The sequence below is a fragment of the Salmo trutta genome, chromosome 22 (genome assembly GCF_901001165.1).
Source record: "Salmo trutta chromosome 22, fSalTru1.1, whole genome shotgun sequence".
Taxonomy (NCBI): Eukaryota; Metazoa; Chordata; class Actinopteri; order Salmoniformes; family Salmonidae; genus Salmo; species Salmo trutta.
In genome coordinates, this window is record NC_042978.1 from 28,707,570 (window position 1) to 28,779,658 (window position 72,089).

General features: G+C 42.9%; 1 protein-coding gene across 3 annotated transcripts; it reads left to right on the top strand.

Moving 5' to 3' along the window:
- Positions 1–9,960: 9,960 nt before the first annotated feature.
- On the top strand, positions 9,961–48,274 carry LOC115158530 (mast/stem cell growth factor receptor Kit). 3 transcript variants are annotated; one of them, XM_029707602.1, is made up of 21 exons: positions 9,961–10,043; positions 16,720–16,974; positions 17,965–18,249; positions 18,383–18,522; positions 18,875–19,070; positions 19,283–19,469; positions 25,058–25,173; positions 25,455–25,569; positions 27,937–28,121; positions 31,601–31,707; positions 31,986–32,112; positions 32,670–32,774; positions 35,635–35,745; positions 37,267–37,423; positions 37,809–37,906; positions 38,088–38,218; positions 38,807–38,929; positions 39,688–39,799; positions 39,926–40,025; positions 40,346–40,451; positions 45,725–48,274. In XM_029707602.1, exons 1-21 carry the CDS (start codon positions 9,989–9,991, stop codon positions 45,926–45,928), a joined length of 3,015 nt encoding a protein of 1,004 aa, XP_029563462.1. In that variant the 5' UTR covers positions 9,961–9,988; the 3' UTR covers positions 45,929–48,274. The 3 variants fall into 3 exon arrangements, with proteins under 3 accessions (XP_029563462.1, XP_029563461.1, XP_029563463.1); XM_029707601.1 differs by lacking the exon at positions 9,961–10,043 and adding an exon at positions 13,217–13,433; XM_029707603.1 differs by lacking the exon at positions 9,961–10,043 and adding an exon at positions 13,217–13,433 and having other exon boundaries at positions 18,902–19,070.
- The last annotated feature ends 23,815 nt before the right edge of the window (positions 48,275–72,089 follow it).

Consider the following 72,089-nt stretch of genomic DNA (forward strand, 5'->3'; position numbering starts at 1 on the left):
CCATGCAGGAGTTGATTCAAAGGGTAACTTACTTTTGAGTAGTCTTTCACAAATCTTCTACAATACCCACAGACTCCGAGAAAAGAATGTAGAGTAGACACAGTGTCTGGTCTTGGCCATGTGGTTACTGCTTCGATCTTCGATGGGTCTGTAGCTACTCCATCCTGGGATACTATGTGTCCCACATAGGCAACTGACGTTCGGCAGAATTGACACATGTCCAAAGACAACTTCAGTCCTTTTTATTTCAAGCGATCCAACATCTTGAGAAGCCTCTCTTTTCGTGTTCTTCCATTGTCTTTCCGAACACTATCAGGTAATCTAACTACACTAGAATTTCATGTAGGTTCATGTCTCCAACAGTCTGTTCTTTAACACGTTGAAAGTTGCTGGGGCTCCTGACACACCCTGTGGCATCCTCTCAAACTGATAGAATCCAGCAGGATATATGAAAGCAGTCTTTGTCAAAATCCCCTTTTGAGATCCAACACGCTGAAACATTTGTTTCCATTCAAACTGGGCAGGGCATCTTCAATTCGTGGAACGGTGTAGTGGTCATAAACTGTACATCTGTTGAGTGTTCTGTAATCCACACACATCCGTATGTTTCCATTCTTCTTCCTCACCACTACAATTGACAACGCATAGGGGCTTCTCAACGGAGAGATGATTTCAGCATCTTTCAGGTTCTTCAGATGCTTACTTATATCTTCCACATCAACTGGGGACAGCCGTCGAGACCTCTCCCTAAACACTGTGTCATCAGTGACTCTAATTGTATGGTGAGTACTCTTGGAACAACCAATGTCAAACTCATGAGTTGAGAACTTATTTTCGTTCCATCATCTAGTCAGTTAACCTCCTCTTCCATTCTTCAGATAAAGGTGAGTCACCGAAGTTGAATGAAGGAGTCAGCTTCTCAGGTAAGTTGCACTTAATCCCCTTTGGGGCAGCAGGAACAGGAGTTACATCTACAGGAAACAGGTAAGCAATGGCCATGCCACGTTTTAAGGTTATCTCCCTTGGCGATACATTCCTGACTATAACTGTTATTCTTCTAGATGACACAACCGTAGACATATGAATTTCAGGTCTCACAAGAAGTTCTTCTGAAAACTGGGAATTTTCTGGACACTGGGATTCTTCAGGCCTATCTACCAAAAGGGTCACAAGGTGATCCAGGAAACTTCTTAATTCCGGTGAATCTTGCCAGTCCACCAGGGGACAATGTTACAGGTTTTGTCTGAAAACCATACTGTTCCTTTTTTCTGGTCATCAATATCAGTTGGGATCTCTTTCAGCCTATTTGATAATATAATGAACTCATAGTGTGCTCAAGAAACCACTTTCTTTCACTTTGCAGGCCTTCATCAGCCTTCTCACCACAGAAGTGTTTGTACCAAACAGTATAGAGACTTTACCTTTCACGGCCGGGCCTGGACAAACCAACACAAGTGCTTCTATGGTCTCTGTTACTCCACTACTGATCCTGAAAACTCCAACTTCAACAACAAATAGCCATCATAGGGGTAATGCTCTGAGCTAAAGCTTCACGGGGACAGCAGGCTGCTCCTTTACTGGGTCCGGCTGTAGTTTCCCATTGACTGTTTCTGGCTAATGAGACACTTGTTGACTTTCCTCCGATTTTCTTTGCCCTCGCAGTCTCGTTTCAAGTGTCCATCCTCTCCACATGTATAGCTTAAATAAGATACCAGGTCGGCTTTCATCCTTAGTGGGACCTTGAGATGGATCAGCGTTCTTCCTTCTGACTTTGAATATAGAATCTGTCTTCTGAGAGAGAGTGTCAGGCTTACCTGTGGTGACAGCAGCAGAACTAAGTCAAGTCATATCAGTTTTCAAACCATTCAGTTCTTTCATCAGCAGCTCCATGACTTCAGTCGGTGCAGCAACAACTGGAGTGACAGCTGATGACATCACAACACATGTGGGAACAGCCCTGTCTTGAATCATATCTTCCTTCTCCCTCACCTCGTGAAGCAGCTCAGAGAAGGTTGGTGGATAACGCAGCTTTTAGGTCATCCATATGTAAAGCTCAACCATGTCATGTGACAGTGCACCTCTCACAACCTGTTCAATGCATTTGCTATTCATCTCAGACCGTTCAATTCCAACTTTGCAAAACACACTGTGCAGCAGTTTGTTCAGTCTAAGCAAATATGCAGAAAGTTTATTTACCTCATTCTGGAACGTATTTCTGAACCTTGCCATAAGATCAGATGCACTTTCAGTGGTTCCAAATGCAATTTCAAGAGCGTTCATGTAATCAGCAGAAGTAGCTGTTGGATTTCCAATCTTCAAAAACACCACAATGTCAGCATCAAATCAAATTTTATTGGTCACACAGTACACGTGTTTAGCAGATGTTATTGCGGGTGTAGCAAAATGCTTGTGATTCTAGCTCCGACAGTTCAGTAATATCTAATAAGTAATATCTAACAATTACACAACATATACACAATACACACAAATTGTGGGGGGGGGGGGGGGGGGGGGGGGGGGGGGGGGTCAATGCAAATAATCCTGGTAGCCATTTGATTAGCTGTTCAAGACTCTTATGGCTTGGGTGTAGTAGCTGTTTTGAAGCCTTTTGGACCTAGACTTGGCGCTCCAGTGCCACTTGCCATGCGTAGTAGCAGGAAGAACAGTCTATGACTAGAGTGGCAAGAGTCTTGGCAATATTTAGGGCCTTCCTCTGACACCGCCTGATATTTGAAGTCCTGGATGGCAGGAAGCTTGGCCCCAGTGATGTACTGGGCCGTACGCACTACCCTCTGTAATGCCTTGAGGTTAGAGGCAGAGCAGTTGCCACACCAGGTGTTGATGCAAACAGTCAGGATGCTCTCAATGGTGCAGCTGTAGAACCTTTTGAGGATCTGAGGACCCATGCCAAATCTTTTCAGTCTCCTTAGGGGGAAAATGCTTTGTCGTGCCCTCCTCACGACGGTCTTGATGTGTTTGGACCATGATAGTTTGTTGGTGATGTGGACACAAAGGAACTTGAAGCTCTCAACCTGCTCCACTACAGCCCCGTCGATGAGAATGGGGTCGTGCTCGGCCATGCAGTCATGGGTGAACAGGGACTACAGGAGGAGAATGAGCAAGCACCCCTGAGGGGCCCCCGTGTTGAGGATCAGCATGGCAGATGTGTTGTTACCTACCCTTAACACCTGGGGGCGGCTGTAAGTCCAGGATACAGTTGCAAAGGGAGGTGTTTAGTCCCAGGGTAGTTTAGTGATGAGCTTTGAGGGCACTATGGTGTTAAACGCTGAGCTGTAGTAAATGAATAGCATTATTACATCAAGTTGAAGTCGGAAGTTTACATACACCTTAGCCAAATACATTTAAACTCAGTTTTTCACAATTCCTGTCATTTAATCCTAGTACAAATTCCCAGTCTTAGGTCAGTTAGGATTACCACTTTATTTTAAGAATGTGAAATGTCAGAATAATAGTAGAGAGAATGATTTATTTCAGCTTTTATTTCTTTCATCACATTCCCAGTGGGTCAGAAGTTTACATACACTCAATTAGTATTTGGTAGCAATGCCTTTAAATTGTTTAACTTGGGTTAAATGTTTTGAGTAGCCTTGCACAAGCTTCCCACAATAAGTTACATTTTGGCCCATTCCTCCTGACAGAGCTGGTGTAACTGAGTCAGGTTTGTAGGCCTCCTTGCTCGCACACACTTTTTCAGTTCTGCCCACAATTTTTTTATAAGATGGAGGGCAGGGCTTTGTGATGGCCACTCCAATACCATGACTTTAATGTCCTTAAGCCATTTTACCACAACTTTGGAAGTATGCTTGGGGTCATTGTCCATTTGGAAGACCCATTTGCGACCAACCTTTAACTTCCTGACTGATGTCTTGTGATGTTGCTTCAATATATCCATAATAATTTTCCATCCTCATGATGTCATCTATTTTGTGAAGTGCAAGAGTCCCTCCTGCAGCAAAGCACCCCCACAACATGATGCTGCCACCCCCGTGATTCACGGTTGGGATGGTGTTCTTCGGCTTGCAAGGCTCCCCCTCTTTCCTCCAAACATAACGATGGTCATTATGGCCAAACATTTCTATTTTTGTTTCATCAGACCAGAGGACATTTCTCCCAAAAATATGATCTTTGTCCCCATGTTCAGTTACAAACCGTAGTCTGGCTTTTTTATGGTGGTTTTGGAGCAGTGGCTTCTTCCTTGCTGAGTGGCCTTTCAGGTTATGTCGATATAGGACTCATTTTACTGTGGATTTAGATACTTTTGTACCTGTTTCCTCCAGCATCTTCACAAGCTCCTTTGCTGTTGTTCTGGGATTGATTTGCACTTTTCACACCAAAGTACTCTAGGAGACAGAACAAGTCTCCTTCCTGAGCGGTATGATGGCTGCGTTGTCCCATGTTGTTTATACTTGCGTACTATTGTTTGTACAGATGAACGTGGTACCTTCAGGCATTTGGAAATTTGTGGAGACTTGTGGAGGTCTACAATTTATTTTCAGAGTTCTTGGCTGATTTCTTTTCATTTTCCCATGATGTCAAGCAAAGAGGCACTGAGTTTGAAGGTAGGCCTTGAAATACATCCACAGGTACACCTCCAATTCACTTCATCAGCTTCATCAGAAGCTTCTAAAGCTATGACATCATTTTCTGGAATTTTCCAAGCTGTTTAAAGGCCCAGTCAACTGGCATTGTGATAGAGTGAATGATAAGTGAAATAACCTGTCTGTAAATAATTTTGGGAAAAATTACTTGTGTCATGCACAAAGTAGATGTCCTAACCGACTTGCCAAAGCTATAGTTTGTTAACAAGAACTTTGTGGAGTTGTTGAAAAACGAGTTTTATTGACTCCAACCTAAGTGTATGTAAACTTCTGACTTAAACTGTTGGTGTTCCTTTTGTCCAGGTGGGAAAGGGCAGTGTGGAGAGCAATAGAGGTTGCTTCATCTGTGAATCTGTTGGGGCTTTATGTAAATTGTAATTTGTCAAGGGTTTCTTGTGTCATGGTGTTGATATGAGCCTGACCAGTCTTTCAAAACACTTCATGGCTACAGATGTGAGTGCTACGGGTCGGTAGTCATTTACGAAGGTTACCTTGGTGTTCTTGGGCACAGTGACTATGGTGGTCTGCTTGAAACATGTTGGTATTACATACTCGGTCAGGGACAGGTTGAAAATGTCGGTGAAGGCACTTGCCAGTTGGTCAGCTCATGCTCGGAGTACACATCCTGGTAATCCATCTGTCCCTGGGGCCTTGTGAATATTGATCTTACTCACATCGGCTATTGAGAGCGTGATCACACAGTTGTCCGGAACAACTGTTGCTCTCATGCATGCTTCAGTGTTGCTGGCCTTGAAGCAAGCTTAGAAGTAATTTAGCTCGTCGGGTAGGCTCGTGTCACTGGGCAGTTCGCGCCTGTGCTTCCCTTTGTAGCCCGTAAAAGTTTGCAAGCCCTGCCACATCTGACGAGCGTTGGAGCCGGTGTAGTACGATTTAATCTTAGTTCTGTATTGATGCTTTGCCTGTTTGATGGTTCGTCGGAGGGCATAGCGGGATTTCCTATAAGCATCCGGGTTAGAGTTCCTCTCCTTGAAAGCGGCAACTCTCCCCTTTAGCTCAGTGCGGATGTTTCCTGTAATCCATGGCTTCTGGATGGGGTATGTACGTATGGTCACTAAGGGGACGACGTCATCGATGCACTTATTGACGAAGCCAGTGACGGATGTGGTGTACTTTTCAATGCCATCGGAAGAATCCCGGAACATATTCCAGTCTGTCCTAGCAAAACAGTCCTGTAGCTTAGCATCTGCGTCATCTGACTACTTCCGTATTGATCGAGTCACTGGTACTTCCTGCTTTAGTTTTTGCTTGTAAGCCTCAATCAGGAGGATAGTGTTATGGTCCGATTTTCCAAATGGAGGGCAAGGGAGAGCTTTGCACACGTTTCTGTGTGTGGAGTAAAGGCGGAGTTTCTTTTCAAGTTTTTTCGTCTGGATGCACATGTAACATCATGGTAGAAATGAGGTAAAACGGATTTAAGTTTTCCTGCATTAAAGTCACCAGCCACTAGGAACACAGCCTCTGGATGAGCATTTTCTTGTTTGCTTATGGCTTTATACAGCTCATTGAATGTGCCAGCATCGGTTTGGGGTTGTAAATACAAAAAATATAGATGAAAGCTTTATTGGTAAATAGTGTGGTCTACAGCTTCTAATGAGATACTCTACCTCAGGCGAGCAAAACCCTGACTTCCTTAATATTCGATTTTGTGCACCAGCTGTTATTTACAAATATACAAAGACCGTCACCACCCATTGTCTTACCAGAGGCAGCTGTTCTATCTTGCCAATTTATTGAACACCCAGCCAGCTGTATGTTATCCATGTCGTCGTTCAGCCACGACTCGGTGAAATATAAAATTTTACAGTTTTAAATGTCCCGTTGGTAGGATAGTCTTGATCGGATCTCATCCAATTTATTATTGTCACGTCCTGACCAGCAGATGGAGCTGTTGTAGTAGTTTGGGGGTCAGGACGTGGCAGTCTTGTGTGTGTCTTGTGACTCCTGATCAGGAACAGCTGGGAATCGTTGTTCCTGATTGGGAGTCATATATGTAGGAGTTGTTTGTCACTGGGGTTTGTGGGTGGTTGTTTTTACACTGCGTTTTGTATGCCTGTAAGACTGTCACTGTGGTGTTTATTGTTTTTTCAGTGGATGCTCTACTCCTTTTTTGAAAATTAAAATATGAGTATCCACACTTCCGCTGCGCCTTGGTCCTCCTTACAACAGCATGAAGGATTTTGTGACAGAACCACCCACCTACACAGGACCAAGCAGCGGAAGAAGGCTGGCGAGGACTGGGAGACACGACGGGTAAGGGAGACCGAGAGGCACCCCCAATAATTTTTTAGGGGGGGGCACAAGGGCTGTGTGACGAGGCAGGAGCTGCCCGCCAGTCAACAGTCGCCAGAGCTGCCCGCCAGTCAACAGTCGTCAGAGCTGCCCGCCGGTCAACGGTCGTCAGAGCTGCCCGCTAGTCAACAGTCGTCAGAGCTGCCCGCCAGTCAACCATCCCCAGAGATGCCCGCTAGTCAACAGTCATCAGAGCTGCCCGCCAGTCAACAGTCACCAGAGCTGCCCGCCAGTCAAAAGTCACCAGAGCTGCCCGCCAGTCAACAGTCGTCAGAGCTGCCCGCCAGTCAACAGTCGTCGGAGCTGCCCGCCAGTCAACAGTCGTCGGAGCTGCCCGCCAGTCAACAGTCGTCGGAGCTGCCCGCCAGTCAACAGTCACCAGAGCTGCCCGCCAGTCAACAGTCGCCGGAGTGGCCAGACTGCGCTGAACTGCCGGAGTGGCCAGACTGCACTGAACTGCCGAAGTGGCCAGACTGCCCTGAACTGCCGGAGTGGCCAGACTGCCCTGAACTGCCGGAGTGGCCAGACTGCCCTGAACTGCCGGAGTGGCCAGACTGCCCTGAACTGCCGGAGTGGCCAGACTGCCCTGAACTGCCGGAGTGGCCAGACTGCCCAGACTGTCCCGAGCCGAGCTGCCAGACTGCCCAGACTGTCCCGAGCTGCCAGACTGCCCAGACTGTCCCGAGCTGCCAGACTGCCCAGACTGTCCCGAGCTGCCAGACTGCCCAGACTGTCCCGAGCTGCCAGACTGCCCAGACTGTCCCGAGCTGCCAGACTGCCCAGACTGTCCCGAGCTGCCAGACTGTCCCGAGCTGCCAGACTGCCCAGACTGCCCCGAGCTGCCAGACTACCCAGACTGCCCCGAGCTGCCAGACCGCCCCGAGCTGCCAGACTGCCCCGACAGCCAGGAACGGCCTGCACCTGAGCCACCTCCAGGATAGGTGGGTTGGGGAGGGAGGGTGTAGCACAGTGCCGTCGGTGACGGCAGCCACCCTCCCTTCCCTCCCTTATTGTTTAGGGTTAGTGTTTATGGGTTTTGTTGGGGATTTTGTTTGTTGGTGGGGTTTTTTTGTGGTTAGGTGCATTCCGGGGTCTGCACCTTGAGGGGGGGGGGGGGTACTGTCACGTCCTTACCAGCAGATGGAGCTGTTGTAGTAGTTTGGGGGTCAGGACGTGGCAGTCTTGTGTGTGTCTTGTGACTCCTGATCAGGAACAGCTGGGAATCGTTGTTCCTGATTGGGAGTCATATATGTAGCAGTTGTTTGTCACTGGGGTTTGTGGGTGGTTGTTTTTACACTGCGTTTTGTATGCCTGTAAGACTGTCACTGTGGTGTTTATTGTTTTTTCAGTGGATGCTCTACTCCTTTTTTGAAAATTAAAATATGAGTATCCACACTTCTGCTGCGCCTTGGTCCTCCTTACAACAGCACGAAGGATTTTGTGACAATTATCCAATGATTGCACATTTGCACATGCAAACTAATGGCTATCACTGTTCTGCTTCATGATTTGGCTGCTCTAGCAACGAAGAAGTTACCTGGGCAATCTCAACTGCAGTTAGTTACCAGAGCTTAATAAAACAATAGTAGCACCAGTCATATGAATAGCACAGATAAGCATTAAAAAAATAAGGAAATTAAACATTGAGGATAGATTATGAAAAATAATAAGAATAAAGATAATTTAATGTTTTAGCTTTGTTTTAGGTGTTAAATCCTAAACTGAAAAAAAGCAGGTGCAAACTTTGCACCTGGTGCAAAGGTTTAGTAAATCTGGGCCATATGTGTCACTGAACCTACAACAAAAATAATCAAGAAAGTACATGATTAATATGACTGCCTTGAGTATACCATGACTGTCACGTCCTGGCCAGTATAAGGGTTAATTGTAATTTTAGTTTGGTCAGGACGTGGCCGAGGGTATTTGTTTTATGTGGTTCGGGGTGGTGTTTTGGTAAAAGGGAGTTTGATTTAGTATTTCCGGGTTTTTTGTTTATGGTCTATGTTTATGTATTTCTATGTGTAGTCTAGTGAGTGTGTTTCTATGATTGGTTAATTGGGGTTGGGACTCTCAATTGAAGGCAGGTGTTTTCCCTTTGCCTTTGATTGAGAGTCCCATATATTAGGGTGTGTTTGTCATTTGTGGGAGATTGTGTCTTGTCTAGCATGTATGAGCCTGAGAAGACTGTCGGTATATCGTGAGTTCGTTTTTGTGTTCATTTTGATTTAATAAATGTTCAAAATGAACAAACACAGTCCTGCTGCATTTTGGTCCTCCTTCACCAGCGATAACCGTGACAATGACCTAAATTAAATAGCATTTGGGATGTCCTCCATGGTTGCATAAGGTGTTTCTAGATGTAAAAAGTAGAGAACATGCCTAGTAGGCTATACCAAACTCTCATACTGTACGATTTATGCAACAAAACAAAAACATTTTTTTTTTGTGGACTTTAACCTTAGGGCTTCCAACCATAGCCACAGGAAGCACTTTGGGGCTGCTCTTATACAGAACTAGTAAAGGCACAGTGCACTACTTTTGTGAGAGAAAAAATGTAAACTAAATGTATTAAAGTGTTTACCAACATTTGTAACTTGAGTCTAGACCACTTCAGTTTTTACATAGAAATAAGTTGCATTTGCAAAGTATTTCAAGAAACTGGAAAACATATATCAAGCAAGTATTTTTATATTCTACAAGTATTATCAGATTTCTGTTTTGTACAGATAATTAGAATGACAATCACAGGGAAAGGGACAGTGCAAAAACATCTCTTACAAATTCAAACTATTGAATCGTGCGAGATACTGTTCTTAATTATACAACTACCTTTCTTGCCAACGCAGAGATGCTGATAAAATGTGTCTACATTGGTCTACTAATACTAGTACTGTAATTGAAATGCTTGTTATTGTTGATCTCACCCAACCCGCACCCTCCCCTGCCCACGAACAACTTCTATAGACGCAGTTCAACACAACATCACCACCTGTTGATCTTAGTACTTCCACACAATACCCCGCTGCATTGGGCGTTCAAATACAGATGGAATTGTAATAATGGAATACCACTGGGTACTGTTTTCTGTCTTGTTGCAGTTATCCTTCCAAACAGGTAAGACATAATATTGGTCAACATTGTCTCTCTGCCAACGGTTGTGGGGGTAGTTGTTGTTTTACAGAAGTTTATTTTAACCACTTGGTGATTGATCACACTTCACCCAACATGATCACCTTGGTCACTGTACTAAATAGATTTGTTGCCATTGTTTTGTTCATTATTATTTTCGTTTCTTTGTGGGCTATAAATATGCAATTTCTATTCAGTTAAGGATTGTATTGTATTTCTGTACAGTGGCTTGCAAAAGTATTCACCCCCTTGGCATTTTTCCTATTTTGTTGCCTTACAACCTGAAATGAAAATAGATTTTTGGGGGGTTTGTGTCATTTGATTTACACAACTTGCCCACCCCTTTGAAGATGCAAAATATTTTTTATTTTGAAACAAACAAGAAATATCACAAAAAAACCTGAAAACTTGAGAGTGCATAACTATTCACCCCCCCCCTTCCCCCCAAAGTCAACACTTTGTAGAGCCACCTTTTGCAGCAACTATAGCTGCACGTCTCTTGGGGTAGGTCTCTATAAGCTTGGCACATCTAGCCAATGGGATTTTTGCCCATTCTTCAAGGCAAAATTTCTCCAGCTCCTTCAAGTTGGATGGGTTCCGCTGGTATACAGCAATCTTTAAGTCATACCACAGATTCTCAATTGGATTGAGTTTTGGGATTTGACTAGGCCATTCCAAGACATTTAAATGTTTCCCCTTAAAACACTCAAGTGTTGCTTTAACTTTATAATTAGGGTTATGGTCCTGCTGGAAGGTGAATCTCCATCCCAGTCTCAAATCTCTGGAAGACTGAAACAGGTTTCCCTCAAGAATTTCCCTGTATTTAGCGCCATCCTTCATTCCTTCAATTCTGACCAGTTTCCCAGTCCCTGCCGATGAAAAACATCCCCACAGCATGATGATGCCACCACCATGCTTCATTGTGGTGCCACCACCATGCTTCACAATGGTGTTCTCAGGGTGATGGGGTTCTCGGGGTGATGGGAGGTGTTAGGTTTGCGACAGACATAGCATTTTCCTTGATGGCCAAAAAGCAACATTTTAGTCTCATCTGACCAGAGTATCTTCTTCCATATGTTTGGAGAGTCTCCCACATGTCTTTTGGCGAACACCAAACGTGTTTGCTTATTTTTTTCATTTAAGCATTTGCTTTTTTTCTGGACACTCTTCTGTAAAGCCCAGCTCTGTAGAGTGTGCGGCTTAACGTGGTCCTATGGACAGATACTTCAATATACGCTGTGGAGCTTTGTAGCTCCTTTAGGTTTATCTTTGGTCTCTTTTTTGCCTCTCTGATTAATGCCCTCCTTGCCTGGTCCATGAGTTTTGGTGGGCCTCTCTTGGCAGGTTTGTTGTGGTGCCATATTCTTTCCATTTTTTAATAATGGATTTAATGGTGCTCCGTGGAATGTTCAACGTTTCTGATATTTTTTTATAACCCAACCCTGATCAGTACTGCTCCACAACTTTGTCTCTGACCTGTTTGGAGAGCTTCTTGGTTTTCATGGTGCCACTTGGTTGGTGGTTGCAGACTCTGGGGGTCTTTCGGAACAGGTGTATATATACTGAGATCATGTGACACTTAGATTGCACACAGGTGGACTTTATTTAACTAATTATGTGACTTCTGAAGGTAATTGGTTGTACCAGATCTTATTTAGGGGCTTCATAGCAAAGGGCTGAACACAAATGCACGCACCACTTTTCAGTTTTTTTTACTTTTTAGAATTTTTTGAAACAAGTTATTTTTTTAATTTCACTTCACCAATTTGGACTATTTTCTTTATGTCCATTACATGAAATCCAAATAAAAATCAATTTAAATTACAGGTTGTAATGCAGCAAAATAGGAAAAACGCCAAGGGGGATGAATACTTTAGCAAGGCACTGTATTGCACTTTGTGACATCGGAGGATGTAAAAAGGCTTTATAAATACATTTGATTGATTGATTGATTGATTGATTGATATTGTAGCCTAGCCTACACCTTTTTTCAGCAGATTAGAACTTTGTATAGTTTATACATTGTTCAGGGCGTAGAGATAGCCTGTTGGTTACCCTGTACCTTGACATTTTGAGTTAGTCACTGAAACCTAATGAGGAAATTGGATATTTGTGTGCTCAGCATCAGGTTGCGTTCATCTCAATAATTAATCTATTGGACCGGGCACAGCATGGAGACATTGGAAAAAGTAAATAAACAACGATTTTGTTCATGCACAGATTGATAACTGACCTCGTTGTAGCCTAAACAAATTGTTAGACATTACAATTAGGAATACTTTTTCAATTAAAGAATGACACTTGTGATAAACTATATGATTTGGGAACGTTAGTTCAATAGCCTAGTAGGACTGTTTGTATAGGCTCTCTAACTGGTTTGTTCTTTTCCCGAGAGCCTCGAGTCATTGGCGCAGATAAGGGCTTTGCTAGTCATATCTTGTCATTTCAGCAACTGTCATTATGGAAATGTCGAGGAATTCCTTAGAAGTATGCAAATAAGCAGTGTCATTTTCTAAGAGTTGGTTTTGCATAGACCTACTGTGGGCCTGTAGTGTTGTATAGATTTTTGTGACCATTAGCCTAGCGTCTCAACATTTGCATTCAAACTCAGTTTGTTAAACCTTGGAATGGTGTTTTTTGGTGTTAGGGCTTCATGTACCACGTTGTTTAATCAATACAAATATTTCATTTGATGTGAATGTTTTGGGTCTTTGCCCATAACTTTGCACATTTTGATGTAAATGTTTGTGGACAGGGTTTTGCTCTTTCTGGATTCCATTAGAATGACAATCGCAGAGAAAGTGACAGGGCAACAACTCTTACAATGCCAACTATTGAATCCTGCAAGATACTGTTCTTAATTATACAATACCTTTTTTTGCCAAAGCAGAGATGCTGATTTTTTTTGTCTATATTGGTCTGCTAATACTAGTAAAGGCACTACTTTTGTGAAAAAATATTTATAAAAAATTATATATTATTATTATTTCTTTTTTCAGTGCTTCCCGCGGCTATGCTTCCAATGGAAAGTATTGCTGTGAAGTTCTGGCATGCATGGAATGTAATTGAAAAGCATGTTATTGTTGATGCCACTCAACCCGCACCCTGCCCACGAACGACCTCTATAGACGCAGTTCAACACATCACCACCCATTGATCCTAGTACTTCAACACAATACCCCTCTGCAATGTGCGTTTAAGACGTTCATCTGCATGTTTCAAGCCTTCACTCAACTGCGGAGCAATCCGCGGCATTTACAAGCGCGAGCTCTTCAGAGCAGACATTGGCACCGCACTGCAATACAGATGGAATTGTAATAATGGAATACCACTGGGTACTGTTTTCTGTCTTGTTGCAGTTATCCTTCCAAACAGGTAAGACATAATATTGGTCAACATTGTCTCTCTGCCAACGGTTGTGGGGGTAGTTGTTGTTTTACAGAAGTTTATTTTAACCACTTGGTGATTAATCACACTTCACCCAACATGATCACCTTGGTCACTGTACTAAATAGATTTGTTGCCACTGTTTTGTTCATTATTATTATTTTCGTTTTTTTTGTGGGCTATAAATATGCAATTTCTATTCAGTTAAGAATTGTATTGTAGCCTAGAATACACATTTTCTCAGCAGATTAGAACTTTGTATCGTTCAGGATGTAGAGATAGCCTGTTGGTTACCCTGTACCTTGACATTTTGAGTTAGTCACTGAAACCTAATGAGGAAATTGGATATTTGTGCGCTCAGCATCAGGTTGCGTTCATCTCAATAATGAATATAGTGGACCAGGCACAGCACGGAGATATTGGCATAAAGTAAATTAACAGCGATTTATTTATGCACAGATTGATAAGTGACCTCGTTGTAGGCTAAAATACTTGATAGACATTACAATTAGGAATATTTTTTCAATTAAAGAATGACACTTGTTTTGATCAACTATATTATTTGGGAACGTTAGTTCAATAGCCTAGTAGGACTGTTTGTATAGGCTCGCTAAATGGCTGATATTTTCTAAGAGCCTCGAGTCATTGGCTCAGATAAGCGCTGTGCTAGTCATATCGTGTCATCTCAGCAATAACTGTCATTATGGAAATGTAGAGACATTTCTTAGAAGTAGGTAAATAAGCAGGGGCATTTTCTAAGAGTTAGTTTTGCATAGTCCTACTGTGGGCCTGTAGCGTTTTATATAATTTCTGTGACCATTAGCCAAGCCTAAACAGAGAAACCTTTGTCATACATTTTTAAATCAACAATTTTTATATCAACATTTGCATTAAATCTCCGTTTTTTAAGCCTTGTAATTGTGTTTTGGTGTTAGGGATTCATGTACCATATAACACCTTTTTTTTTTTACATAACTTACAACATGCCTCGCCAGTGAATTTAATGTCTCACCTATAATTGCATGCCTCACCTATAGATTTCATTTAAGGCTTTATTGAGCAGTATTGAGTTGTCAATGGTAGGCCTAACTCTGCTTGTAATTGCTTACATGGTTGAATAATCAATCCAAACAACATCTACTTGAAATCAGGCAAAGGCAGATAAATAATGTCAGTTATCCTGTGAAGTGATGCATACTGAAATAGAGGAATGCTTTCTTCTATAGAGTGGAGTGCAAGGAATTTCCCTGCACAACTTGGTCAGAGCATTTCGTATTATTCTGTACGTAAATCCGACTCTCCATTTATGATGATATGTTACTTTACGTATGGTTGCATTAATCAAATCAAATCAAATTGTATTTGTCACATGCACCGAATACAACAGGTGTAGACCTTACAGTGAAATGCTTACTTACAAGCACTTAACCAGCAACGCTTTAAGAAGTTCTAAGAAAAATAAGTCTTAAGTAAAAAACAGAAAATATAAGTAACAAATAATTAAACAGCAGCAGTCAAATAACAATAGCGAGGCTATATACAGGGGGTACAGGTACAGAGTCGATGTGCGGGGCCACCGGTTAGTCGAGGTAATTGAGGTAATATGTACATGTAGTTAGAGTTGGGCACCACCAACCAAGCGGCACCATGAAGATCAAGGAGCTCTCCAAACAGGTCAGGGATAAAGTTGTGGAGAAGTACTGATCAGGGTTGGGTTATAAAAAAATATCAGAAACATTGATCATCCCACAGAGCACCATTAAATCCATTATTAAAAAATGGAAAGAATATGGCACCACAACAAACCTGCCAAGAGAGGCCCACCAAAACTCATGGACCAGGCAAGGAGGGCATTAATCAGAGAGGCAACAAAGAGACCATAGATAACCCTGAAGGAGCTACAAAGTTCCACAGCGTACATTGAAGTATCTGTCCATAGGACCACGTTAAGCCGCACAGATGTGCTTAGATAAGTTTTTTTTTTTTTGTCTTATTTCTTGTTTGTTTCACAATAAAAAATATTTTGCATCTTCAAAGTGGTAGGCATGTTGTGTAAATCAAATGACACAACACCCCCCAAAATCTATTTTAATTCCAGGTTGTAAGGCAACAAAATAGGAAAAATGCCAAGGGGGGTAAATACTTTCGCAAGCCACTTTGTCATATTAAATGGATGATGGACATCCAAAAATTATTACATACCATACGAAATGTAACAAATAATGCCATGTGGGGTGTCTCAGATTTACGTACAGAATAATACGAAGTGCTCTGAGTCCAGGTTGTTCTGCATGGGGGGCTTTGGCTGGTTGGTGGTCTGTTAAAGAGAGCCGCGCACAGTACGTTGTACCTGGCTTTGTCCTGGACGCAATGCCCAGGTAGGCCAGTTCTGCCCACCTCTCGCCTGTGCAGGGGTTGTCTGCTCTGCAGTATATTTTGTGTTGCCTGTGGGTGATTTTTCTTTTCCACTGTTCTAACCCATCCTCTGCCAAATTCTATTTAGGCTATATCCAAAGTGTTCTAGTTGACTATTTCATACCATAACATTTCTGTCGGGTTGAGAGCCGAAGGGCACATAGGGAATGGGACAGGAGATAACTTGTTTGGATTTCAAGACTAAATCAATATGACACTTCTCCCGTGCTGATATTGCTGCAGGTAGATTTTAAGTTGTGCCAAGAATTGTACATGGTGCATTGTTTTACATCTTTGACAAAGTGATAACTCACCTGTCATTTTTCAGTCATAAAGTGTTGTCAATATATTGCTAGGAGGGCTATGATAATGATTTGTATTAATATCAAAGTGCATGCAAAACAAGCTCTGAGGGTCTTGTCTACCCGTCCTCAGTGTTGACATACATTTCTAGCTGAGGAGGCTGGTAGAGGAGCTATAGGAGGATGGGCTCATTGTAATGGCTGGAATGGAATAAATGAAATGAATGTTGTTTCCATATGTTTGATGTGTTTGATACCGTTCTATTTATTCCCTTCCAGCCATTACAATGAGCCTATACTCCTATGTCTCCTCCCACCAGCCTCCTCTGATTTGTAGTCTACTATTACTGTTGAAGTACCTGCAGTGCACTCGTTGCTGTTAATGATAGGCACTTGTACTTACTTATTTACTCCATTCTGTTAAACGTGTGTTATGTGTTATATGGCTCTGAGTGAGGACTGTGGCGTTTATGATTACGTTTTCAGTGACTATGTGCATGATATCCAGAGCCTGTTTGATCAATACTGTAATGACCATCCCAACCATGTGACTATAGGTAGCGCCAGACCCACCATCACCCCCAGAGGCCCCCACCTGGTCATTCCACTCAACACCCCCTTTAGCCTGCTTTGCCAGGGTGACCAGGTGGTGCAGTGGCAGCGGGAGGATCGCCCCAAACTGAGGGGCGAGGAGCGGACTAATGGGGCGTCCGTCCTGAAAATCCCCAGAGCTCAGCCTGGCCACATGGGCCGATACATCTGTCTGGAGGAGAGAACCGGAGAGCAGAGCTCTATCTACGTCTACGTCAAAGGTGTGTTTCTTTCTGAGTCAACAATCATAGCCCTGTTTGCCTGTGTGGGCATGTATGTGAGAGTTTTTATGTGTATAAGGCAGTGGTTCTCAATCCTGTTCCTGGGGACACAAAGGGGTGCACATTTAGTTTTTGCCCCCTAACACTACACACCTGACTCAAATCATCAAAGCCTGATGAGGAGTTGATGGTTTGAATCAGGTGTGTAGTGTTAGGGCAAAACAAAAACGTGCACCCTTTTGTGTCCCCAGGACCAGGATTGAGATCCACTGGTATAAGGTTGTGAGTGAGTGAATGAGTGAATGAGTGAGTGAGTGAGTGAGTGAGAAAGAGTGGGTGGGAGAAAGTGTGCATATGAGAAAGGTAAGCCTCAGAGAGGCTTGTGAACATTTATTTGAGGCAGAACAAGTGATCAAATCTTTTTTTAGAGGGGCACTGTGTGTGGGTGTGTTTGTGCATGAAGGTGTTTACTGGATTGATAGGTATTTGGATCAGTCTTTGGATCGTGCCATGTCCATATGGCAGTACATCTGGGCTCCTGAGTGGCGCAGCGGTCTATGGCACTGCGTCTCAGTGCAAGAGGCATCACGACAGTCCCTGGTTTGTATCCAGGCTGTATCACATCCAGCCATGATTGGGAGTCCCATAGGGCGGCGCACAATTGGCCCAATATTGTCCGGGTTTGGCCGGGGTCGGCCGTCATTGTAATAAGAATTTGTTCTTGACTGACTTGCCTAGTTAAATAAATAAAAATGACTGCTTATTTCTTGGAGTGTGTGTGTGTGTGTGTGTGTGTGTCACTAATTGATTGATTATTGGCTAAAGATCAAACTGGATCTGTCTCCATTTTTGAATAATATAATTAGCACTATCTCCTAATCTCTTCTCTCAGTACTATACATACAGCACATGTACTCTGGACATCATTCCAAATACCTGAGGCTGTTTTCATACCACACTGTTGATTTTAAAGTCTTTTTTTTTTGGCAGATCCTGATAATGTCTTTAGAAAGACCATTGTGTTCAGTATCCTGACTCGTGCGGGAGACACTGCCTGCATCCCCTGCCTAGCAACCGACCCGAGAGTGGTCAACCTGCGCCTGGAGCCATGCCATGGCGGTGCCCTCCCTAATGGTCTCCACTATGCTGCCAGCCTGGAGCGGGGCATGGTTATCGATGACACTAAGAAGGCCTTTGAGGGCTGTTACATCTGCACTGGCAGACTGGGCGGTGCCCTCGTTAAATCACAGAACTATGATCTGACTGTGCGACCAGGTAAAATAACATTAACTGTGTGTGCATCTGTGCATGTAGGCGCTAATGCAATCACTCCTGTGTTTGTGTTCTGGGATGTGAAGTACTGTATCCGTGACATAGTTTATTTGATATTCTCACATGTTTTACTCAGTCCCAGATGTGCCCCCTGTGATTGAGTTGCGTGGGCCCAAGAGGGTGGTCCTGACACGGGGCCAAAATCTCACCCTGACCTGCAGCACCACCAACGTCAACGGAGACATCAAGCTGAAGTGGGCCGCTCCGCCGGGCACAGTGAGAACCCTTTGCCCTCTCTCTGATGGGTTGGCCAGGGAGGCTGGAGGGATACCTATAGGACAACTCTCCAATAGACTGATTGGAAAATAGATTTTTATTGAAATAGAGCAAAGTTAAATGTCTTTTTTATATTTGCTAGAGAGTCCAAAATGCTCCAAGTCTGAAACATCCGTATCTTGAGAAACTAGTGTGATGTTCAGTTGGCTGTGTGTGTATGTTTACTGAGTCTCAGGGCCCTGAGGTGTGTGTGTGTGTGTATGGTAAGCCCTCCTGTCCCCCTGGCCGGGGAGGGAAGGAATCCAGACCAGACAGGGTTAATCTCTATAGATCTCTGGGTGTTGATTGACAGGATGCCGTGTGGGCTTCGTATCCACAGCAACCGGCAGTGGAGAATGGCTCACGTATCCTGACTGAGCCCATCACACACGTCCGCAGCGCTACACTCCAAGTCAACTCTGTCGGGACACAGGATTCTGGGAGATATCGATGTGAGGGTCAGAATGAGAAGGGGGTCAGCTCTGAGTCAATCTGGCTGGATGTCTATGGTGAGTATATGGCATTGCAGTGCACTTCTGATCTATATTGAAATTCTCCATTTGAATGGGTTGTATTATGTATTTCCATAATGTGAAACTATCGCAACACTCATTTGAAAACCTAAGTGGAAATGGACTGGTTTTGTTAAGAAGAGTCAAAGGTATTTTGATGTAGGTGACTGTCAATGTGTCTGACCTGTGGGTTGTTGTATGTCTTCCAGATAGAGGTTTCATCAACCTGGCTCCGTCAGATAACAGTTCTGTGCGTGTGCGTGCTGGGGAGAGTCTGTCCCTGCATGTGGACATGGAGGCCTATCCCAAACCACACACCTTCTCCTGGAGCTTCTCAGGCCAGCAGCTGAGGAACACCTCTGATCATGTCATCACCAAACAGAACCACCAACACAGGTACACACACACGCAAGCAAACAGACACACTCATCCACCAGGGTTTCCGTTAGGATAATTTGGTGCCGGACAAGTGACTGGTAAGATTTAATTTATCAGACATTAAAGAAATTGACCTGTCATCCATATGCATTGGGCGCATAACCCATTAAGCCATCCCCTCACGCATCCAGTGCCATCAATAAATGACAGATATTGGCCTCCCGAGACAACTGGGACCATCACCTGACATGAATCTCCAGGGGACAATGACACAATCCCCCAAGAATGTTCAAGGGACCTTGACACAACGTCCCAAGAACATCCCGGGGATGTCCGAGGGACCAACCGGTAACAAACAGGCTGACCTCGGTCGTCAGTTGAACAATGTTTCCTCTGAAACATTGGTGCGGCTGGCTTCCGGGTTAAGTGGCGGGTGTTAAGAAGCGTAGTTTGGCGGGTCATGTTTCGGGGGACGCATGACTCGACCTTCGCCTCCCGAGCCCGTTGGGGAGTTGCAGTGATGAGACAAGATTGAAATTGGGGAGAAAAAGAAGGTAAAATACCCCCAAAAATGTATATATAATAAAAATACACTGAGACAACTGGGACCATCACCTGACAAGAACCTCCAGGGGACCATGACACAATGACACAATCCCCCAAGAATGTTCAGGGGACCTTCACACAACGTCCAAAGAATGTCATGGGGATGTCCGCGGGGCCAACCGGTAAATAGACAAAACCTCCAGGGGACTATGACTCAACATCCCAATTATGTCCTAAAATGTCCACGGGAATGTCCCTGGGACCAACCAGGAACTAGAAAAAACCTTCAGGGGACCATGACTCAACGTCCTAAAAACCTCCCCAGAACAAACCTGAGAACGTTCCATTGGGACCATCATGTAAAATCCTAAGGACTAGTAAAATGAAAGTGCTGAAAATGTCCTAAAAAGTTCCTGACATGGTCCTCGGTAACATCCTGGGAACTTCAAGGAAACTAAACAAAGGTCCCCAAAGAACGTTCCATTGGGACTATTACACGATTTCCTGAAGACTAGTAAGATGAAAGTCCTGAGAAGGTCCTAAAAAGGTCCTGACATGGTCCTCAATGACATCCTGTGAACTTACAGGGAACTAGACGAAGGTCCCCCAGAGAACATTCCCTTGGTACCATTAATTGACGTTCTTAGAACCTTCCCAGAATGTTAGTGGGATAACGTTGCGCTGAAACCCTTAAGGGACATAGTGGGAATGTTGCCGGATCAGGATGTCCCCTGTTTGCTGGGTAGGTCTACTGGCTTAGGTGTCCACTGTATTTAATGTTTTTTATAATATAAAAGAAGAGAAGTTTAGGCCTAGCCCCAGAGAGATAGAGATGTGCCTGCGGCATGTTACGACACTGACATTAATTTATTTATTTATACTTGTCTGATAGGTTACTGTGTCTGTTATACATATATAACCGTACAGAAAAAGGCCAATTCGTAAATTGTCAATTTTTATATTTTTTTGAAAGATGAGCATCATATTCTCATATTATAGGAGTCATTGTGGTAGGCCTAAAACATTCTTCCTCACCTCATTCAGCTGTCGGAGTCATTTGGAGCACCTGTGCGCACTGCCTTCATATCATAGAGCTGCAGTATATGGTGTCTCTGAGGGGTCTTTGGCCTGGTTTGCTAACTACCTCTCTCAAAGAGTGTAGTGTATAAAGTCAGAAAATCTGCTGTCTCAGACACTGCCTGTCACCAAGGGAGTACCCCAAGGCTCGATCCTAGGCCCCACGCTCTTCTCAATTTACATCAACAACATAGCTCAGGCAGTAGGAAGCTCTCTCATCCATTTATATGTAGATGATACAGTCTTATATTCAGTTGGCCCCTCCCTGGATTTTGTGCTAAATGCTCTACAACAAAGCTTTCTTAGCGTCCAACAAGCTTTCTCTGCCCTAAACCTTGTTCTGAACACCTCCAAAACAAAGGTCATGTGATTTGGTAAGAAGAATGCCCCTCTCCCACTGGTGTGATTACTACCTCTGAGGGTTTAGAGCTTGAGGTAGTCACCTCATACAAGTACTTGGGAGTATGGCTAGACGGTACACTGTCCTCTCAGCACATATCAAAGCTGCAGGCTAAGGTTAAATCTAGACATGGTTTCCTCTATCGTAATCTCTACTCTTTCACCACAGCTGCCAAACTAACCCTGATTCAGATGACCATCTTACCCATGCTAGATTACGGAGACGTAATTTATAGATCGGCAGGTAAGGGTGCTCTCGAGCGGCTAGATGTTCTTTACCATTCGGCCATCAGATTTGCCACTGATGCTCCTTATAGGACACATCACTGCACTCTATACTCCTCTGTAAACTGGTAATCTCTGTATACCCGTCGCAAGACCCACTGGTTAATGCTTATTTATAAAATCCCCCCTATCTGAGATATCTACTGCAACCCTTATCCTCCACATACAACACCCGTTCTGCCAGTCACACTCTGTTTAATTCTCCAAAGCACACACATCCATGGGCCGCTCCTCTTTTCAGTTCGCTGCAGCTAGTGACTGGAACGAGCCGCAACAAACACTCAAACTGGACAGTTTTATCTCAATCTCTTCATTCAAAGACTCAATCATGGACACTCTCACTGACAGTTGTGACTGCTTTGTGTGATGTATTGTTGTCTCTACCTTCTTGCGCTTTGTGCTGTTGTCTGTGCCCAGTAATGTTTGTACCATGTTTTGTGCTGCTACCATGTTGTTGCTACCATGTTGTTGTTATGTTGTGTTGCTACGATGCTGTGTCGTCATGTGTTGCTACCTTGCTATGTTGTTGTCTTAGGTCTCTCTTTATGTAGTGTTGTTTCTCTTGTCGTGATGTGTGTTTTGTCCTATATTTATATTTGATTTATTTTTAATCCCAGCCCCCATCCACGCAGGAGGCCTGTTTGCCTTTTGGTAGGACGTCATTGTAAATAAGAATTTGTTATTAACTGACTTGCCTAGTTAAATAAAGGTTAAATAAAATTTAAAAAATATATAAAAATCATAGGCTATTAGCCACACCACACCAAATCTTCACAAACGTTTCTACATTTTATTTGGGTAATGTCAAAAGTAAATTAAACCATTGTTTTTTTGGAAAATACAAACAGGATAAATGATATTGCGGTAAACACAACATTACAGTTGGAACTTAATTTGGCCAAAGAAATTGGCTCAACAGAATGAAACTACGCACTTACATTTACATTTAAGTCATTTAGCAGACGCTCTTATCCAGAGCAACTTACAAACTGGTTTATACCTTCACAGGCTATATTGGAGGAATTACCAAGAAAGGCTAGTGCATACCATACCCAACAAATGACAGCAATAAGTTAATGATATTTATTTTACAACATGCCTACTTATAACCCATCTTAAACAAACTACGGAGCACACAATTAAAAAGACAGATCTAACTTAATTTAGCCAATGAAAATGTCTCAACAGAATGAAACAAAACACGTTTTGCATATTTTAAATAATTGGTTTGGGTTAATAAATAGGCCTACAATAATAACAATGATTTAAAAAAATGTCAGAAAAATTGCTCCCTACCTGAAGAGTGTGTTGCACAGTAGCCTGCATTTGGCCGTGCCGACATTCTTCTCATCTTTGTTCACTACAACATTAACTTTTCCATACGGAGGACTTTACCCTTGAAGCAGGGTTCCAGATGAACATTTTCCCCTGGTGGCACCAGCCCATGATTTGGTTTTACCCCCCCAAAAATGGTGCCATCACACAATACAAAAAAATAGTAGGCCTATCATCTTATAAAGTCATTCACAGTGTAAAAGACTACTGAGATGGTATTGAAGAAATAAGTTGTTTCATCTTGTGATGTTGGGATTCAAAATATTTGAATGTGCAACCTAATCCAGTGATTGTCATGCATTGTGGGTAGACAATGATGCAATTGTTGTTATATTTTCTGACTTTTTTTTGCTTGCATCCTTATGTGCTCTAATATCATGGGCTAATTCACCACCTGAGTAAGTGGAAAATCAAAACACATTAGCGATATCACTAACTCTAAAAATAATACCCACTCATAGTAGCCATGTATTAGTGTAATAGTACATTTATGTCCAAAAAAATGTCCAATGAGGCCTATGCACTCCCAATGGCCAATGCACATTTCGCTAGCTCCATATCTGTAAAAAAATAGTTGCTATTGAGCTTATAATTGAAGAGTTGAGAAATAGAAAGTATACCAACAGAAAGCTGAGAACATCTTCTCTCCATCTGTGACAACAGTATAGCTGTGTTTTCCCAGCAACTGGATATTCAAATGTTATACAATCAGAACACTTTTCTTTCTCCCAGAGCATTTTTTTCCCCTGGAAAGGAGAGAGAGATAGAGTGGCTCGCTGGACACAGAATCAGGCCCCAGCAAAACAGGTACAGGGACAGGCAGGCAGACACTTTCATGACAGGAATCATGAGGATAATGAACTTTACTTTTTGACCTAATCATGTTTTTAACCTCCTAAAAAATATTATGTATTTAGTGAGGTGAATTAATGTGTAGCCCGTACCGATGCAACTAATCAATTTTTTTACTTGCACAACCAAGTCAAAGGATCGCAAAATGCGACTAAATGGTCACAGTCTGGAGCCCGGCATTGTAGGCTTTTCACTATAGGCGTACTCTCAAACTTTTGTTTTACTCAATGAAAAAGGCCTCCATCTTCGCAATCAACATTAGGCTAGGCCAAGGTTCCTCTCTCGCTTTCTCTCCCTCCTCAGCCGCACAGCAAACCCGGAGAATTTGGCCGGAATAAAAAAATATATATCTGCCAAAATCTGGCAATTACTGGCTAATGGAAACCCTGACACACACACACACACACACACACACACACACACACACACACACACACACACACACACACACACACAGTCTTGCGCAGCTAACCTTGTGGGCACATAAAATTCAGTCCCATTCAAAATCCTATTTTGCCTAAACCTAACCCTAGCTCCTAAACCTAATTCTAACCCTAACACTAATTCTAACCTTAGCACTAAACCCCTAGAAACAGCATTTGACATTATGGGGACCAACAAAATGTCCCTAGTTGGTCAAATTTGGTCAAATTGGTCAAATTTTCGTTAGTTTACTATTATTGTGGTGACTTCTGGTCCCAACAAGTATAGTTAAACACGTCCACACACAAATACAAAAAAACACACTCTCCTTGCCCTGGGCTACCACATGATGAATATGTTCATTACACCCTCTCACTGAAATGTAACACCTTTGGTTCCTAACTGGCCCTGGGTCATTGAGAGATGATTACACTTTTATGCATCAGCCAGCCTATCCCTGGCCCTGCTTTACCACACTCCAGAGCTGCCTGAGAAATTCAGTAAAAACTAATTAGTGCTTCTGGGCTTTTTGTGTGTGCTGTAATACTGTGCATTTTCGGGTGGTAAAGAATCATTGGGCAGCTTCTGAACCAAGCCTGGTACTGTGTTAATCATGAGGTGGTTTACTTAAATAAATCAGCTACAACACCAGTTGTTTTTAAAAATGTTGTGGTTGATTTAATCACCAGGTACAACAGTGAGCTCAGGCTGGTGCGTTTGAAAATGTCAGAGAGTGGAGTCTACACCTTTTATGCCTCCAATGGTGATGCAACAATCAATCAGTCATTTACGGTCTACGTTATCAGTAAGTCATGACATTATATTCTCTTAAGGTGCCCTGGAGCCACACATACACTATATTGGGAAATGGGCAGTCTGAGACTTCCCTTCTGCATACTGTCAATATGATGTAATTAATCATTAACATGATATGGCATTTATGACTAGATTTTCACAGACCATTTGACGTATGTGTTAAAGCCCAACACCCCCCCCCCCCCTGCAGTAATCCAGAGCATCACAGTTTATTTATATGCTATATATACTCACCTGGCATCAACACTAACATGTTTGTGCTCCTGTCAGGTAAACCAGAGATTGTATCTCATGATGGCCCAGTTGATGGACAGGTGCGATGTGTAGCTGAGGGATACCCTGCCCCACAGATCACCTGGTACTACTGTGAACAGCCTTATATGAGGTGAGATCACTGGGGTATCACACACACATACTCTCAATGATATGCTATGATTGGTCTGTGTTGATAGATTGAGGGAATTTAGAAATTGAACTGTAATGACTTAAAGGGATAATTCAGGATTTTGGCAATTAAGCCCGTTATCTACTTCCTCCGACGTTGCTCTTCCTAATATTTCTATATATCTTAATTCCATTATTTTACTTTTTAGATGTGTGTGTATTGTGGTGCATTGTTACATAATACTGCACTGTTGGAGCTAGGAACACAACAATTTTGTTACAAAATAATATCTGTTAAATATGTGAATGCAACCATTAACATTTGATTTGATTTGAGAAGACGTCTTTTCAGACCTTAGTGAGAGGGTTTCAAAATGGTTTAATTGTCTTGACCTTCCCAGAGAATAAGCAGAAGTGGGATTGGACAGGTGTTATTTGTTGGTGGACTGAAGTGATCAGGGTTTGGAGAGAGGTGATTTGTGATTGGTTTGTTGGCTTGGAATGAGATGAACGTTATGATTTGGGGATTGGACAGTATGTTCTCGGAAGTTATTTATAATGATGATGGCAAAACCAATCCCAGGAAACACTGGCAATGAGTCAGAGGCAATTGGCTAATCATTATCCAATCACTTTCAATTAGGATCAAATCAACTTAGAGAGCTGTCCAACTCAAACAAACATGCCTATAGTTACCCTTGCCATGTCTATTTGATTTTGTTGTATACTTAAGGTACTAGGTGATGGTATGAAATGTCTTTGGAATGCCTCAATGTTTAAATCAGCCTTTATTGGCCCACACATCCAACTTTATTGGCACACACAAATAAATAGTGTCTCACACTCTCTATATATAAACTCGCAGTAATTTATACCCAGTAAATTACTGGGAGTTTATATATATAGAGTGTGTGACTCTCTTTATTTATTTTTTGATAGCTTGCAGTTTATTTGCTGTTAATCAGCAGCTCCACACTAAATAATGTTTTCTGAGTGTGCTCCAGCTCATGTTATTTATTAGACTATTAACACACACATACTGCACACACATACTGCACACACAAACTCTACACACATACTGCACAACCATACTGCACACACATACTGAACACACATACCGCACACACAAACTCTACACACATACTGCACAACCATACTGCACACACATACTGAACACACATACCGCACACAAAAACTCTACACACATACTGCACAACCATACTGCACACACATGCCGCACACTCATGCCGCACACTCATTCCGCACACACATACTGTACACATACTGTACACATACTGTACACACATACACTGGAGAAGCTCTGAGATGTTCTTTAAGTGTGACTTGGCCTGTCAGTATACGCTGCTGTGAAACGTGGAGCCTTGCTTGGGGCACTCTCTACTTTTCCAATCATTGTGCTCTACTTTAAACAACAGACAAATCCCCAGCCTTTTCCCTTTCAACATTATAGCTGTCATCATAATGTAACTTGATGATATTGGATAACACATGTTTTCACTCTGTGGACTTTGTGTACCTCTAAGGTAATGTTGTTTTAGCTGATGTGGAGGATTGTATGGGTTCCTTTAGTTTGTGCTGGAAGACTGGCATGGTTGGGGATGGATTGATTTAGCCTGAGACAGTGATGTTTTATCTGGGAACATTGATTTAAGACCAATGTATGTTCGTATGCATCATGCCCCAGTGCTGTCCAAAGACTCTCTGTACCTGGCTGTTGTTTTGAAGGGCACTCATGGTGAACATAATTGGGGAAAGAGGGGATGGTTGACTCTAAATTACCTGCATTTCAATCAAAAATTCCTCACTTTTAAATGTCCATGATCTAATGTGAACCCTTAGTCTCCCGGTTGTATACTCATAACAGTACATTCGTCCATTTTACAATAACAACTGCTGTGTGCAACAACTGTCGTGGCGAGGGGACCAAAGCGCAGCGTGTTGAGTGCTCATGATGAAATTTATTATAACTCAAAAACACTAAAGACAAAATAACAAACAGAAAACGATCAGCTCACAGTTCTGTCAGGTACTGAAGACTAAACAGAAAACAACTGCCCACAAACACAGGTGGAAAAAAACCCTACTTAAGTATGATCTCCAATTAGAGACAACGAGGACCAGCTGCCTCTAATTGGAGATCATCCCAAAAAAAACATAGAAAAACACAAAACACCCCCTGTCACACCCTGACCTACTCTACCATAGAAAATAACATCTTACTATGTATGGTCAGGACGTGACACTGTGTTTAGTGCCACATGAAACAATGGACTCAAAGCTACTGAAAACAACATCCAAATTCAGTCACACTAGTTTGGTAGACAGTTTGTTCCATTGTCCCCCTCAGGTGCTCCAACCAGATGAACGCCACTCAGGAGGAGCAGGACATTGTCACAGTGACGTTGTTGAGTCCTTCCTTTGGGAAGACTGAGGTGGAGAGCAGGCTGAACATTACCACAGGAAGATTCCACACGCTGGAGTGTGTGGCCACCGTGGAGGGAGAGCAGGACTTCACACTGTTCTCTATCAGTGGTGAGTTGTGGTGACACACACATACAGCTACTGGGAAGGTGTTGTCTGTACCTCTGTGATAGGATTGAAGCTCATCACCCTGGTATGTGTGGGCGTGACTGTGAGTGTCAGCAATTATTCCTGGTTAAACACTTTCAAAACACATGCACGCACAAATGGTAAAAATGTGTTGTTTTCAAGAGGTGAATTTTGCATAGACTTGCCTTGTCTCACCTCGAGCAGAGCACTTTGCAGACTCCATAAGAAAAACACAGACACCTCACTCTCCGGACTCTACCGGATCAGACAACTTATCTCTCTGGACCCATTCCCTGGAACTGGGGGGGCTTGGGGGTGGGGGGCTTGGGGGTGTTTATGTGGGCCTGGTGTCAGCTAGCCTGTCCGTGTGTTTTTAAATTGATGTGTTTGGAGTTAATCCCTAGGATATCCCTACCTTGGGATTAGAATTAAGTACAGTGTCAACAAACCTAGAGAGGACACAGTGACTGGAAGGTGTCTGTGTTTGGTTGTCCTCTACAGACTGGCTATCCCATTCAGGCCTCTCTCATTATATATTTTTTATAGACAATACTTAATATGAAATATAAATGAATGTCGTTAATGCAGTACTAACTAAACTACATTACATGAACTACATTACTTTCCATCTGTAATTTGTACAGATAAACCCCGGGTCACCAAGAACATTCAGGTCAGACAGCTCATTCCTTCTCCCATTATGTCTAACCTGAGGTGCAGAGTTACAGCTGTTTCTCTTTATGTGGATCAAGGTCGTTTAAGTTATACGCACCATCAACACTCACCCAAACCATTTCTCAATTTGGTTCATCTGAATGTTTACGAACGACTTGGATTTTGACATAGATCTTACACATTGATAGAGGTTCAAGATTAAACACTGATATAGGCCTGGAGTCTCTTATGTAAACATAGGCAGAGCGACATACCACAAACGTGTGTGATTTGTGATAATGTGTCATCACTTACTGGCATAAATGGTCATCAGTGGTCGGGTACAGAGTACTTTTGGACCACAAATCCAGCTATCTAGAACATCCTGTTTATATACTGTGTGATGCACTATTGGAGTATGACGGCAGGTGAAGCAAGAGTGAGAAGAGAGTTGTCTTGGTGTGGGTATGAAGATAAGATTGGTATGGTGTAGAGGAGGGGTAGCTGCCTGGACACAGTTGGCATGTGGGTGGGCATTATGGACGAGGAGTGTGTGTAGCCGTGCTCCCGAGTGGTGCAGAGGTCTAAGGCACTGCATCTCAGTGCAAGGGGCGTTCCTACGGTCCATGGTTCGAATCCAGCCGGTATCACATCCGGCTGTGATTGGGAGTCCCATACGGCGGCGCACAATTGGCCCACTGTTGTCCGGGTTTGGCTGGGGTAAGCCGTCATTGTAAATAATATTTTTTTCTTAACTGACTTGCCTAGTTAAATAAAGGTTAAATAAATACAAATAATAAATAAAAAGCCAGGCAGGCCAGACCTCGGGGACCATGTGCCCAGGCTTTAGCGCTCCTCTCTGCAGAGCAGGACAGACCTGGGGGACCATGTGCCCAGGCTTTAGCGCTCCTCTCTGCAGAGCAGGACAGACCTGGGGGACCATGTGCCCAGGTTTTAGCGCTCCTCTCTGCAGAGCAGGACAGACCTGGGGGACCATGTGCCCAGGCTTTAGCGCTCCTCTCTGCAGAGCAGGACAGACCTCGGAGACCATGTGCCCAGGCTTTAGCGCTCCTCTCTGCAGAGCAGGACAGACCTGGGGGACCATGTGCCCAGGCTTTAGCGCTCCTCTCTGCAGAGCAGGACAGACCTGGGGGACCATGTGCCCAGGCTTTAGCGCTCCTCTCTGCAGAGCAGGACAGACCTGGGGGACCATGTGCCCAGGCTTTAGCGCTCCTCTCTGCAGAGCAGGACAGACCTGGGGGACCATGTGCCCAGGCTTTAGCGCTCCTCTCTGCAGAGCAGGACAGACCTGGGGGACCATGTGCCCAGGCTTTAGCGCTCCTCTCAGCAGAGCAGGACAGACCTGGGGGTCCATGTGCCCAGGCTTTAGCGCTCCTCTCTGCAGAGCAGGACAGACCTGGGGGTCCATGTGCCTAGGCTTTAGCGCTCCTCTCTGCAGAGCAGGACAGACCTGGGGGAGCATGTGCCCAGGCTTTAGCGCTCCTCTCTGCAGAGCAGGACAGACCTGGGGGACCATGTGCCCAGGCTTTAGCGCTCCTCTCTGCAGAGCAGGACAGACCTGGGGGACCATGTGCCCAGGCTTTAGCGCTCCTCTCTGCAGAGCAGGACAGACCTGGGGGACCATGTGCCCAGGCTTTAGCGCTCCTCTCTGCAGAGCAGGACAGACCTGGGGGACCATGTGCCCAGGCTTTAGCACTCCTCTCTGCAGAGCAGGACAGACCTGGGGGACCATGTGCCCAGGCTTTAGCGCTCCTCTCTGCAGAGCAGGACAGACCTGGGGGACCATGTGCCCAGGCTTTAGCGCTCCTCTCTGCAGAGCAGGACAGACCTGGGGGACCATGTGCCCAGGCTTTAGCGATCCGCTCTGCAGCGCATGACAGACGCGTGGAGACGTGCAGGGAAGTCTGGCGCACAGTGGGAGTCTTGGCCGCACTGAGTGTTTAGACGCTGTGGGAATTTTGGACGCAGCCCTCCATGGACCCAGGGAGTTGTAGGGGAATAAAATAGGGATGGAGGGAGAGCTTTAAAAGCCACTAACAGGTTTACAGAGGATTAGTTCCTGCATACTCTGCATTCTCAGATGATTTGAAATGGAGAGAAAGCCTCTTATGGCTAAAGAGCTTATTACACCCCAGTGTACAGAGCTAGCAAAACAATAACACATCACAAACCGCTACACAAAGGAACAGAAGACTCATTATACAGATATTATACATAACAACAACAGCAGCAGCACCACCACATCATGCTGCACTGCATGCTGCACAACTAGAATGGGAATTAAGGAATTGGGTAATAAATAGTATACAAAATAATTAACAAAATACAGAAAACACAGTTTGATTCAAGTAATATGATTACCTTTGAGTGATCACTGAAAGACAACAATGTAGCACATATGATACTGCACAGTGCTAAAGGCTAATATGTTGCCTAACATTAAAACTGATTTCTGTCTATCAGTGTTCCTCACTGATATCTCTCTCTTTTATCTATCTATCTGTTAAATATCTATCTCTAAGGTTACACTGATATCTCTCTCTTTTATCTATCTATCTGTTATATATCTATCTCTGTTACACTGATATCTCTCTCTGTTATCTATCTGTCTGTTATATATCTATCTCTGTTACACTGATATCTCTCTCTGTTATCTATCTGTCTGTTATATATCTATCTCTGTTACACTGATATCTCGCTCTGTTATCTATCTATCTGTTATATATCTATCTCTAACGTTACACTGATACTGTATGTATGTCTCTCTCTGGTGTGTGTCCTTGCAGAGAGAACAGTTCCCCATGAGCTCTTCACACCTCTGCTGATTGGCATAGTGTCAGCAACTGCCCTCCTCATCCTCATCCTCATAGTGCTCTTCTACAAGTACCTGCAGGTAACTACCCAAACTCACTACCTCTACTCAGGTATCTACCCAAACTCACCTCTTCTCATACATCACAGCCACTTCTACAAAGGGTTACACACCTGTATAAACTTGGAAAATTACAAACAGTAAGTCATAGGCAAAGATAAGGTACAGTAGCTCACCTTTAAAAATAGATCCGCATTAACTCACAGAGGTCAATAAACTCTATGCTGAAGTACCACGATTGATGTGAGGTTAATGGTGTCCTCTGTACTTATCCTAATATAACTCTGCTGGCCTCACAGAAACCCAAATACCAGATCCAGTGGAAAGTCATTGAAGGTATCCACGGAAACAACTATGTGTATATTGACCCTACCCAGCTCCCATACGATCACGAGTGGGAGTTCCCCCGGGACAAACTGCGTTTCGGTGAGTTCCTTTGCTATCATCACACTCAGGAAAAGCACTGGTAATCACCAAGCAGGGAGGATGCCCCAGACATCTCTTACAGTATACTGTATGTATCATCTCTAATCCAGAACTGTATGATATACAGTTTGTTTTAATATTATCTAGGTCTATTTTATGTGTTTCAATCAATAGCAGCAGGTGTTGAAATAAGTGTCTTTTGTTTTGCTATTTGGAGCCAGCCAATGTATCTTTGTTGTGACATCATACCTTATCCCCAGGGCCTGTCTCAAAATGATGGATTTACACTCTATTTGCTCACCAGTTAGTCACACTTGTACAATATCCCTGAGCAAACACTAACTGCATGATGTATTTAATGTAGCTGCTTTCTTTAATAAAGAACACCAACCCCTCCCTCTAAGCAAACGTTATGTTGACATTTTGGAGTTTTTTTTTTCTCATCCGAACCACCCGAAACAGGATCCTGCATGTCCTGGTAACAGGTGGCAGAGCCAGGATGTGGGAGAGGAACAGGATGGGTGAACATTGGTCTGTCTGTGTGTGTTTCCATGCAGGGAAAACTCTGGGCTCCGGAGCCTTCGGGAAGGTAGTGGAGGCTACTGCTTATGGGATGTCCAAAGCTGATACAGTGATGACAGTGGCGGTCAAAATGCTCAAACGTAAGACGTCACAAATTATGGTAAAAATTTTGATATAGCAATAAAAAGAGACACATGTTGGTGATAGATGTGTGTATTTTGAGGTGTCTGACTGATCAGACCTGGTCAGGTCACACTGTCAGAGAGAACCCCTGCCCCTAACTATGGGTGCTAAACACACGGATATTTGAATAAATGTATTTGACTAGCTATTGACCGTGTGTGTGTGTTTGCATTGATGTACACTATACAGTGCATTCGGAAAGTATTCAGACCCCGTGACTTTTTCCACATTTTGTTACGTTACAGCCTTATTCTAAAATGTATTCAATTGTTTTTTTTCCCTCATCAATCTATACACAATACCCCATAATGACAAAGCAAAAACTGTTTTTATAAATGTTTGCAAATTTCTTAGAAATAAAAATTTAAATACCTTATTTACATAAGTATTCAGACCCTTTGCTCAGGTGCATCCTGTTTCCATTAATCATCCTTGAGATGTTTCTACAACTTAATTGGAGTCCATCTGTGGTAAATCCAATTGATTGGACATGATTTGGAAAGGCACACACCTGTCTATATAAGGTCCCACAATTGACAGTGCATGTCAGAGAAGAAACCAAGCCATGGAGTCGAAGGAATTGTCCATAGAGCTCAGAGGCACAGACCTGGGAAAGGTCCCCAACAACACAGTGGCCTCCATCATTCTTAAATGGAAGAAGTTATGAACCACCAAGACTCTTCCGAGAGCTGGCCGCCCGGCCAAACTGAGCAATCAGGTGACAAGTGCCTTGGTCAGGGAAATGACCAAGAACCCGATGGTCACTCTGACAGACCTCCAGAGTTCCTCTGTGAAGATGGGAGAACCTTCCAGAAGGTCAACCATCTCTGCAGCACTCCACCAATCAGGTCTTTATGATAGAGTGGCCAGACGGAAGCCACTCCTCAGTAAAAGGCACATGACAGCCCACTTGGAGTTTGCCAAAAGGCACCAACTGACTTGCGGACCATGAGGAACAAGATTCTCTGGTCTGATTAAAATAATTTTGAACTCTTTGGCCTGAATGCCAAGCATCACGTCTGGAGGAAACCTTGCACCATCTGTACGGTGAAGCATGGTGGTGGCAGCATCATGCTTTTGGGATGTTTTTCAGCGGCAGGGACCGGGAGACTATTCATCATCGAGGGAAAGATGAACAGAGCAAAGTACAGAGAGATCCTTGATAAAAACCTGCTCCAGAGCGCTCAGCAACTCGGACTGGGGCGAAGGTTCACCTTCCAACAGGACAACGACCCTAAGCACACAGCCAAGACAACACAGGAGTGGATTTGGGACAAGTCTCTAAATGTCCTTGAGTGGCCCAGCCAGAGCCCGGACTTGAACCAGATCGAACATCTCTGGAGAGACCTGAAAATAGCTGTGCAGCGACGCTCCCCATCCAACGTGACAGAGCTTGAATGGATCTGCAGAGAAGAACGGGATAAACTCCCCAAATACAGGTGTGCCAAGCTTGTAGCGTCATACTCGAGGCTGTAATCACTGCCAAAGGTGCTTCAACAATGTACTGAGTAAAGGGTCTGAATACTTATGTTAATGTGATATGTAAGTTTTTATTTTTAATCAATTAGCAAAAATGTTTATTGTCATTTTTGTCTATTGTGTGTAAATTGATGATGGAAAGAAAAATATGTAATAATTTTTAGAATAAGGCTGTAACAGCAAAATGTGGAAAAGTCAAGGGGTCTGAATAATTTCTGAATGCACTGTATATACAAAGTATGTGGACACCCCTTCAAATTAGTAGATTCAGCTATTTCAGCCACACACGGTTCAGACAAGTGTATAAAATCGAGCACACAGCCATGCAATCTCAATAGACAAACATTGGCAGTAGAATGGCCTTACTGAAGAGCTCAGTGACTTTCAACATGGCACCATCATAGGATCCCACCTTTCCAACAAGTAAGTTGGAAGCAACGTCAGCACAAAAACTGTTCGTTGGGAGCTTCATGAAATGGGTTTCCATGGCCCGAGCAGATGCACACAAGCCTAAGGTCACCATGCACAATGCCAAGCGTCGGATGGAGTGGTGTAGAGCTCGCCGCCATTAGACTCTGGAGCAGTGGAGCAGTGAATCACGCTTCACCATCTGGCAGTCCAACAGACAAATCTGTGTTTGGCAGATGCCCGTAGAACGCTACTTGCCGAATGTATAGTGCCAACTGTAAAGTTTGGTGGAAGATGACTAATAGTCTGGGGCTGTTTTTCATGGTTCGGGCTAGGCTCCTTAGTTCCGGTAAAGGGAAATCTTAACGCTACAACATACAATGACATTCTAGATGATTCTGTGCTTCCAACTTTGTGGCAACAGTTTGGGGAAGGCCCTTTCCTTTTTCAGCATGACAATGCCCCCGTGCACAATACGAGGTCCATACAGAAATGGTTTGTTGAGATCGGTGTTGAAGAACTCGACTGGCCTGCAAAGAGCCCTGACCTCAACCCCATCGAACACCTTTAGGATGAATTGGAACACTGACTGCGAACCAGGTCTCATCGCCCAACATCAGTACCCAACCTCATTCAATGCTCTTGTGGCTGAATGGAAGCAAGCCCCCACAGCAATGTTCCAACATCTAGTGGAATGCCTTCCCAGAAGAGTCAAGGCTGTTATACAGCGAAGGGGGGACCAACTCCATATTAATGTCCATGATTTTGGAATGGGATGTTCGACAAGCAGGTTTCCACATTCTTTTGGTCATGTAGTTTATGTATGCTTGTTACACTAAACCAGCCAGAGGCCATACTTCCTGTGATGTTTTCTTTGATGATGACTTTGAAGCACTTTTAAATTATCATGTTCTGGTGGTGTTTCCACAGCCAGTGCCCATGCCACTGAGAAGGAGGCTCTGATGTCAGAGCTGAAAGTTCTCAGTTACCTGGGAAACCACATGAACATTGTCAACCTGCTGGGAGCCTGTACTGTTGGAGGTAAGGAGCAGCATGTCTAGAGGACTGTAGGGCTTATTCTCATTCTAATCTATGCTACTATCAATCTGGGAACTACAGTTGGCAGAGGTGTTTGAGATACAGTAATAATGTGAACAATCCTCCCTTTTATCACCAAGGATTGTATTACTTGTTGGCGAAATATCAGCCTTTCTAGAGTTTTCTCTGTTAGTTAACACTATCAACGTTTCTCTTTGCTGTAGCAATTGTGATTGAATCCACTCAATATTAGCCACTTTCAATGCAACATACCAAAACAAACGAACTATGCAAAAGATTTTGTTGTCGGCACAACGCATCGGAGTATGATTCTTTTGCACATGACTCAGCCCATACTCAGCCAATACTCTACACAGACCGTTTCAGCATTCCCAATCAGAGCTGCAGTAGGCCTATATGTAAATAGACCATTGCCAAATATGAATCTGTGCCATTTACTTTGAACTGGACTGAGTTTCCAGCTGTCTTAGTGAGTAGATGCACTTGTTTTGAGATCAAAGCGAGAGCTGCATGTAGCCACATGTGCACATTTTGTTCATATCCTTTGCTAGTTAGTGAGTTATTAGCCCAGTTATAGATCATTTGTAGTCAGTAATAGGGGAGTGATTGCTTCCTACAAAACGTGTACATTTCTAGACATCTTTGAAAAGATTAAGAGGTAAAGAGCTTTTTTTTATCTTAAAGGGGTATTGTTGTATTTTGAGACAGGCTTGAATAAGCTAAGTAGCCAATTGGCAGATGGTAGTATAATTTGTCTGATTCTCTGTAATAATGGTATGGGAATAATAATACATTTTATTTTGTAAAGTGGTTTCTTGCATCAAACAACAAAACTACATTTTCAGTCACCTCCTTGTCTGAAGGACAAGTGGATAAAAAGGTTGATTTCAAGCCCTGCATGTTTTTTTTTCTTCTCATGGAATGTAGGCCTACATTGAACACCACACATTGGCTGCTACTGAAGGCTGAATGATAGAACAGCTATTTCCATATTAAAATATTATGGGATGCATTTTCTCCATAGTTTTTTATGGTAGGCCACTGGAAGGCCTGGTACGCCACCATTAGGATCAAATAGCCACAGTAGCCTACTTGGCCACAGTTAAAACTAACTTAAAGCATGTACAGCCTCAGTGTTCAATGTAAACGCGTGCTGGAAGTTGCAGAGATTTTCCACAACCTTCAAGTTTGAGCTCAGCAGACCAGAAATTTGCTCAGAGCTCCCCAAAAATGTGAGGGAACATTGCTTGTTGGGCGTAAGTATTGTTTACTATTCGTTGTATTAATGTTTATGATATAGGGGTGGTGCTCCTGAAACTTGCCGTACTTGTAGGAGTGGTGCTCCTGAAACTTGCCGTACTTGTAGGAGTGGTGCTCCTGAAACTTGCTGTACTTGTTTTGGGGTGTCTATATTTCAAGGTGTTTTGTTTGTCTTTAGTGTGTTGTTTCTTGGTGGATGACATTCATGTGACTGGCCATGGCTATTTGTCTCCTCGTCTTCAGGCCCAACCCTGGTGATCACAGAGTATTGCTGCTTCGGTGACCTCCTCAACTTTCTGAGGAGGAAGAGGGAGATGTTCTTTTGTGACACGTTAGGGGAGGACTGCTACTACAGGAATGTCATGCTGCAGAGGGAGACAGCTCCAGCTGGGTCAGATGGGTCAGTGTGGACTCATTATGTTTACAAGGAGAGGGTGGTAGTTGGGTGGTATATACTGTAATTTTCACTGTACAGTTTATACTGTTGCTTATGTCATCTCACCTGCTCACAAAAGTAAATACCACTGCCGTTGTTCTCCCACCCACTGGAAAATTCCCCAATTTAACTAAGCATACAGTACTTTCATGGTCTATAAGGCAGGACACGCCTACACTAAACCGACTACTCTTTGTTGTTATTGAGAAAAATACTTACAGTAAATGTAAATGTTTCTGGAGATTCATAAATGTTTGTTAGGGAGTATTTCTTACCTAGTGTGTAGTAGTTATGTGTAGTGTTTGATGGCGACTGAACTGAGACCAGACTGCTTATTTCCTCCTTGCAGAGACAGCAGGAATGGCTACATGGATATGAGGCCTTCTGTCACTGGTGTCCTGCCCAATGGCTTCTCCTCAGAGAAGAGAATCTCGATACGCAAACCAGGCAAGACATCCACTTTTATTTGAATTGATAATTATCACATATATCACTTGAGAAAGCTAATTTATACAGCCTGCAATGTGCAGTATCTCCCTCTATACATAGTTAAGCTTCCTTAATACACAATGTTGCTCCCTCTACGCACCTCTCAAATGATCTTGCTCTATCACTATGTTTCTCTCAGGTGGTTCCAGTAGTGAGCCTGATGTTGTGAGTGAGATGCTCCATGAGGACAGTCTCTCTCTGCACACTGAGGATCTGCTCAGCTTCTCCTATCAAGTGGCCAAAGGCATGGACTTCTTGGCTTCCAAAAATGTAAGCCCTTAATTTCCTCCCAGAAGCTTTCCTCTCCTAATATAGCTCCTGAAAGCCCCCCACCACTAGCTATTCAAAACAACAGATCTGTTTTCACTCTACAATTAAATCCAGCAAGTTAAATCCATGATGGTAGATAATGTCCAACCATTCTGTAAATATTTTCATTCTGTAAGTACTGTACATTCACGTAGACCAAGAAAAGCACTATTTCCACTGGTATTGTTTGTTCTATGTATCAGATTAAATTTAGACACACGCTAAACCGCACACACACCAACACACATTAGTTCCATCTTCTTTATTTCCAAACAATGCTAGGATCACATTTCCGTAGCTGGTCAACAGGTCCAGAATGCATGTTGAGCATTCTGCTGAAAAATGTATAACCAATTGAGGCAAGCGGACACCATACTACAGCCTGGTCCTGTATCAATCAGTGTGTGTGGAATAGATTCGGGAAAGAACATTTACTGTCACCATGTATTAGTAGTGTTTAAAAGTTTTATGTTATCTTATTACATTACATTATGTTTTATTATTTGTGTGTGTGTGTGTGTGTGTGTGTGTGTGTGTGTGTGTGTTCAGTGCATCCACAGAGACCTGGCTGCCCGGAACATTCTGCTGACTCAGGGGCGAGTGGCAAAGATCTGTGACTTCGGCTTGGCCCGTGACATCACCACAGACTCCAACTATGTAGTCAAAGGCAATGTAAGTCTGGCCCATCGCTTACTACTGTAGATCTCAATGTGATATATAGATACAGCATGGATATTTTGCAGTGAAAACCATCAATGGAATAGTCAAGCACAGGCACAGTATTGATATAAAGCCTCTCAGAACCAGTGTCAGCTATGAGCCTGGGGGCATCATGGGCTAGTACTGTATGTTCCAATTCCATGGCATGTGAAGTACGTACACTGAGTGTACAAAACACACCTGATCTTTCCCTGACAGACTGACCAGGTGAATTCAGGGCCAGCATCCCTGTGGAATGCTTTAGATATTAGGAAGGTGTTCCTAAAGTTTTTTTACACTCTGTGTGTATCTGATGGATCTGACATTGTAATGTGCACTCTGACAGGTGTGTGATTATGAATTCCTTTAAATGTCACTGAATTCTTTCAAATGTCACTGGTATGGGTCACCAGATACAAGTGTCTCAAACATTCAGCACCTTAGGGGAGTTTTAACCTACTCTTGAAACTAAGGAAATACAGTACCTCTCCTCTCATACAAGAACAAGCAATTTTGAACATTTCTGATCCAAAATTCAAGATTAATCAACAGCATCTGCATTCATCATTTACTCTCTCTAGTTCTGCACTCTTCACAGCTGTAGTCAGCTGAAGGGATAGAGATGATGGAATACTTCAAAGATGTCAAGAGATTTGCTTTGATGCATTTTCTGAATACGTGAAGTGCATCTGACATATTAGACTGGCTGTGATGGTTTGTGTTCCATGCAGGCTCGCCTCCCAGTCAAGTGGATGTCTCCAGAGAGCATATTTGAATGTGTGTACACATTTGAGAGTGACGTATGGTCCTATGGCATCTTGCTCTGGGAAATCTTCTCACTCGGTACGTACGTCCACGTTACCCTCTGTGTGTGTGTGTGTGTGTGTGTGTGTGTGTGTGTGTGTGTGTGTGTGTGTATGTGTGTGTTTTCATTGATTTGTATTATCTTATTTTCTTCATGGCCTACAGGAAGCAGTCCATATCCTGGGATGCTTGTGGACTCAAAGTTCTACAAAATGATTAAGGAAGGATATAGAATGGATGCCCCAGAGTTTGCACCGAGTGAAATGTGAGTGTGTGTGTGTGTCTAAGTATCTTGAGAAAGACAGTGTGTGCGTGGGTGTACTATACAGGTGTGTGAATATGTGGGATTTAAGCAGATTGCATATTTGCTGAATTTCACCATAAATTTCACCATGAAAGCTAAATTATTATTTAGTTCGTTATTTGATGTTAGCTACATACATTCCATTTTCAGAAGAATACACTTAGAGAAAAGCATGTAAAGTGTAAATTTGTAAGAGAGGGGGGCGAGACAAAAGAGGTAACAGGTGTATGTGTTTGGTGCCATGCCTGCGCCTGTGCTAAATATGTGTGTTGTGGTTTCAGGTATGAGATAATGAGGTCGTGCTGGGACTCGAACCCCTTTAAGAGGAACTCCTTCAGCAAGGTGGTGGAGAGGATTGAACAACAGCTGTCAGACACCACCAAACACGTAGGTCACAGATCTCCTCTAACCTGCTTGTTTACACATGTTGACAGACTATGGATTTAAGGTATTCACAAGAGTTTACCAGCAGTAAATTCCATAATCCATATTCTTGAGATTTTTCTTAAAGTGCCAAAAGGTCCCACCTTGAGATTTTGCTGTATTTAATAGTAGCAAACAGTGCCTTGCAAAAGTATTCACCCCCCTTGGCGTTTTTCATATTTTGTTGCATTACAACCTGTAATTTAAATTGATTTTTATTTGTATTTCATGCAATGGACATACACAAAATAGTCCAAATTGGTGAAGTGAAATGAAAAAAAAATGAAAAAAAAGTGAAACTGAAAAGTGGTACGTGCATATGTATTCACCCCCTTTGGTATGAAGCCCCTAAATACGATCTGGTGCGACCAAATACCTTCGGAAGTCACATAATTAGGTAGATTGCACACAGGTGGACTTTATTTAAGTGTCACATGATCTCAATATACACCTGTTCTGAAAGGCCCCAGAGTCTGCAACACCACTAAGCAAGGGGTACCACCAAGCAAGCGGCACTATGAACGAGCTCTCCAAACAGGTCAGGGACAAAGTTGTGGAGAAGTACAGATCAGGGTTGGTTATAAAAAATATCCGAAACTTTGAACATCCCACGGAGCACCATTAAATCCATTATTAAAAAATTGAAAGAATATGGCACCACAACAAACCTGCCAAGAGAGCGCCGCCCACCAAAACTCATGGACCAGGCAAGGAGGGCATTAATCAGAGAGGCAACAAAGAGACCAACGATAACCCTGAAGGAGCTGCAAAGCTCCACAGCAGAGATTGGAGTATCTGTCCATAGGACCACTTTAAGCCGTATACTCCACAGAGCTGGGCTTTAAGGAAGAGTGGCCAGAAAAAATAAGCAAACATGTTTGGTGTTCGCCAAAAGTCATGGTGGAGACTCCCCAAACATATGGAAGAAGGTACTCTGGTCAGATGAGACCAAAATATTGCTTTTTGGCCATCAAGGAAAAATGCTATGTCTGTTTCAAACCTAACACCTCCCATCACCCCGAGAACATCATCCCCACAGTGAAGCATGGTGGTGGCAGCATCATGCTGTGGGGATGTTTTTCATCGGCAGGGACTGGGAAACTGGTCAGAATTGAAGGAATGATGGATGGCGCTAAATATAGGGAAATTCTTGAGGGAAACCTGTTTCAGTCTTCCAGAGATTTGAGACTGGGACGGAGGTTCAACTTCCAGCAGGACAATGACCCTAATTATACTGCTAAAGCAACACTTGAGTGGTTTAAGGGGAAACATTTAAATGTCTTGGAATGGCCTAGTCAAAGCCCAGACCTCAATCCAATTGAGAATTTGTGGGATGACTTAAAGATTGCTGTACATCAGCGGAACTTATCCAACTTGAAGGAGCTGGAGCAGTTTTGCCTAGAAGAATGGGCAAAAATCCCAGTGGCTAGATGTGCAAAGCTTAGAGAGACCTACCCCAAGAGAATTGCAGCTGTAATTGCTGCAAAAGGTGTCTCTACAAAGTATTGACTTTGGGGGGTGAATAGTTTTACACGCTCAAGTTCAGTTTTTTTCTTATTTCTTGTTTGTATGACCAAAAAAAATATTTTGCATCTTCAAAGTGGTAGGCATGTTGTGTAAATCAAATGATACAAACCTTCCAAAAATCTAATTTAATTCCAGGTTGTAAGGCAACAAAATAGGAAAAATGCCAAGGGGGTGAATACTTTCGCAAGCCACTGTACTATACAAATTCAATAAAATATTACCTGCCTTCATGTTTTATTAACGTCCCACTGGGCACACACTGGTTGAATCGTTTCCACATAATTTCAATGATGTAGTGGTGTATTAATTTTACATGATGTACTGCTTTATATTTGTTTGATATGTAATGTTGGACCCCAGGAAGAGTAGCTGATGCCTAGGCAGTAGCTAATGGGGATCCCTAATAAATACAAATATAATACAATGATATTACATGGAGCCAACGTGGAATAGACTTTAAGTTGACGTCTGTGCCCAGTGGCGTTAGCCAACTGCCCTAGCCTTATGTAAGGCCACTCAGTGGTTGAAGAATGTGAGTCCTCTGACAATCTCCCCACCTCTCTTTGAAACCTGACAGACTGTTAGAAGGACTGATCTAGTTGTTTTGCTGAGTAAATGAATTACGACAGGGCCACACTGTAAACACTATGTGCTGTCATTACTCAACACTTTTGATGAAACCTGTTACACTTAATGTATCTAAGTACACTTACATTTGAAATCGGAAGTTTACATACACCTTAGCCAAATACATTTAAACTCAGTTTTTCACAATTCCTGACATTTAATCCTAGTAAAAAATCCCTGTCTTAGGTCAGTTAGGATCACCACTTTATTTTAAGAATGTGCAATGTCAGAATAATAGTAGAGAGAATGATTTATCTCATCTTTTATTTCTTTCATCACATTCCCAGTGGGTCAGAAGTTTACATACACTCAATTAAAATTTGGTAGCATTGCCTTTACATTGTTTAACTTGGGTCAAATGTTTCGGGTAGCCTTTCACAAGCTTGTGGGTGAATTTTGGCCCATTCCTCCTGACAGAGCTGGTGTAACTGAGTCAGCTTTAACTTTAACTTCCTGACTGAAGTCTTGAGATGTTGCTTCAATATATCCACATAATTGTCCTCCCTCATGATGCCATCTATTTTGTGAAGTGCACCAGTCCCTCCTGCAGCAAAGCACCCCCACAACTTGATGCTGCCACCCCTGTGCTTCACTGTTGGGATGGTGTTCTTCGTCTTGCAAGCCTCCCCCTTTTTCCTCCAAACATAACGATGGTCATTATGGCCAAACAGTTCCATCAGACCAGAGGACATTTCTCCAAAAAGTTTGATCTTTGTCCCCATGTGCAGTTGCAAACTGTAGTCTGGCTTTTTTGTGGCAGTTTTGAGCAGTGGCTTCTTCCTTGCTGAGCGGCTTTTTAGATTATGTCGATATAGGACTTGTTTCACTGTGGATATAGATACTTTTGTACCTGTTTCCTCCAGCATCTTCACAAGGTCCTTTGCTGTTGTTCTGTGATTGATTTGCACATTTTGCACCAAAGTACATTAGTCTCTAGGAGACAGAACACGTCTCCATCCTGAGCGGTTTGACAGCTGCGTGGTCCCATGGTGTTTATACTTGCGTACTATTGTTTGTACAGATGAATGTGGTACCTTCAGTCGTTTGGAAATTGCTCCCAAGGATGATCCAGACTTGTGGAGTTCTACAATTTTATTCTGAGGTCTTGGCTGATTTCTTTTGATTTTCCCATGATGTCAAGCAAAGAGGCACTGAGTTTGAAATTAGGCCTTGAAATACATACACAGGTACATCTCCAATTGACTCAAATGATGTCAATTAGCCTATCAGAAGCCTCTAAAGCCATGACATAATTTTCTGGAATTTTCCAAGCTGTTTAAAGGCCCAGTCAATTTAGTGTATGTTAACATCTGACCCACTGGAATTGTGATACAGTGAATTATAAGTGAAATAATCTGTCTGTAAACAATTGTTGGATTAATGACTTGTGTCATGCACAAAGTGGATGTCCTCACCGACTTTCCAAAACTATAGTTTGTTAACAAGACATTTGTGGAGTGGTTAAAAAACAAGTTTTAATGACTCCAACCCAAGTGTATGTAAACTTCCGACTTCAACTGTACTTAGCGTTTTTGTAGTCATTACTCAAACTGATGGAGTCACTGTGACCCTGTAGGAGTTGAGTTGTATCGGCTTGAAATTTTGAGGAATGGCCCCACTAAGCCACGCCTCCAATATAATTTCCTTGTGTGCCTTATCTTTTCGAGTGAATTGTAGAATTACCTCCCATGACTGTATTTGTTAGTGACAGAGACCCATGGTTGTTGAATTCATTCATTTTCAGTCCTGTGGCCTTCACCGAGTAAGTTCCTAGGCTAACATTATCATTATAATTAAACTGTTTATGATAATACATTGCATATTTCACAAGGCCTTATTTTGAGGCCTAGCTTTACCCTAATACAGTGGCCTGAAATTCATGGTTTACAAGTAGGTTTAGGTTTACAAGTAGTCCTGCAAGTAGGTTTGAAAAATTCTGGAAAAATCCTGGAATTCCAGGAATATCCCAACTGGGATATTTGGAAAATAAATTACAAGAATTTTGCAACCCTACCTGCAAATCCCTTTATGCTGGCTTGCAAAGTGATGTGTAATTCTTATTGGAATCTGGCCAGAGTTAGGATATCCAACAATTTAGGTTTTTAATTTCCTGAAACCTGCATTCATAATGACTGCCAACTTAGGAACAGTGTGAGGAGACTACCTAAACCAACAGTAAGAACCATTTCTGTAACAGGTGCAATAAATGTAACTAAATTATTGGATTAGTTTAGAAAAATGTATGTTATTTATCTTTGTGTAGCATAAGATTAATCAATCACTCAGTGTACATGAAAAATAAAACACAGATGTTAAAAACAATTTGAAAAAATCTACATGCAGTAGCGCATGCTGGGAAAAAGTGAATTTGTTATCTTAACTTAAAAAAATGTAGTTGATGTGACTTCTCATTTAGTTTTGAGTCAGTATCTCATAAACATTTTCAGTAATAATTACTTTCATTGACTTTGATTTCAACTTACTACAAGTATTTAAGTAAAACATGCCTTGGGGTTTACAGTCTACACAGTCCAAACAGAGTACAAAGAACATGCCTGTGGGTTTCCCCACCCCAACTACCCAGGGCCACACGTTTAGACTACCACCAGACTAGTCAGACTAGCAGTTAAAACACAGAAATGTGTCAACCCTCAATTAACACTCGTGTCACACACATCACGGGCCACACACACATGCATGCACCCCACGCACGCACACACACACACATACAGTAGCCACTGAACATCTCATGACAGTTAGGAAGTGATGAATATGATTGATCACTTGTGATATAATCACCTCTGTCACTGTGTCATGATGACCTCTCCTCATGACCTCGACTCACCTCTCACTTCTGAAACATGCCAGCGATTTAGCTAACACAGAGCAGGTCTTCTCTTCTCACGCCTTCCCTTTCACACCTTCAGACCAGAGTGCTACACAGTCACCTTCTTTATTTAACCACGCTGCATGTTCTCACTCAGTAAGCAGAACTGCAATTGAAAAACACCCCTCCAGCACTACATAGTATATTGTATGAACTCTCTCTCTGTTTCTCTCCGTTTCTCCCTCTCTCTGTCTAGATCTATCTGAACTTCAGCTCCAGGTTTCCGGTTACAATGGGGCAACAGGTTACCAGCGTGGACCAGGGGACGCAGAATGCCAACATCCTTTGCCTCAACTCTGTGGTCAGCAGCAGCGCCTCCACTCAGCCCCTATTGGCCAGCGCCAGCGATGACATCTTTCTGGGGGAGATGGCCACCGGGCTCAGGGTCCACCAGGTGTAAGGCCCCACCCACGATGGCTGCCCCATAAAGTGCCTGTTCAGTGCCATACAGAACATCCCACCACACTCTATTCCAATCATATACTGTGTCTAGCTATTAGCCACCCCTTCCCAACCTTATGCCTAGCTGTTAGCCTCCCCCTTCAGACCGAGGTTTCAAGAAGGATCCTCTCGAAGCCTCTGCTCCTGGCCGCCTTAGGGGGTACCATTCCGAGATCATTACTGCATATAAATTTTGATGTGCTGTTTGAAATGGACACTATAGTTTATAGCTCCATAGTAGTGCTATTTTCAGAGGACTTTCCTCAATGTTGCTGTTACTGTATCTTATATGTTTCATACAATGTTTTTGTTTGTTTCACATTTCCGTTGTCAATGTATTAAACTGAATTACTATGTTTGTTTTAAATATATATTTTTTCTAAAACAAAAGAATGTAGCATTTATAATGGTTGAAATACAATTATCGTTGGAGGTGAAAGTACTTGAAATGTATCATCTTTCCAGATGTAGGCATCATGTAATGAAGCTTTCAGTTGACCTTTTTTCTGTTGCATCTTTTTAAAAGTTAATGTTAGTATTATTCCACAAGTTCAGTTTTGGTGATTATGTGAAGGAGAGACATTTCTAGGGCCAATGGCTGAAATTATATTCAGTAGGTTAAGTCTCAAAACGTTTCAATCTAATGAACCGATAAGCATGGTACTATGACTGTTTATATGTGTATATATTGACCTTGTGTATGACTAGTAATAAGTGTATGATGTGAGCGGTAGTATTAGCTTAGATTCAGCAAAGGTTGCTTGCTGGAGAATCCTTGTAAATATGTAAATATGTTGCTTGTGTCGGCACCTCTTCTGTCTTTTACAGTATGTGACCCTTGTTTACATTTGTCATCAGACAGGTACTGCCATATCACTATGGGGTTTCTTTAGTATAAAAACTGTCACCAAAGATGGGGAAGGTTGAAACAGTGCATGGTTAGGATGAGCATACTGTATAAGGGAAAAGGTGATTAGCCAGTGGATGCTTTCTACTCTTACAGATTGTTAAAGAAGGCTTTCTGTTTTGAGACAAAAAGCCAATGATGCCAATGTGGAGCTTGCAGAACAAACCAATAACTGTTCTGTCTAATCAAACAAGGTTGTGACATGTCTTAGAGCTCCCTACAGTCCTGTGGGCAGTACCCTCAGTGCACTCAGCCCAGCCATCAGTAGATGATTTCTCAGCCTTCCCTCCACTCTTTATGTCCAGCTGCTTCCTCTGACGGAAGTGTCACTTCCACCATCTCTCAGCCAGAGCTCTGTATCACTTCAGACTCCCATCACTAGGACTTCCCTCTTCCCACACTGAGATATTGTTGTGAAGAGCACCTGGAAATGCACAGACTGAAGAGTGTGCGTCCGTGTGTCTGTGTGTAGGTGCCACAGTATGAAATGTATGACATTTACCCATCTCGCTTTTCAACCCTGTCTCCTTCCCAAAGCTGGCTCTTTGTAAATATGTGTGAATACAATGTAAAGTAATGTGGATGCTGTCTTAATGTTTTATTTTCTATTGATATGGTATATTTAATGCACACCTCTGATATTCTGTAATATAAAACATTTCCTACCACAAATAGATACACAGAGATACATCCATTAAATATATACTGTACATCTTCTTCTTTGGAGGTAAACTGCTTGTTTTTCTGTTTTCTTGTGACAACTGTAGATGTCTTTGTTTGGACATTGCTGTAGATTCCTTGTGTAGTGTCATTTTCCCTTGGCTAACCATCGCATGCTGTCTTCTACAAGCAAGCCAACACATTTGTTCTTTATTGTCAAATGCTTTTGTACAGCTTTGCCTTGAAAATAAAGTTTGTTTTCAGCCCCAAACAGGAAAGCTTCATACTTTCATGGCAATAGCAAATATTGTTCTAATTTGGCTAATTACAAGCAAGGATGAGTAGAGCTGTAGGGCAATGACTCACATCAATGCAATGCTCATTCCTCATTCCCCCTTCTGTCACACTGAATTAGAGACCTCAAAATAGGTAATTACACACTAATAACATAGTAGTTGCATGTTTATCTGTGTCATTCATCACACTGTTAAAGATAGCACAACCAAAATATTGTCTGATTATCCCTAACAAGGTTACGCTGGAAAAGTTGATATAATATGATGCTTGTTTTCAAACTTTTAGGACATTTGTATTTTCCCCATATTCAAAGATAAGTTTATTTTGTATATTTGTTGTATATTTATTTTACAAGAGACAAAGTTGTTTGTTGTGCACATTTGCAAAGTATTGCTATGTCTTGTGTTACTGTAATATAAATAAAAGAAACCCTTAAAAACAGTTTAGTTAATCATGAATTGTATTAGTAATATGCGACTTTTTCATGTTATTATTTTCATATGTGTGCAGTTTAGTACATTTTTAAGACATTCCTGTCTTCTCATTTGATCCAGTTTGATAATGTAGTGGTGTAACGGTCGTCGTACGTAATGGACCAAGGCACAGCGGGTTGAATGCTCATCTTAACTTTTATTGAACACTAAAATAAACAAAACAAGAAAAACGATTGAACGAACAGTATTGCAGGCTAACACACAGCAGTACAACAACAACTTCCCACAAAGGGACAGGTGAAAACAGGGCTACTTAAGTATGACTCTCAATCAGCAACAACGATGTACAGCTGTTCCTGATTGAGAGCCATACCATGCCAACAAAGAAACACACAACATAGAAAAACATAGAATATACATACAAAACAAGAACATTACCCAAAAACCCCGGAACACATAAATCAAACACACCTTTTACATAAATACATATCCCATTAAACCCCGAACCACATAAAACAAATATCCCCTGCCACGTTCTCACCAAACTAATATAACAAATAACCCCTTTACTGGTCAGGACGTGACAAGTGGAGTCATTTTATTTAGATTGACATAGATCTGAGGGTCAATTTGTCAGCCATCTGTGTCAAGCCTCTGAGCAGGTGATGCCTCAGGTCAATGTCAGTCTCCTCCCCATGGTAGTGTACAGTCATACTAGTCTACAGTCACTGACCGTATCTGTTTATAAAATCATGTTTCCTGCTCCAGAATTGTCAGGGTCTTTGGCTTGGGTCCAGCTTGGGACATCTGGCTGTAGGGGAACGCCGCTAGGGCTTGTCCAGCAGGCCAGGCCGGTGGACAGACAGACGGAGGGCCCTTGTGCGTGTCACTGTGTGGGCTGAGCCCATTGTTCTAGCATGTACAGTATCTGATAAGAGGGACAGGAAATCCCACCATTGAAGCAGAATGGTTGATTGAATACGTTTGTGAGATAGAGTGGTCGCGTATAGTAAAGAGCAGCTGAGAGAGGGAGAAGAATCTTTTCTGTAATATTTCATCACATTATTTGAAGATCATTGCGAGGCTGAGACTGGACTTTTACAGCAAAAGCTACTTACACTTGTGCTATTGTACTGTTGGTCTAATATGAAATGTCCTGCAACAACAGGGTGATCAAATGAAGATCTTACATCTGTATATGGCCTAGTTGAGATTTTCATATGTTATTACTCTCACAATACAGTCCAATTAGACACAGTGTATTACTCCCTTTTTTTCTTTCTCTATCCCTCTCCCCTCTCACCCTCTGTCTCTCAGTAAGGTTTGAATTCTGTCCAGGTCCTCATTCCAGCACAATAGTCTCATTTGTTTTCTAATAGCCTCTGGTAAATTATACTTCTGTCCAAGATGGAAAAACAAACACCCAATTGTATCGTGGAAGTTCCATTGCTTTTTTTCTGGGATGATCTAGTTACAAGGGCCAAGTGCCAACACGACGCAATATGTCATTAATATACATGATATGGTGTGTGTGTGTGTGCGTGTTTACGTGTGTTTGCATGCGTGCAAGTGTCCGATCGTGCATGCATGTGTGTATTTGTGTGTACTTCTTTAAAACAATCCCCTGAAGGTTGTGTTTTGTCTGCAGATTTTGCTGTGAAAGTATGGTGCTTTAATTTATATTGTATATATTTTAGTGTTATGCTCCTTTGATGAAAGCTCCAGTGCAGGTCTGCCAGAGTTTGATAGCTGCTGTTGCTGAACCTGTGGTGCAGCCAAATTAAGTAGCAAGGTTGAGTAATTCATCTTAAATTACCTCCCTTATCCTACCTCATTTGCACATTGTCATGGGCGTCGTAAGGATTGGACCAAGGCGCAGCGGGTAAAGTGCTCATCTTCTTAATTTATTTAAAGAAAACACTTAAACAAAATCAACAAACGACGATAACAGTTCCATAAGGCTCCCAGACTATACAGAAAATAATCACCCACAAAACACAAGTGAAACAAACACAACTAAATATTGCCTCCAATTAGAGCCAACGACAACCAGCTGTCTCTAATTGGAGGTCCTACCAAAAACCCAACATAGAAATAGAAAACTAGATTTAAACATAGAAATAGAAAACATAGAACCAAAACCAAAAACACAACTAAACACACAAAACAAACACCCCCTGCCACGCCCTGACCAAACTACAATGACAAATAACCCCTTTTACTGGTCAGGACGTGACACACATGCTGTATATAGACTTTTTCTACTGTATTATTGATTGAATGTTTGTTTATTCCATGTGTAACTCTGTGTTGTTGTATGTGTCGAACTGCTTTGCTTTATATTGGCCAGGTCGCAGTTGCAAATGAGAACTTGTACTCAACTAGCCTACCTGGTTAAATAAAGGTGAAATTAAAAATGAAAAAATCAGTCCCCTTGTGACAGGGGAAAGAAGGCTTGTTGATTGCAACAGGGAGTGGCAATGGAATACAAGCTTCACAAAAAATATGATTTTGTTCAAAAATGTCTAGCCTGTCTATCTATGAGTAACAGGGTTGACATGTTATGCTTGAACCACTGCTCAGTTTTCCACCAGAAAACATCAGAAAATGGCAAAAAAGAGTAGAACCAGCTCACCTACTTTTACAGTGCCTTAAAACCTGTTTGGGCTAGGGGGCAGTATTTTCACGGCCGGATGAAAAACGTACCCAATTTAAACAGGTTACTACTCTGGTTCAGAAACTAGAATATGCAAATTATTAGTAGATTTTGATACAAAACACTCTGAAGTTTCTAAAACTGTTTGAATGGTGTCTGTGAGTATAACAGAACTCATATGGCAGGTAAAAACCTGAGAAAAAATCCAACCAGGAAGTGGAGTTTTTCAAGACTGGGCCTATTCAGTATACAGTGACTTAGGGTTCAATTTGCACTTCCTAAGGCTTCCACTAGATGTCAACAGTCTTTAGAACGTGTTTCAGGCTTTTGCAGTCAACAGAGAGTGAACAAGACCTCCTGGAGTCTGATGACCGAGAGACTGACAGGCCACAATTACACGCGTTCACGTGAGGAGGTAGCTGTGTTCCATAACGTTTTTCAAGACATTGGAATCGTCCGGTTGGAATATTACTGACGTTTTACGTTAAAAAGGCCCTAAAGATTGATGTTTTACAACGTTTGACATGTTTTAACGAACGTAAATATAACTTTTTGTCGTGAAATTTTCGGCGCGCTTCCTACATTTGGAGTAGCTTACTGAACGCGCAAACAACAAGGAGTTATTTGGACATAAATTATGGACTTTATCGAACAAAACAACATTTATTGTGGACCTGGGATTCCTGGAAGTGCCTTCTGATGAAGATCATCAAAGGTAAGTGAATATTTCTAATGCTATTTATGATTTTAGATGACTCCAAAATGGCGGGTATCTGTATTACCTGGTGTATTTTTCTGAGCGCAGTACTCAGATTATTGCAGTGTGCTTCCCCTGTGAAGCTTTTTTGAAATCTGTCACAGCGATTGCATAAAGGAGATGTTCATCTATAAATCTTTGAATAACAGTTTAATATTTTATCAACGTTTATGATGAGTATTTTTGTAAATTGTTGTGCTGATTCACCGGCAGTATTGGAGGCAAAATACACTGCTCAAAAAATAAAAGGAACACTTAAACAACACAATGTAACTCCAAGTCAATCACACTTCTGTGAAATCAAACTGTCCACTTAGGAAGCAACACTGATTGACAATAAATTTCGCATGCTGTTGTGCAAATGGAATAGACAACAGGTGGAAATTATAGGCAATAAGCAAGACACCCCCAATAAAGGAGTGGTTCAGCAGGTGGTGACCACAGACCACTTCTCAGTTCCTATGCTTCCTGGCTGATGTTTTGGTCACTTTTGAATGCTGGCGGTGCTTTCACTCTAGTGGTAACATGAGACGGAGTCTACAACCCACACAAGTGGCTCAGGTAGTGCAGCTCATCCAGGATGGCACATCAATGCGAGCTGTGGCAAGAAGGTTTGCTGTGTCTGTTAGCGTAGTGTCCAGAGCATGGAGGCGATACCAGGAGAAAGGCCAGTACATCAGAAGACGTGGAGGAGGTCATAGGAGGGCATCAACCCAGCAGCAGGACCGCTACCTCCGCCTTTGTGCAAGGAGGAGCAGGAGGAGCACTGCCAGAGCCCTGCAAAATGACCTCCAGTAGGCCACAAATGTGCATGTGTCTGCTCAAACGGTCAGAAACAGACTCCATGAGGGTGGTATGAGGGCCCGACGTCCACAGGTGGGGGTTGTGCTTACAGCCCAACACCGTGCAGGACGTTTGGCATTTGCCAGAGAATACCAAGATTGGCAAATTCGCCACTGGCGCCCTGTGCTCTTCACAGATGAAAGCAGGTTCACACTGAGCACGTGACAGACGTGACAGAGTCTGGAGATGCCGTGGAGAACGTTCTGCTGCCTGCAACATCCTCCAGCATGACCGGTTTGGCGGTGGGTCAGTCATGGTGTGGGGTGGCATTTCTTTGGGGGGCCGCACAGCCCTCCACGTGCTCGCCAGAGGTAGCCTGACTGCCATTAGGTACCAAGATGAGATCCTCAGACCCCTTGTGAGACCATATGCTGGTGCGGTTGGCCCTGGGTTCCTCCTAATGCAAGACAATGCTAGACCTCATGTGGCTGGAGTGTGTCAGCAGTTCCTGCAAGAAGAAGGCATTGATGCTATGGACTGGCCCGCCCGTTCCCCAGACCTGAATCCAATTGAGCACATCTGGGACATCATGTCTCGCTCCATCCACCAACACCACGTTGCACCACAGACTGTCCAGGAGTTGGCGGATGCTTTAGTCCAGGTCTGGGAGGAGATTCCTCAGGAGACCATCCGCCACCTCATCAGGAGCATGCCCAGGCATTGTAGGGAGGTCATACAGGCACGTGGAGGCCACACACACTACTGAGCCTCATTTTGACTTGTTTTAAGGACATTACATCAAAGTTGGATCAGCCTGTAGTGTGGTTTTCCACTTTAATTTTGAATGTGACCCAAATCCAGACCTCCATGGGTTGATAAATTGGATTTCCATTGATTATTTTTGTGTGATTTTGTAGTCAGCACATTCAACTATGTAAAAAAAAAAGTATTTAATACAATTATTTCTTTCATTCAGATCTAGGATGTGTTGTTTAAGTGTTCCCTTTATTTTTTTGAGCAGTATATTTTCTGAGCGTCACGCGCCAATGTAAAATGCTGTTTTTGGATATAAATATGAACTTTATCGAACAAAACATACATGTATTGTGTAACATAATGTCCTAGGAGTGTCATCTGATGAAGATCGTCAAAGGTTAGTGCTTCATTTCGCTGTGTTTTGGGTTTTATTGACACATGTCCTTGCTTGGAAAATGGCTGTGTGATTATTTTTGTCTATGTACTCTCCTAACATAATCTAATGTTTTGATTTCGCTGTAAAGCCTTTTTGAAATCGGACAATGTGGTTACATCAAGAAGACGTGTATCTATAAAATGGTGTAAAATAGTCGTATGTTTGAGAAAGTTGAATTATGACATTTTGTTGTTTTTCAATTTGCCGCCCTGATATTTCACTGGCTGTGTCCCGCAGGTGGGACGCTACCGTCCCACCTAGCCCATAGAAGTTAAGAAAGTATTCAAACCCTTTGAATTTTTCCACATTTTTATGTGTTACTGCCTGAATCTACTGGGTGACAAATTCACCTTTCAGCAGGACAATAACCTAAAACACCAAATACACACGTTGCTTACCAAGAAGACAGTGAATGTTCCTGAGTGGCCGATTTAACTTACATCAGCTTGGCAAGACTTGAAAATGGCTGTCTAGCAATGATCAACAACAAACTTGACGAAGCTTGAAGATTAAAAAAAAAATTATGCTTACAAGAAATCCCACTATGCTCTGCAAAGACCCATTAAAGAGGCAACGCGCCAATACAGGACTAAGATTGAATCCTAATACACCAGTTCCGATGCTCATGGGATGTGGCAGGGCTTGCAAACTATTTTGGACTACAAAGGGAAGACCAGCCGCGAGCTGCTTAGTGACACAAGCCTACCAGACGAGCTAAATGACTTCTATGTGCACTTCGAGGCAAGCAACACTGAAGCATGCATGAGAGCAACAGCTGTCCCGGACGACTGTAGCCGATGTGAGTAAGACCTTTAAACAGGTCAACATTCACAAGGTTACAGGGCCAGACAGATTATCAGGACGTGTACTCCGAGCATGCGCTGACCAACTGGCAAGTGTCTTCCCCAACATTTTTAACCTGTCCCTGACTGAGTCTGTAATACCTACATGTTTCAAACAGACCACCATAGTCCCTGTGCCCAAGAACATCAAGGTAACCTGCCTAAATGACTACCAACCCATAACACTCACATCTGTAGCCATGAAGTACTTTGAAAGGCTAGTCATGGCTCACATCAACACCATCATCCCAGAAACCCTAGACCCACTCCAATTTGCATACTGCCCCAACATATCCACAGATGATGTCATCTCTATTGCACTCCACACTGCCCTTTCCCACCTGGAAAAAAAGGAACACCCACGTGAGAATGCTATTCATTGACTACAGCTCAGAGTTCAAAACTATTGTGCCCTCAGAGCTCATAACTAAGTTAATTAAAGACCCTGAGACTAAACACCTCCCTCTGCAACTGGATCATGGACTTCCTGACGGGCCTCCACCAGGTGGTAAGGGTAGGTTACAATATATCTGCCACACTCATATTCAACACAGGAGCCCCTCGAGGGAGCGTGCTTAGACCCTCCTGTACTCCCTGTTCACCCATGACTGTGTGGCCAAGCATAACTCTAACACAATCATTAAGTTTGCTGACAACACAACGGTGGTAGGCCTGATCACTGACAATGATGAGACAGTCTATAGGGAGGAGGTCAGAGACCTGGCAGTGTGGTCCACGTCACAAACAAACGTCACAAACAAACGTGTCCAAACGTGTCCACGTCACAAACAAACTAACATCGTCCTAACACACCAAGACAGTTGTGAAGAGGGCACTATAATGCCTATTCCCCCTCAGGAGACTGAAAAGATTTGGCATGAGTCATCATATTCTCAAAAAGTTCTACAGCTGCACCATCGAGAGCATCCTGACTGGTTACATCACTGCCTGGTATGGCAACTGCTCGGCCTCTGACCGCAAGGCTCTACAGAGGATAGTGCGTACGGCCCAGTACATCACTGGGGCCAAGCTTCCTGCCATCCAGGACCTCTATACCAGGCGGTGTCAGAGGAAGGCCCTAAAAATTGTCAAAGACTCCAGCCACCCTCGTCATAGACTATTCTCTCTGCTACCTCACAGCAAGGTGTACCGGAGAGTCAAGTCTAGGTCCAAAAGGCTTCTTAACAGCTGAACATCTAATCAAATGGCTACCCGGACTAATTGCATTGCCCCCCCACACACACACACTTTTTCCCCCGCTGCTGGTACTGTTTATTATCTATACATAGTCACTTTACCCCTACTTACATGTACATATTACCTCAATTACCTTGACTATCTTGTACCCCATCACATTGATTCGGTACCGGTACCCCCTGTATATAGCCTCGTTATTATTATTTTATTGTTGCTATTTTATAAATTTTTTCTTTCGTTTATTTCGTAAATATTTTCCTAACTCTTATTTTTCTTAAAACCTGCATTGTTGGTTAAGGGCTTGTAAGTAAGCATTTCACTTTAAGGTCTACACCTGTTGTATTCGGTTCATGTGACAAATACAATTTGATTTGATTAGAAATATTGTACCATACAATCCAGGTGTGCTAAGCTCTTAGAGACTTACCCAGAAAGACTCACAGCTGTCATCACTGCCAAACTTTATTCTAACATGTGTTGACTCAGTGGTGTGAATACACGTGTAAATTAGATATTTCTGTACTTAATTTTCAATACATTTGCTAAAATGTCTAAAAACATGTTTTCACTTTGCCATTATGTGGTATTGTGTGTAGATGATGGCGACAACTTGGAGAAATGTTGGGCTGTGGGATGAAGTGGGATGCTGAATTTTTACACTTTAGCAAGTCTTTATTCAGATTTATTAAATTATAATTGTCGTCCATATTAAAGGGCACTTCAGAAATATTGATGCACAATTTCTACTTAAAATATCAAAGGGATGCAAAAGTCACTACTGTCGTGGAATGACCCAACTGTCTCTGTATGATTGTATGAAAGCACAGCATTCTCTAGCATTCTCTAGTTAGTATTTTGCCCCTCGGGGTCCCAGAATATTCTAGAGCACAATGACAGATTGGACATCACAGTAGATCATTATCTTTAACTCCCATACTTAAACAGGTGAGTCTCTATAGAGACTAGCTATAGTTGCCTGTGATAGGGACCTACTCTTTTCCTGTTTTCCATAGCCTGGGCCAGGTATCATGTTGTCTCCACTTAAATTTACAGGTGACAACAAGTAAGGAGAATTTTCTGCAATGTACATGTTGATTCTCTAATGTATATCTTTTTATTTTTTGGTTGATCATTCTTGAGTTTTATCAGTTTAACTGTGAGTAGTGTAGAAGGTGGTAAATGTCACTTATGGGTGTGTTTGTGGCTCACCACCATTTCCCTCTTTCACCCAGCTGCTCAGGAAGCATGTGCCCCTGTGTGTGTGGAGACTGTTTGGGGACGGGCAGTCAGCTTGGTGTGACCTGGGGGTGACACCACAGCCTGCCAGCCAGAAGCTCGAAGATATGGACACCGCAGCGGGGGTACAGGAGAGAGAAGGGTGAGGGGGGCACCAAGGAACAGGGGGCGGGGGAGTAGGGTTAATTTATCTAAGGTACACTGCACTTCCTCCTGTGGTAATCCAGACAGCTCCCTCCTTCCCTCAGCCCCCTGTGTGTACACACATAGACATAGGGAGTGCACAGGGTACACACAGTCCCAATCTGGGAGGACCAAGAACAACAGTACATCAGTAAAGATAAAGAAATAAATGGGGAATACACTGAGACTGTGGTGAAATTGCAATGCCTCTCTTCATCACGTTTTCTCTCTGTGCTTTAGATTTAAATGTTCGCTCATAAGCATGTCATCAAGACCTAACGGTTGAAAGTTGCACTATAAAGATCAAATTATTGTGTTTTGTATGTTATTTAAGACATTGCTACTAAGTAAAATATGAAATAGTCATAATCATACTATTTTCAGTCATCATGAATAACCCTCATGTTGTTTCCAGGTGTAGGATTAGAAGTCCAGAGTGAGATGGATGACCTGTGACGATCGTCGTCGAAAGGAGGAGACCAAGGTGCAGCGTGGTAAGTGTTCATATTACTATTTTATTTAACTCAGAACACTAAAACAAAATAATAAAACAGAAAATGAACGTCACGTTCTGCAGGCTTACTGAGCTGTACAAAAACAAGATCCCACACTGAAGGAGGCAAAAAGGGCTTCCTAAGTATGATTCCCAATCAGAGACAACGAAAGACAGCTGCCTCTGATTGGAAACCATACTCAGCCAAAACAAAGAAATACAACACATAAAATGCCCACCCCACACCCTGACCTAACAAAATAGAGAAATAAAACGTCTCTCTCAGGTCAGGGCGTGACAGTACCCCCCCCCCCCAAAGGTGCGGACTCCCGGCAGCAAACCTGAACCTATAGGGGAGGGTCCGGGTGGGCATCTACCCATGGTGGCTGCTCCGGTTCGGGGCGTAGCCCCCGCTCCGCCCACTGATCCCTCCGCTTTTGTGCCACCGGACCGTGGATCGTCGCCGGAGGCTCTGTACTGCAGGCCGCCGCTGGAGGCTCGGGACTGCAGGCCGCCGCTGGAGGCTCTGGACTGCCGACCGTTGTTGGAGGTTCCAGACTGGAGACCGTCGCTGGGGGTTCCGGACTGGGAACCATAGCTGGAGTTTCTGGACTGGGGACCGTCTCAGGAGGTTCCGGCTGTAGGCCGTCGCTGCAGGCTCCATGCCATGTATCATCACTGAAGGCTCCGCGCCATGGATCACCACGGAAGGCTCCGGGCCATGGATTATCACTGGAGGCTTCGTGCCATGGATCATCCCTACAGGCTCCGGGCCATGGATCATCCCTACAGGCTCCGGACCATGGATTATCACTGGAGGCTTTGTGCCATGGATCATCACTACAGGCTTCGTGCCATGGATCATCACTACAGGCTCCAGGCCATGGATCATCACTGGAGGCTTCTTGCTATGGATCATCACTGGAGGCTTCTTACATGGAGCCGGAACGGGTCTCACCAGACTGGGGAACGTCACTGGAGACTCCGGACTGGGGGACGTCGCCGGAAGCTCTGGACTGGGGGACGTCGCCGGAAGCTCTGGACTGGGAACTGTCGCCGGAAGCCTGATGCATGGGGCTGGCACAGGTGGCGCCAGACTGGTAACACGCACCTCAGGGCGAGTGCGGAGAGCAGGAACAGGACACACCGGACTGGAGAGACTCACTGGAGGCTGGGTGCGTGGAGCAGGTACAGGTGGCGCCAGACTGGTAACATGCACCTCAGGGCGAGTACGGGGAGCTGACTCAGGTGGCACCAAACTGATAACACGTTCCTTTGGGAAAAATCTGTGCATCCTCCACCAACTCATTTACTCTTCCATATCTCTCTTCTCCAGGATTTGCTCTGGTTCCCTCCTCGGCTCCGCCGACTGCTCCATGTGCCCCCCCCCCCCAATTTTTTTATTGAGGTTTCTGTGGCCTTCCTTCCCAACTTCGTAGCTGTCCCTCCTTCGCTGCTTCCGCCTGCTTCCCTGGAAGGCTCTTGTCTCCTGCCACTATTCCTTCCAAAGTCCAGGATATACTCCTCCTAATCTCCTCAAAAGCCCACTGGTCCATACCACGCTGCTTGGTCATATTGTGGTGGGATCTTCTGTGACGATCGTCGTCGAAAGGAGGAGACCAAGGTGCAGCGTGGTAAGTGCTCATATTACTCTTTTATTTAACTCAGAACACTAAAACAAAATCATAAACAACAGAAGACGACCGTCACGTTCTGCAGGCTTACTGAGCTGTACAAAAACAAGATCCCACACTGAAGGAGGGAAAAATGGCTTCCTAATTATGATTCCCAATCAGAGACAACGATAGACAGCTGCCTCTGATTGGAAACCATACTCAGCCAAAACAAAGAAATACAACACATAGAATGCCCATCCCACACGCTGACCTAACAAAATAGAGAAATAAAATGTCTCTCTCAGGTCAGGGCGTGACATGACCTGGGAGGACTGGTGTGTTTTAGTTAACCCCTGGAAGCAGTGATGATAAGAGATGTCATCAATTCATTGTGACAAGGTTAATATAACGTTGCCATCTGACCTTTGACCTCTCATCCCAGGCTTGACAGCTGGGTGTTCCGCCAAACTAGATCTGGGCCCCATGGGAACCTGGCTGGCTTTCCTCAACAGTCGGTTCATTTTCATGGACCTGAACCAAGCATTTGAGATTAGATTAAAGTGCGGTATGTGTTGAGAGAGATTGTGTTGACAGGCAGAATTCACACAAGGGATCCTTGTGTTGCTGAGTTTCACATCCATTTGCCAAAAGTTTATCCATGTTTCTTATAAAAGGTGTGGCACACTTTGCTACTGCCTTATTCTGTACATTATGTTAGTATTGGTGTGTAACTGAGCCCACCATTCCCTCAGGAAAACATGTTCTGTACTATTTATTTCACATACTGTATGTATAATGTCCTGTGAGATTCATTAAATTACCATCAAACAACCTTGATATATTGATGCCTATGTTGTTTCTCAGTTGTCACACTAGCATTATTCAGTCAGCTGGCCAACATTAATATAGACATATGGAGCAAAACATCTGTTTTGCTGAGAGCGTCAGCAGGAGCCTCTATATCAAACAGATATATCATATTTGGAAGCAGCTGGTCACTTTTCATGTTTAGTGTATCATCAATCTTGAACTTATTTGTTATTTGGCATGGCCTGTATAAAGTGCTGGCTTGTTCATCTCAGTTATACTGTAAATAAATGCCACTGCATGGGCACAGGGGAAGCACTTGTACCCTGTTCTCTTCATCACATTACCTTCTCTTCCTAACATGGTGGTATAGAGAATGTATGACAGAGACGTTGTGTGCTACTGATAGCATTTTGTCATGTGTGTTTTCAACCCTCTGTACCGAATTCTCCAATGGGCATCTTAGGACCAGGTGAGCTGCTGAGAGCGGCTGACTGCAGTTTTCACTACCATTGAACAGAGATGTTGGTCAACGCGTCCTGTTTCTCCCTTTAAATTCCTAGGAACTACAGAGTGCAGGGTAAGCTGGCTTTGTTCTTGTTTTCTTGCTTATACAGCAGAATGAGGGTCCCCTGCTGAAGGCTAGATCAGTAGACTTGGCTCTCGCAAGGGATTGTGTTTAGTGTGGGCACTACTAAGATATGGGATAACAGGTCTTCTCTTGCAAGTCCTACAACATTTTTTCCCAAGGTGTTGTTCTCAGGTTTGGCTTAAGTCTTAGTGGAAGGCTTCGCCATGGAACATTCCATTAGGTGTGGGTATATCACCTGTCCACTTATTAATGATTCAACGGCAGGCATGAGGGTCACAAAGGACAAGGTAGGAAGTTTCCAGTGAATTTTGGTGTGGTGAACTTTACGCGGTGAGAAATCAAGAAATAAATGCATTTTTATACTTCATTTCTATATAGGATTACAGTACCTGATAATGCTGGATAACCTTTCATATTTGTATGATCTCTGTATTATCTTGTATATTCTACTTTCCATCACACACATTTCAACTGTAAATCCTATGGCTAAGTACATGCTGTGAAGGGGTGTCACTAACGTGTGTTTTCACAGTACAATGGATCCAATAATGAGTGCACTGAGCTGTGGAATTCAAACAATCTCTTCCTGATGGGCCCTCTGACCCTTCACATATGGTACTAATGACAGTAGATACAGTGAGATGGACCCAGGGAGCATGCCTGACTGGTTTGTCAGGGGTTGAAGGAAAACCTGGGGTCTCGTCCTGGCTGGCCAGCAGGGACAGTCACACATAAGTGTAACCCAAAGCCCAGGATGCGTAGAATAGTAGGTTGGAGGTTGAGTCAGTCAAGAGACATTATGGATCAGCTTGACTTGAACCTGAAACTGAGGACACATTCATTTGTGGAGGGAACATGTTCCCTTTCAACTCAGAGAACATTGTGATTGATTAGTAAGCGATATAACATCACATCAGGCCCAGTTCTATTTGAGTTGCTATACCCTTCCCCTAGCTCCTTGACCCTAACCCTTCAATAAGGGCTGGATAGGTGAAAGCAATATAATATTAGCTCCACTAAGGAAGGGCTACGCAAAGACCATAACAGTACTGATTACCCCATCCTGGGCGGCAGCGTAGCCTAGTGGTTAGAGCGTTGGACTAGTAACTGAAAGGTTGCAAGTTTGAATCCCCGAGCTGACAAAGTACAAATCTCTCATTCTGCCCCTGAACAAGGCAGTTAACTCACTGTTCCTAGGCCATCATTGAAAATAAGAATTTGTTCTTAACTGACTTGCCTAGTTAAATAAAGGTAAAAATAATAAATTAATCCTCCTCCTTTCAGATCAGTGAACACATATGGAGTAGTGTCTAGGAAAAGGATCTAGGGACTGAAATAGAATCAGACCTACTGTCATTTAGGTGTCAGTAGAATTAGTTACTTGATTCAATCCATAGCGTAGAAGATCTGTGTTGTAGCGTGGTTGAATTTAAAGGTAATATCCGATTGAGCCAACATACTGTATGCAGCGTTTACCGTGAATGCAGACTCAGCGAACGTGGAAAAATTGCCTTTAAATTTCAATCGTGCTACAACGCAGATCTTCTGCGCCACCGATGGAATCAGTTCACTGTTAGATTTCTGTCAGTGAAGTGAAATAAGCCAGATGTCTGTGAGCAGTAATGACCTGTCAGCCCCCCGTCATTTTAGGTCTCACTCAGGAAAGTGCTGTTGTTTCGGTAGGAAGGTTCAGACACATCCAGTATCATGACACAAGGCGAGACCCAGATGCAGACACAGGAGGGAGATGGTTTGAGTTTATGATGTTTAATAAATCCAAAGGGACTAGGCAAGAGAATGGTCGTGGACAGGCAAAAGGTCAAAACCAGTTCAGGGGGTACCGAAGGGCAGGCAGCCTCGAGGTCAGTCCAGGCAGAATGGTCAGGCAGGCGGGCATGGAGTCCAGAAAACAGGCAAGGGTCAGAACCGGGAGGACTAGCAAAAGGAGAATTGAAAAAGGAGTACGGGAAAAAACACGCTTGTTGACTTGATAAACATACAAGACAAACTGGCATAGAGAGACAGGAAACACAGGGATAAATACACAAGGGAAAACAAGAGATACTTGGAGGGGGTGGAGACAATAACGAGGACAGGTGAAACCATGAGAGGTTACTGCAGCATAAAAACATAAAAGACAGCTCTCCTACCCACATTCCTACTGACTGCACAGACCTAAATCATGCTCTATTGCTCCTCCTAACTCCTCCCCAGTCTTGCCTGTCTTGCTCTTACCCCAAGGACATATTACCTTTTTAATTACATCCACTTGTTTAGTACTACAAGCAGGTTGATGTTGGGGGTGTCAACATAGTTAAAGTGGTATTTAAGACCTCGTCGGAACTCAGACCTAAAGTCAGTAAAGCATACTAATGGTCTGGTTGGTAGAACTGATGTTTGGATGAGGAAATAGACAGGTGATTTAGCTGTCACTATTACTATACTCAACGTCACTGCTCCTGGCATCTGCTGCTCAGTGTTTTTACATGTCATGTTTGAGCTCTAGGCTGTCTTGGGATCACTCAGGGATATGTTTGGGGAGTCTTGTAGACCTAGCTAATAGTATTCCAATTATCATATCTACAGTGCCTTCAGAAAGTATTCACAACCCTTGACTTTTTCCATATTTTCTTGTGTTAGAAGGTGGGATTAAAATTGATTTAATTGTCATTTTTTGTCAACGATTTACACAAAATACTCTGTAATGTCAAAGTGGACGATTAATTCTAAAATTTTAAAGGATTATTGAAAAATCAAACACTAATATACTTTGATTACATAAGTATTCAACCCCCTGAGTCAATACATGTTAGAATCACATTTGGCAATGATTACAGCTATGAGTCTTTCTGGGTAAGTCTTTAAGAGCTTTGCACACCTGGATTGTACAATATTTGCACATTATTCTTTAAAAAAAATGATTCAAACTCTGTCAAGTTCATTGTTGATCATCGCTAGACAGCCATTTTATTTTCTTGCCGTAGATTTTCAAGCCGATTTAAGTCAAAACTGTAACTAGGCAACTAAGGAACATTCGATGTTGTCTTAGTAAGCAACTCCAGTGTATATTTGGCCTTACTGTATGTTTTAGGTTATTGTTCTGCTGAAAGGCGAATTTGTCTCCCAGTGTCTATTGGAAATCTGACTGAAACAGGTTTTCCTCTAGGATTTTGCCTGTGCTTAGCTCTATTCTGTTTCTTTGTATTCTTAATAACTCTCTAGTCCTTGCCAATGACAAGCATACTAATAACATGATGCAGCCACCACCATGCTTGAAAATATGAAGAGTGGTATTCAGTGATGTGTTGTGTTGGATTTGCCCCAAACATAACGCTTTGTATTCAAGTCATAAAGTTAATCTTTGCCACATTTTTTGCAGTATTACTGTACTTTAGTGCCTTATTGCAAACAGGATGCATGTATTTTCACTCTGTCATTTAGGTTAGTGTTGTGGATTAATTACAATATTGTTGATCCATCCTCAGCTTTCTCTCATCACAGTCATTAAACTCTGTAACCGTTTTAAAGTCACCATCGGCCTCATGCTGAAATCCCTGGGTGGTTTCCTTCCTCTCCAGCAACTGAGTTAAGAGGGACGCAGTGTCTGCTTTTTTTTACCCATCTATCAATAGGTGCCCTTCTTTGCGAGGCATCTGGAAACCTCCATGGTCTTTGTGGTTGAATCTGTGTTTGAAATTCACTGCCCGACTGAGGGACATTACAGATAATTGTATGTGTAGGGACAGGAAATGGCGTAGTCATTTAAAAATCATGTGAAACACTATTATTGCCCACATCATTAAACATTTGTAAAAGAAGGGTGCCTGTTCATTATGCAACTTATTATTTGACATGTTAAGCGCATATTTAGTCATTAACTTACAGTTGAGGTCGGAAGTTTACGTACACCTTAGCCAAATACATTTAAACTCAGTTTTTCACAATTCCTGTCATTTAATCCCAGTAAAAATTCCCTGTCTTAGCTCAGTTAGGATCACCACTTTATTTTAAGAATGTGAAATGTCAGAATAATAGTAGAAAGAATTATTTATTTCAGCTTTCATTTCTTTCATCACATTCCCAGTGTGTCAGAAGTTTACATGCACTCAATTAGTATTTGGTAACATTGCCTTTCAATTGTTTAACTTGGGTCAAATGTTTCGGGTAGCCTTGCACAAGCTTCTCACAATAAGTTGGGTGAATTTTGGCCCATTCCTCCTGACAGAGCTGGTGTAACTTAGTCAGCTTTGTAGGCCTCCTTGCTCGCACACACTTTTTCAGTTCTGTTCACAAATTTTCTACAGGATTGAGGTCAGGGCTTTGTGATGGCCACTCCAATACCTTGACTTTGTTGTCCTTAAGCCATTTTGCCACAACTTTGGAAGTATGCTTGGGGTCATTGTCCATTTGGAAGACCCATTCGCGAGCAAGCTTTAACTTCCTGACTGATGCCTTAAGATGTTGCTTCAATATATCCACATAATTGTCCTTCCTCATGGTACCATCTATTTTGTGGAGTGCACCAGTCCCTCCTGCAGCAAAGCACCCCACAACTTGATGCTGCCACCCCCGTGCTTCATGGTTGGGATGGTGTTCTTCGACTTGCAAGCTTCGCCCTTTTTCCTCCAAACATAACGATGGTCATTATGGCCAAACAGTTCTATTTTTGTTTCATCAGACCAGAAAACATTTCTCCAAAAAGTATGATCTTTGTCCCCATGCTCAGTTGCAAACCGTAGTCTGGTTTTTCATGGCGGTTTTGGAGCAGTGGCTTCTTCCTTGCTGAGCGGCCTTTCAGGTTATGTCGATGTAGGACTCATTTTTACTGTGGCTATAGATACTTTTGTACCTGTTTCCTCCAGCATCTTCACAAGGTCCTTTGCTGTTGCTCTGGGATTGACTTGCACTTCTTGCACCAAAGTACGTTCATCTCTAGGAGACAGAACGCGCCTCCTTCCTGAGCGGTTAGACGGCTGCGTGGTCCCATGGTGTTTATACTTGCGTACTATTGTTTGTACAGATGAACGTGGTACCTTCAGGCGTTTGGAAATTGCTCCCAAGAATGAACCAGACTTGTGGAGGTCTTGGCTGATTTCTTTTGATTTTCCCATGATGTCAAGCAAAGAAGCACTGAGTTTGAAGCTAGTCCTTGAAATACATCCACAGGTACACCTCCAATTGACTCAAATTATGTCAATTAGCCTATCAAAAGCTTCTAAAGCCATGACATCATTTTCTGGAATTTTCCAAGCTGTTGAAAGGCACAGTCATCTTAGTGTATCTAAACTTCTGACCCACTGGGATTGTGATACAGTGAATTATAAGTGAAATAATATGTCTGTAAACAATTGTTGGAAAAATTACTTGTGTCATGCACAAAGTAGATGTCCTAACCGACTTGCCAAAACTATAGTTTGTTAACAAGATATTTGAGGAGTGGTTGAGATACGAGTTTTAAAGACTCCAACCCAAGTGTATGTAAACTTCCGACTTCAACTGTATGTAGGCTTGCCAAAGCAATGGGGTTGAATGCTTATTGACTGAAGCTTATCATTTTTAATCGACTCGTAAAAATTTCTAAAAACATAATTCTAGTTTGACGTTATGGGGTATTGTGTGTAGGCAGTGACACACAACCATTTTAAATTCAGGCTGTAACACAAGAAAATGTGGAAAAAGTCAAGGGGTGTGAATACTTTCTTAATAAGGCACTGTATCTATTTATGTCAATGTTTACTTTCAGTTCTCTAGTCAGACCATGGTGGTGTTTATTTGCGTTCTAATGTAATAGGGCTTGAAAACTGCCTGGGGGTATATTTGCACTCAGAAAACAGAAATTATATCCTCTGTAAGGTCATTGGTCATATGAGGACCATTAGACATGTGATATTTGACCTACAGTGACCCTTCTGCTTACAACAAAACACCCCATTCTCTTTCTTGGTCTATTTTTAGACTCTTATTTCACATAAACACTATGACGCAGGTACATATAGTATAGTAAGTACACCATTGTGATAGAAATACAAATAAACTTTTTCTTGCTCCATTTGGTCACATGGTTAATAAATGTGTCAATCTAGGTTCCTCAATATTGTTTTCACTCATTTTGTTGCTGGGGTATTATCTTCATGTAAGCCACATAATCTTCCCCAAACACCACCTATAGTCTGAGACAAGTCAGGGTTGATATGATGTAGGCTACTGATAAAGGGATCAATACTTATTTTTATATTTGGACCAGAAAAGGGAACTGTAGTTGTTTATGAGGATTAAATATTAAATTAAACTTTGTGCCTGTGTGAGCACATACGCACACACACACGCACACACACGCACACACACACACAACACACACACACACCCCCACCCACACACACACACACACACACACACACACACACACACACACACACACACACACACACACACACACACACACACACATACCCTACCTACTGTACATCTCTCTCAACCCAGTATAAACCAAACATCCTGTTTGTCCATAATCTTAAGTGTAGGGATACCACACTTCCTTCCCTCACAACCTACAGGATCATGTTAACACCAGCTAGACAAACACACTCACACGTTAACTTTACTGTAGGTGATGCTTTCCCTATTCACACAGTAGTTTGAATAGCAGGTCAATCTCATGGGGACTTTGCCCAGGGACAATACCAATAAGACAAGTTTCATTATAATCTTGTTTTAGGCCTCATGGGCCTGGCAGGGACAGGTTTTCCTAATCTCTCTGTGGAGAATTGTGTTGAAACAGCAAGTGTGGTGATGGTTTCTGAGATGAGCATTGGACCTGGTGAGGGGTGTCAGGTATTCAGACTGGTTTTGTTTGGTTTTGTTTGGTTGTGTGTGGTGGCATTGGTACCAATGTGGTCTGTGTACTATAGGGATTTATCTGGAGTTTTCTCCACTATGGTGTCCCTATCACTGGAGACAAAGCAGAGGATTCCCAAGGACAGAGCAGAGAAAACACTGGGACGTCTGCAGCGGTGCTGGGAGGGAAAATTACGTCCACGTCTCCGGTGAGAGTCCTGATAAGCTGAGAGGGTCGACTTCCTGTACAGCTGAGCCTCTTCAGCTACAACACACTCACTGGTGAATCATTCACCGAAAGACGCACGCCGGAAAACAAACATGAAAAACTCTCTCTCATATCCACATATCCACAAAAACATAGATACTAGCAGAGGACAGGACACCTGTGTTTTACCTTGATATTCCATTTGTCATTTGTTTTTCCGGAAGGAAGAGACCAACCCAATGTTGCGACGAGGCAGAAAAAACATCCTGAAGTTATCCAAATAAAGATCACTGACCTGCCCCCCTCTCTGCCCCGGCCCCCTCCACCTTCTCCTGTTTTCAACCTCAAACAGCTTAATAATGACATCATTAGACATTTTGGGAATGGAGAGTGCCTCTTCATTCAGTCTTATCAGCCCCAGCAGATTTCACCCCCCGTCCGTAGGCCCAAGAGACACAATAACAGTGGGACAACACATCCTGTCCGCCTCAATGCATAATGGTTAATTGTGCAGTTAAATATTGTTTTGAATACAGTATAATTGCTTTGGCATTATTCAATCCATTCCCTGATAACAGCTGGTGATAGCAGTCTTTGGTCCACAGAATGCAGCTTGGCTGGACATTCATTGTTGGGCATCATTCATATAGGTGTTTGTGTTCACACTATTATTGTGCTGTCTAACAGGGCTAATTGGGATACCTGGTCACACTGTTGGGGGGAAAGCAGATACAAGCCAGGTACCCAAAATCAGTCCAAATGACCCCTGTACAGTAATAATGGACAGGAAAAATTTGAGGGTCTCTTGGCTATATTCATTTTCAGTGCATAGTTTGATGAAGAAGGGCCTTGTATCACCATTGTCCACAAGTTATTGCTAAAGTAAACTCTATATCAGAAGTATCAGCACAAAGGGCAGTGCCCTACAGCTAGACCATTTTGATAATAAATATAGGCTACAAGATAGATAGGGCAATTCACCTATTACAAACAGCCTATTTGAATGCAGCCGTACACACAGCTGTCTTACCAACATAATGCAAACTACATGCTGAAAGTAGTGGCCTAGTTATTATTGATCTGATCTTCTTCTAGGTCACAACAATAGACAAACACAGTCTGTTTAAAGTATTAACACACAAACAATTATATGTTTTCATGTCTTTATTTGACACACCTTGTAAACATTCACAGGGCAGGGTGGGAAAAGTATGTGAACCCTTGGATTTAATAACTGGTTGACCCTCCTTTGGCAGCAATAACCTCAACCAAACGTTTTCTGTAGTTGCAGATCAGACCTGCACAACGGTCAGGACCATTCCTCTTTACAAAACTGTTTCAGTAATGCAATGTTCTTGGGATGTCTGGTGTGAACTGCTCTCTTGAGGTCATGCCACATCATCTCAATTGGGTTGAGGTCAGGACTCTGACGGGGCCACTCCACAAGGTGTATTTCCTTCTGTTGAAGCCATTCTATTGTTGATTTACTTCTGTGTTTTGGCTCCTTGTCCTGTTGCATCACCCAACTTCTGTTGAGATTCAATTGGCGGACAGATAGCCTAACATTTTCCTGCAAAATGTCTTGATAAACTTGGGAATTCATTTTTCCATTGATGATAGCAAGCTGTCCAGGCCCTGAGGCAGCAAAGCAGCCCAAAACCATGATGTTCCCTCCACCATACTTTACAGTTGGGATGAGGTTTTGATGTTGGTGTGCTGTGCCTTTTTTTTCTACACACATAGTGTTGTGTTCCTTCCAAACAACTCAACTGTAGTTTCATCTGTCTACAGAATATTTTGCCAGTAGCGCTGTAGAACATCCAGGTGCACGTTTGCAAACTTCAGACGTGCAGCAATGTTTTTTTGGACAGCAGTGGCTTCTTCTGTGGTGTCCCCCCATGAATACCATTCTTGTTTAATGTTTTATGTATCGTAGACTCATCAACAGAGACGTTAGCATGTTCCAGATATTTCTGTAAGTCTTTAGTTGACACTCTAGAATTCTTCTTAACCTCATTGGGCATTCTGCGCTGTGCTCTTGCAAACATCTTTGCAGGATGGCCACTCCTAGGGAGAGTAGCAACAGTGCTGAACTTTCTCCATTTATAGACAATTTGTCTTACTGTGGACTGATGAACATCAAGGCTTTTAGAGATACTTTTGTAACCCTTTCCAGCTTTATGCAAGTCAACAATTCTTAATATTAGGTCTTCTAAGATCTCTTTTATTCGAGGCAAGGTTCACATCAGGCAATGCTTCTTGTGAATAGCAAACTCAAATTGTGTGAGTGTTTTTATATGGCAAGGCAGCTCTAACAAACATCTCCAATCTCTCTCGTTGATTGGACTCCAGGTTAGCTGACTCCTGACTCCAATTTGCTTTTGAAGAAGTCATTAGCCTAAGGGTTCGCATACTTTTTCCAACCTACATTGTGAATGTTTAAATGATGTATTCAATATAGACAAAAAAAATACAATAATTAGTGTGTTATTAGTTTAAGCACACTATGTTTGTCATTTGTTGTGACTTAGATGAAGATCAGTGTCACACCCTGACCTTAGAGAGACGTTTTATTTCCTCTAGTTTGGTTAGGTCAGGGTGTGATATGGGGTGGGCAATCTAATTTTTGTATTTCTTTGTTTTGGCCGAGTATGGTTTCCAATCAGAGGCAGCTGTCTATCGTTGTCTCTGATTGGGAATCATACTTAGGCAGCCCTTTTTCCCTCCTTCAGTTGTGGGATCTTGTTTTTGTACAGCTCAGTGTAAGCCTGCAGAATGTGACGTTCGTTTTCGTTTTTGTTGTTTTGTTTAGTGTTCTGAGTTATAATAAAATGTATCATGAGCACTTACCACGCTGCACCTTGGTCTCCTCTCTACGACGATCGTCACAGTCAGATCAAATGTGATGACCAATTTATGCAGAAATCCAGGTAATTCCAAAGTGTTCACATACTTTTTATTGCCACTGTATATTAAAAGTAAACAAATGCAGTAAACAAAAAGCGAATGGAGATCCAAATAACCAAAACATAGCTTACAGCCTACTACAGTGAGCCTACTACAGCATGCACAGCTGTCTTATCAAATAAATAGGACTATACAGGCCCACTTTAAACATGGAAAATCATGCCGCTCGCTCATGAGTTCAGCAACACGTTGTGATACTGTATAACACAATACACTTCTGTGAATCAAATTTGACCCACGTAATCAATTAAGCAATGCCAGCCTACCATAAACACTTTTCATATACGTACGGTTCCATTTACAGCAACAAAAAAACAATCGGCTAGCAAGAAAACCATAATGGCATCTGCAGTAACCGAGTATTCCAGCCACTCTCTTCCTTTGAACCAGATGCTATTAAATGAATGAAAAACCTGCGGCTAGGGTAGGATTCTAGGCTAACCTGGCTGGCTCATCTATTCCAAGATCATAAGGAACAGTCAGATGTGGAGGCGGCTGTGGAGTCATTATCCAGGCGGCGCTTGTGGAAGGGTGGGTAGGCTCTGCACACGGAGCTAGCTGGAGCTCGGCAGCATCATCTCCTGGGTTTGGCGGTGGCCTTGCCAGTTTGATGGTGCTGATGCTGCTCATCGCTCTCATTCTCCTTTTCCTTTTTTGAGTACTTTCGAGCTGGCAAAATATCGTAAGGCTAATAACACTAATGCCTTTTACAGAAGGGTAAGAGTGAAGCAGCTTCAACGGAAAACTTGACCCCGCCCTTATAAATCTAAATAAATATTACAGGCGGAGGCACATCATGTTATTCACTTAGCCTACCACAGAGATGAGAGATGAGAAGCGTTTTTTTCCTGCTTTTTATGGAAACCCAAAGGATTCATCACACCTAACCGCCCAGTGGCTTTCCATAGCCCCTCTACACACACCGCGGCGAGCCCTATCTATTGTGGTGACAGAGTGCCGCGGACATACAGGGGCGGCAGCTAGCCTAGCGGTTAGAGCATTGGGCCAGTAATCAAAAGGTCATTAGTTTGAATTACCTAGGTGAGAAATCTTCTGATATGCCCTTGAGCAAGGAACTAAACCCTAATTGCTCAGGAAAGAGCTTCTGCTAACCTGTCATACATTTTGTTTTGCTGTTTTTATATAGGGTTAAAAAATGAAAACTGAGGGGGCTGAAGTTTGATCTGAGGGGGCCCCTGGTGGAGCCGGGCTGATAGTGATCAGTCAGTGGGGGTCACTTTACGATTGAGATTAATGCAGGATGTGTAAAGTCTCCATCACACACCTGACTGACTGGAAGCTGACTGACACTGAGGGCACGTTCTTCTGCCAAAGCGTTGCAGACGCATGCTAGATCTTACAATGCCTGGATAGTTATTTTACTTCCCTGTTAGAGCACATAGAAGGAATCTCTATTACTTTGTTAGAATAGCCTGGTCTGTATCAGAGTGAGAGGGTG

Bases quoted from the DNA above. Each gene is read 5' to 3' on its own strand.
- LOC115158530 (XM_029707602.1), top strand. From the start codon at position 9,989: ATGGAATACCACTGGGTACTGTTTTCTGTCTTGTTGCAGTTATCCTTC. The intron at 19,470-25,057 runs GTACACACACAC...TTTAATCACCAG, and splicing joins AAACAGAACCACCAACACAG to GTACAACAGTGAGCTCAGGC. The intron at 40,452-45,724 runs GTAGGTCACAGA...CTCTCTGTCTAG, and splicing joins TGTCAGACACCACCAAACAC to ATCTATCTGAACTTCAGCTC.